This window comes from Dysidea avara, chromosome 4 (assembly GCF_963678975.1).
Source record: "Dysidea avara chromosome 4, odDysAvar1.4, whole genome shotgun sequence".
NCBI classification, from domain to species: domain Eukaryota; kingdom Metazoa; phylum Porifera; class Demospongiae; order Dictyoceratida; family Dysideidae; genus Dysidea; species Dysidea avara.
The window spans coordinates 19,916,948-19,989,036 of NC_089275.1; the positions used below are offsets into that span (position 1 = coordinate 19,916,948).

The 72,089-nt window shown below is 35.7% G+C and overlaps 1 protein-coding gene across 2 annotated transcripts; it reads left to right on the plus strand.

The window, feature by feature from the left end:
• The first annotated feature begins 2,413 nt into the window (after nucleotides 1–2,413).
• Nucleotides 2,414–38,376, plus strand: LOC136254137 (uncharacterized). 2 transcript variants are annotated; one of them, XM_066046814.1, is made up of 11 exons: nucleotides 2,414–2,566; nucleotides 5,776–5,867; nucleotides 14,529–14,756; nucleotides 23,751–23,791; nucleotides 25,245–25,286; nucleotides 30,386–30,517; nucleotides 31,249–31,350; nucleotides 31,719–31,775; nucleotides 34,392–34,430; nucleotides 35,641–35,733; nucleotides 36,803–38,376. In XM_066046814.1, the coding sequence occupies exons 1-11, from the start codon at nucleotides 2,487–2,489 to the stop codon at nucleotides 38,324–38,326; spliced, it is 2,430 nt and encodes an 809-aa protein (XP_065902886.1). In that variant the 5' UTR covers nucleotides 2,414–2,486; the 3' UTR covers nucleotides 38,327–38,376. The 2 variants fall into 2 exon arrangements, with proteins under 2 accessions (XP_065902886.1, XP_065902887.1); XM_066046815.1 differs by lacking the exons at nucleotides 2,414–2,566; nucleotides 5,776–5,867; nucleotides 14,529–14,756 and adding an exon at nucleotides 16,140–16,575.
• Nucleotides 38,377–72,089: the final 33,713 nt, after the last annotated feature.

Genomic DNA, 72,089 nt, shown 5'->3' on the forward strand with positions numbered 1-72,089 from the left:
GTATTGAGTTTGTTGCTTTGTTTTTGTAATTGTTGTTTTGTAACTGTGGATTGTATGTAGCTAAGGGTAACACCTTGTACAGGCATCTGCCTTTTGTTTTCCCTTTAAACAACTTGATAGCTAATCATAATAATAATAACTGATTTACTCTTGCATGGCTGTAAAAGAGCAGGGAATCAGGATGAGAAAGAGAGGGAAAGGAGTGTTTACATGCACATATGGTTTATATATAAATGCTGAATCAGTTTTTAAAAGTTTGTGTTCTACATTTTCTGCTCAGACTGTAAGGTGTTTGTAAAAACTATACCTCTGCTGGAGCTACAGATCATCGACTTTTCTCCTATTTTGGTCTACCCAAAATCAGTTTCAGCTGTGCATCCCTTGTGCATCCCTTTGAACACAACTCATTTACCTGGCCTACATGCATGGGGGTGAGTTGTCTTTAAAGGGAAAATCAAGGGATCACGGATGCAGGTCTTCATAATCAAGTGTTAGCTAGCTACTTGGTAGCTCATATTGCAGTGCTTGGCCTACCCTGTTAGCTAGCCTGCACATATACTGTTTACTGAAATACATCCAGGAAAAGCATTGAGCTAAGTATCACTCTTTACAGTTCAGTCTGCATGCATGGTTACTTGAAAAGTAATTAAAGCTGGCATCATTGCTGTATCTATAGCTAGCTAAAGTATCAACTGCGCATATTAATTGGATCAAAGTGACTCAGCACGTTGTCTGGAAATATTTATGACCTCTTTGATCTAACACATGCATTTTGGATTTGAGTGGAAGCACATGATGCAGCTTACGCAGTATGACGTCATATAAACACCGAACGTGCAAGCAATATTCCTCAGTAGTGAGTAGCTGATAAAGACCAATATGTCTACCATATGCCAATGCTGCACACTCGACTTGCACCACCAACAAGCTTCAGAGTCCCGAGCATGCATTACACGAAACTTATTCTCGGGCTCGCAAAAATATGACAATTGCATCACGATAAAAATATTAATTATAAAATTTCACACACTAAATAAACAATAATTTAAACACACAATTTGTTATGCACAGCACTTGTCTTACACAAATAGCCATTATATGATCACTGAAAATAATAATATATTATAAAAAGAACAATCTGAGTGTCTGCCAGGCAGGACAAAAGCTGACATACAATAAATTAAAATCATACATTGTTATTATACAGTTTAAAAAAATCATGTATTAAAAAAAATAGCTACAGTTTTACAATATGAAAACGATTGCGAGTAGGGTTACACAGAATTTAAAAAATTTTGACCTTGATTGTTTGAGTTTAACCAGATCCCATGCTTTCCTGCATGAGTAACTTGTTGGTACAAGTGCACGCCAACTTTAGCATCTCTTGTCCCCATACCCAGTCGTCACAGTCACTTCTTTTTTCCAGCACAGCAACATGGATTCCATGTGCTTGGCAGAAGTTACTGTGGCTATGCTCCCCATTGCAGTTGCCTTTGCACCTGTCGGTCGTGCATCTAGCATGAAACAAGTAGTGCGGAAATCGGTCAGCTTTATAATCGCAAGTGTACTCCCATTCACACAGAGCAGTTTTGGAGAACAATCTTGATTCACTATCCATCTCTGCCAACAGCTTGCTGCAGATAACCTTGCTCTTTGTAGGCATATCAGTTGGAGTGTACCTGCTGTGGTCAATTGCTGGATCTGGCTGGTCTGAGATAGAACTGTTGTTTGTATCATTGTGTTCATCCATGGCCTTGAGGGCATAGTATAGAATATTGCCATTGAAGTTCGTTGTTACACTGCGTGCATTGTACAATCCACTATAGTACTTTAGCTGGTGGTGGCTTGGCTGGCAGCTAGGAGGCTCTGGTGGGACGGTATTATCGGTCTGCGTGCTTCGAGTCGTCGCAGTGTCTGGAGTGTTCGTCACGGGAGGAAACCCATTGTTGTCTAGAGGGAGGACGACTGCAGTTTGTTTAGCCACTCTCAACAATCTCGCTTCAAACGAGCCAACTTGCAAGCACAGAAAAAGGACGAACAAGCATAAACGAGTTGTTCCACGGTTATACGACATAACTGTTCTTTGAATCATTGAATCGTAGATCTGATGATTGATTGGACTGTAGTGATTATCACTTTCTTTGTCAAGCAACTGTTACTTATTCTTATGATCAGCTGCACATCTTTTTATACTGTCACTCATCCGGAAACTCACCGTTCCATGTTCCAAATTACGTAGGCTTCGTCTTTCAGTTTGGATACTACTCGTGATGTCGCTTAAACCACAAACATAAATAGGACGTTAAGCTTGTGCTTTTGCATAACTCACTGAACTGTACGGCCAGTTTGTGCTCCTCACACGTCACACACCCAATGACAAATCATCAGTACACGCAATAATAATATCCATGAATTCACTTAACGCATGACCCGGACACTTTTACTTGTGGTATTTAGAACTTGCCGCTTACCGTTGCCGGTTGGGAATGGGAGACGCTAACAAAGATGAGACCGAGGATAAGACCTCCTTAGAACTTCAGCATGACTTTACAGACTTTAGTGAAAGGTAAAAAAATATCACGAGTATTGGGTTCGCTAATTTTGCACAGTTCAAGAAAACCTGTCAATTTTTTTTCGTACCGGCTAAATTTTAAGCTGTGGGGAGATGTAACTCTGTTTAGTGCAATAGCTTAATTAAACAATGAATACTGGTACTAGTGTGTGTGGTGCATTGGGTATGTTTTCCTAACTCCAATATTTTCAGTCTGTCAAAAATGGGCGTGTTGTGTGAGAAAATGTGTGTTGATGGTTTTGCTGGGTTAGATGTAAAGCCCTTGCCTACCACCCCCAGTACAGAATGGCATAAGAAATAGAAAATGCACAGTTAAACATTAGATTGATCGTGTGTGTATATTATGTATGTATACTGTATGTACTTTCATGGTTGCAAGTGTATGTATTTGTGTTTTGTCATGTGCTTGTGGTGTATGTATGTTCCCTCAACCAGGGAAGAGCGGCTATGCCGACTGGTTTGAGTTTAAATTACAAATCAAATCTGCTAGATGCAGCTTAGCAGAATTAGGGGCTGATGCTTTTCTAATGTGTACACACTATTTTGTTTCCTTTGTGTCCATGAGCATGTTGGTTTGATGGTATTTTTGTCTGCATATTTGCCATTTACAGGCCTGGAGGGTTAAGCATGCGGATGTTAGTGTGCAGTTTTTGTAAACAATGGTTTTCTTGTATGTGTGTAGTGACAAATCAAATTAGGAATTAATTAATGTAATTAAACAGCTGATTTTGTTGCTGATGTAATGGTACTGCGATAATTACATAATTACATCAGTGCTCCTTGAGCTCGTGACTCGGGGAGAGCACCTATGTTGTTTATCAACAAACACTAATTGTCTGCTGGGCTGTGTGAAGTGGTGTTTCATCCATTCCAGGACACACACATTTAGTAGGCATCAGCTGCCCACATATTCTAGCATGGGGGAAGTTTGTGGTTTGTTTATATGCAATTCATGTCCAGCTGTGGTCAGAGTTGAAAGCACCACTTGTGATATCTGATTACCTTATTTCATCACAGAGATTCCTTAACTTTAGTGGGCTAAGCATTGGCACGTTTTAACCTGTCCAAGCTTTATTTTTGTACTATATGGCCTCTATTATACCAGGTGGAAAGATGAAGCACTAAATATGATGTTAGTGTTTTACATTCAGCAAAAGAAGTAGCTAAAGTGTTGTGTAAAATTATTGCACATGTTGCAAGTGTGATTATGTATAAAATTTACTAGCTGAGGTAAGCTACTATAATTAGTAGTGGCTTGGAATGCTTTGAACCTATTGAACAGTTACGTTTTACAGATTCTGTAGGGACTTTTTTGCTTCCTGTTTGCTTTACCCTCCCATGCTACTATTCGTCTCGTTCATAAAGATGTATTTAGGTATTAGGTTATGCTATGAAGGGGTCTTCAAGTTAGTGTCATTTTGCATTTTTTACCCATTTTTCCTGTTGATAAATATGCAAGCATAGTGTATATTAATAATGGAGGGTTATCTGTAGCGTTAGTAGGAGGTTGATATTTTAAGTCAGAATGTTGTTTGCTTAATCTAAGTCCTACTGTTTGATTTAACAACTGCTTTATGACAAAGATTAGTGAGGGTTATTTTTTGGTGTTACGATTTTGTTTATTTTCCCTAATCTTATGCAATTTCCTTTATACACTTTATATACATTTCAAACTCTATGTTGTAAGGTTCTTTTACTGTGTAGCAGATGTATTTGTTGGTTAATCAACAGCTGTTTGTGAAAAGTTTCTCCTTGAAATGTTTACTCGCCACACAAATTTATCAAAATTGGTGTCGTTTCTGTGTGCTGGTGGACTAAAGCAGTACCATCATCTCAAAATGTTACTGTTAATAGTAAACTATAGTAAAACTAAAAGTTCATCAGCAAGTACCTTGATGCAAAAATCTGTTTGCCAGAACTGCACATGTCATAGCACTCGAGCACATTATCAAGATAGTTGTGATCATGTGACCAACTGCCACACCATCATAAAACTGTCAGGTTCCTGGTATAGGTAGAAATTACAAAAGAAATTGTTTGCTGTGGGCTAAGAAACTCTGCTGGCATGTTGTTTACATAGTGATACCACAATGTTATTAAACATGTAAAAGTGTAATTGCAAGTGTAATAGTAGCATAAAACAACTAAGTCTCTATTACTACTCTGCAATTGTTCCTTACAGTGAAATCTTCCGGGGGCTCTTCTCTATGAGTGTTAGCAAAACTTGCATGTGCTTAACAGCATGTGGCCACTTGTATTGTTTTTAGATGAGATCATTCAAGTACTATCACTTTGTGTAATATAAGCAACTATAAAAGCACTACATCTAGTGAGTTAACTATTCTGCGATTATACAATGCTCACGGAATAGTTTGAATGGGATAGGTAAATCCAGCAAGTGGGGCTTGTGTGGGTGTGACTGCCTCAGTTTAGGCTCAGTACCCTTAGAAATATTGCGGCGAGTCCATATAGCCTACAATGTTTCATGACTCGTCATGTGCATCGAAGCTTTCTTGTTTATAAGTGAAATGTTTTTGTAAACGTGCAAAGTCTCCACTTCATACAACTCCATAAAAATAATACCTTTAAATTTTTTTCCCGCTGAGAATAGAATAAATCATAAAGCTCCTTCCCCTCATGATTTGTAAAAAGTTTTATCCTTGAAAAAAATGATAAAATGTACCTTTATATAATTGTGGATTATAATCAAATATTTAAAAGTCACTTTTGAAAATATTGTATATCTCAGCATGCATATGTATGTATTAAAAATCTTGCAGCATACGGTGAAGTCCAGAAGCATTTAACTATCATGTTTTTTTAGCAAAAGTTGCAACAAGTTTGTTGATGACGGTTTGCAAGAGTAGATGGCTAAAGGAACTTATTATACTATGAATCACATTGTTTGTGATGAAAGTTTGATCATGCCACATTCATGCTAGTGTTTCTGGATTTTTGGTATTTGCAATTACAGTGAATCATTCTAAAAGATCACTTGTGTACTAAGAGAGGTATCTTTCCCAGCCAGTTCTCTTCTGTTAGTTTGTTACATCATGTACCACCTGTTTCCTTATAAGGTTGTAAGCTATTATAGCCGTACAGTTTTAGAGGTATTCACTTGTTGCATAAGATTTTATTTTTTCGTATGAAATCACTTCAGCTATTATTCAGCTGTTTTATTGAATTAGTTTCATTTTTGGTAGGGAATCTGAAGACAACACAGAGGTGGCTACTGAAGATGAGGCAGCACTATATGCTCAAATCTATTTTAAGCCAACAGGCACAACAACAATCGGTAGGGTAAAGTTGCATGCTTGTTTATAACATATTCTTAAGAGGGAAAGGCAATTATCACTTACCATTGAATTCTGTATGTGTAAAGTGTCAATTTCTATATATGGTTAGTATAAGCAAGAGTACATAATAATAGAAGAGGGAGGAGAGTGTCTAACTCTCAATATAATCCATACAAACACACTGTGCTCCAACCCTCCTACTTCAATCCATAAAACTTCTAGTAATAAATCAGTACCTTTAAGTGAACAGAAGACTGTTGATATTTCTGCAGTAGAAGTGCTACAACCTCCTTCATAGAGCAAGCCATTTGTCACCTTTGGTGGTTATAGTTGATTGTGCAAGGTCTGAGCGCAGTGAGTTTGGTGAATCCACTGAAGTTAGACACTCTCCTCCCTACTCTATTATTATGTACTCTTGGTATTGTTATTTGTGACAAACAATTGAAAGATATGTAGAGGAACATGTTGTATATAGTAGAACTTCTCTTTAAATGACTGTCAAAATTCAGACTACTGGACAAGCTATCTCAGAAATCCAATTAGAAATCCATTAAATGGTTAGAAATCCTGAAATCTGGACTCATAGGGATAAAATTTTAGGGTTGACTCTAACACAATTAACGTTACTTCTGAAATTGGATAGTGTCTATATGACAAAATTTATATGTGCTTACTGGATGATCCAATGTAATAGAGAGGTTCTGCTGTATAGTAGGTATGTAAATTAGTACATGCTGTGCAGTGTCATTCAGTGTAGTATTGGAGCCAGCTGAGTCTGCAGACTAATGCAATACAATTTGCATGTGATGATGTCACTCATTCTAGTGCTTTTGAGTGGCTTTTTGCACCATTTTACACCTTGCATTGTCTTGTCATGTGCTTTGTTTACAGGTTCACTGTGGTGTTAATAAGGCTGTTCATATTTGTTTGTATGTGCTATTTAAGAAAAAAGGTCGCAAAAAGCTCTACGCTACCAAGCACCACTCTGTCTCATAACCACTTAAGGAAATGGTGATGATGTCAACCTGACATCAACGTCGTGCCTGACATGACGGCTTCCATGGACCAATGATAATTATGTATAGTGCCACTTGGCAATGATTACACCATTGCTTTGTTATTCATACGTGACAAGTGCATACCATGATGTGTACGTGCTGCGCTATTTCCCAAAAATGTGTAAATCATTTCGCTTATTCTCTTTATGAGACTTCCACTTTGTGCCACATATTTGCGTCGCAATAACAGCAGCCGTACATTTAGTCGGTGTTAAACACATGTTGCTGTTGTTCGAGTGTCATTGGAATCAGTACAGCAGACTTGTGTATGTATATGTGCGTCTTTGAGCATATGTATGTATTGCATTATTTGTCAAGCTTGTATCTGCAATACATGTTGTGTTACCACTATTCCTTAAGGTAAGATTTTCTCACTGTATTTTTGTATTTCTTGAAATCTTTATTAATCAATTCTTTGTTGCATTTCTCCGTGTACTATGTAAGACACTCCCTAACACGAATACATTAATTAGGACATTAAGTCATGAATGAATTTTGCCAATGTACCAATCAGTCCCTTACCACCTTATTGACTAATTGTGTTATTGAGTGTAGACTTGCAATTACATTTAGTTCTGTGAGGTTTGCACACATGAACACGTGTGTAAGGAATGCTCCGCATTATTTTGTAAGTAGATTATGGCACTAGTGCATGTGGCAAGACTTGTTACTAACGTAAACACGAACTTTTATGTCTGTGTGAAATGTTAGTGTGTAGGTATATATCCTTGTGTGTGCATGTGCTATCAGTACTTTGTTTGTATACACCATGCAGTGTATGGATTGTAGACAATTATGTACCAGTCGAAATAGTGAAGCAGGGAAAGTGTTCATTGACAAAGCAAGTCGGGCTATCAATTAGCATTGTGTCTGAGCGAGGGATGTAGCAACGCACTTAGCTTCCTGTGTAGTTTGATGTATTTACTCCCATTGGTTAATTAGATTTTGTAGTCGGACAGCTTGTAAGGTGGATCCATGTTTAAAGTGTTAACTTTGTTAGAAGAAGCATCCTAAATATAAGAAGTACGATGTTTTGCTGTTCAAAAATGCATTTTGTTAGGTTTGCAAGCCCTTTTTTGTAGCTGTAGTTTCGTAACATGTACAATAACTTTGTTAAGAGTAATGTGCTGAGCTCCACACATACATCCCGTCGATACAGAAACCACAACTGAAACCTTCAAACTGATACAATACATGGGTACCGATGGTTGTTTAACATCTAAACATGCGTCCACCCTGTTGATTTAATATTTTGCATCTATTTGTGTGGTACTGGTCATGGAGTCATGTACTATTTGCAGTTGTAATAGTTGTATGCAGTTGACATTTAATATTATTATCAACTTTAAAAGATTATTGTCATAAAATACACAAGTACAGACTTAGTAGATTAATAGGCTGTCAAGTGGCTTGTCTTTCATAAAGGATGCAAACAGCTCTTATGCTTGAAAGCATAGGCTTCAGTTGGAAAAAACTATTCCTCATTGAATAAACTGAAACTTTCAGTTTACGTTAATTTTATGTTAACCAAGTTGTATGTACAAGTCAGTTTACACTGGTCCCAGTTGATTTCTCATTGCTGTAGTACTTGAAGCTCTATTAGAATATTCGCTTGTCTTATAAAGAGGTCGGTGCGTGACCTACATGAAACCAATGTGTCTCCATCAGGATTTGTGTGGTACCCCATGGCATTTCTTACCAATGACTTAAGCTGTGATGTACAGTAATGTGATATTTGTTTCACTTTCTATATAAGTGAAACACTTAATTTGTTGGAAGCATAGATTATGCCTTTGAACTTATTATCGTACGTCTGGCCATTTTCAATTTGCCAAGTAACAGACCTGGTTATCTTCTATAAGATTACTGGTACACTTTTATTAAAAAACATAAACAACAGTTGCACATTCATTTCTAAGATACACTCATGTTGTAGACACTCTGCCTGCCTTGTAGACAGGGCAGAATGATATCACTCGTTTATTACTAAATTAAAGTTTCAGTATGCAAGGGGAATAAACCAGTCTGACTATGAATATATGCTAACGCAATTCTGAGTATTAGGTTAGTTACTGTTCCTGGGTTGGCTAGCTATATCAGAGACCATTCAGCTGATAAAGTGTGACAAATATAACGTAAGTACACTTATGCGCTTGCTTACTATCTCACTATTATCACATCACTATAATTAATGTTGTTTAACTACAGTTAAATACGTTGTTACATTACATAAACAATGGCTTGTACAGTATAGTCCTTTGTTTTGTCTCTAGTTGTAAAGCTTGTGCAATATAATACAATAAGGTTTACAGTTCATACTAATATGGTGCTGTTAACGTTTTTGTTTACAATCTACGTGATGCAAGGTGCAACTAAATTTTGGTGACTATTGCATGGTCAACATTTAGGCTATGGGATGCGACTCTAGTTAACTGTTATGTCACATGGCAAAGAAGAATCCATGGATATAAACCTTTTAGTTTATATTGATTTGAATGGTAATTCAACATGTAAGCTGAATGCATATCCTTTATATACTTGGGGGTTCTATTAAGTGTGTGAGTGAACAAAGGGATATATGTAAAAGCATGTGATGTAACAAGTGGGTGCCTTTAATTGTATTGGTTGAGCCATCTCTTAATTTCGTTTACTGTCCTAAAGTTAATTTACAAGATCATTTGTAGGAAGCAATTGATTCTATGTGGGTACTGGTGATGGTAATACTTTTAGTTTTGATAATGCTTAACAAAAGGAGTATGCAAACTCCTTGTTTTTGTGTATGCGTGTGCGTCCATTCAGTAAGTCTGAGACAAATGTCTTTGTTGTGTGGAACAATTAATGCTGCAGGCTATATTGTTTTGCTGCCGTCTGCTATGCATAGGCACGTAAATGCACACCCAAACAATAGCATGCTAGTATGCAGATTCATTGCATTTGTCACGCATGTAATAGACGTTAATGGAGGAAGTTGTGTTACCCGATCTGCAGAAGTTTATAAGACCTTTTTACCACCTCCACTGAGGGGAAACATGCTTGCAGTGCAAGGTTATATGTGGCATGCTAGGTATGTTGTTGTTTATATAGTACCTATTCATGACATCCTGTGAGTTTGAGTAAACCACACTAAAGTAATTATTATTTTAGTGGTATATCAAAACAGATGAAATTGATTGATGGACTTGGAGCAGTGACTTAGTCATGTGCTATTGGCAAGGGAAATTACTTAAAGAGTTTTACTTACGTTTATAGCAAGTTCAAACTAATCACAAATACTATATGCGATCTTGCAAACCTATGGCTTATACTTTTGTATACATGTGAAAACTTTCTACTTGTGTGCACCAATAAAAATGGAATTTGTTGACCATGCCCAGTCTTCCAACCAGGTGTATACCTCACAAACAGAAGAATGAAATTGAAGAACAACTAGCTGCCTAGAAAATGCAAAATTTGTGCTTATAAGGCAGTAGTTCTGTTTATCAATTATCCAGAATTGTTCATTTTCATTACGAACTGTAATCACTCGTTATGATGCTAATTTCTACATTGTTAATACCTGAACTGAAATATGGTACTAGAGTTTTCTCAGCTGTAAGCAATATGCTATTCCATGATTTATAATCCTGTACTTGTATGAGTTAAATTATATTAACACAAGTGGAAAGCCAACTGATGGCATGTCATATGCCAGCTAATTCTAACCATCGCTTTTACAAATTTAAAGTGCCTACCTACTTACCATACTTCCAAATCCCCAACTACATGACATACTGTTTTTTTTTTATCAGTTTGATGGATATATGTACACAATTCCTGGGACGTGCCCACAGCATTTGGTGGTTGGAACCAGCCACCACTGAAATAAAATAGCTACCACTACTAACTCAATAACAACTACAAATTTACTTCTAACTTATGCAAATTAAGTCCCCTCACTTTCTAACCTAAATCGTCTGGACTTTTCCCTGTTTCTTGTAGCCACCACTAGTCTAAACCTGGGCACATCTCTCAGCTTCTACTTGAGGTTTTAGTTTAAGTACAATGCCTGTAAAAGCTGAACTCATTGATAAGACAGTTACTAAAACACAGCTACTCAGGTCATTACTGATTAACCTGCGCTGCTATACTTATTATAAATTTGTGCCAACACGTTATCATATATGTTTCACTTACCTTATTGATGCCATGAATTTCAGAAACATCACAGTGAATGCTACAGTTCTACATAGCTACACACTTTTTGTAAAACTGATTATAATAAATTGGTTTGGCATTCTGTGTGGCCTTGTGTTCAGTCTAAACTTTCACAATAATTTGTGATGGCTTTGCATTCAAGGAGATGGTTAGCAATATGCATACCAGATGCGTATTGTGTTAAACAAACACAAACTAAGTGGTAATTAGTGGTCATTAACACGTGTGTGCATAAAAGGTGTACATTAAAGGATTCACCAGTTGAAGCCAATTTTCCTGTTTTTAATGAATGTCAATTAAATGGGTGTTGACTGCATGCATGCCGTAGTCAAGTGACTAGCTTCCTGACTAGCATCAAAACAATTCTATTTTTGTACTATCATGTATCATGTGCCTTGTGTAGCCTTTGGGGTAGAGGATAACTGCTCATGCATTGCAGCTCTAAAGCCTGAAGTGTATTAGTGTTAAGAGTTGTTGAAAACTTTCATGATCTGCATACTTTCCCATCAGTCCTAATAATTTGTTAGCAGTTTCAGTGCCGAAAACCTGCCAAATTTATAAGTATTTGTTATGCTAAACATCGTAGAACGTGTTTCATTTCAGTCATCGGACATAAATTTTCAGTTCTCAAACAAAAGTGTGCTATTATGTGAATAATTCCACTCTTGGCACACAATGTCAACTCCTCCCCTGGTGGTGCACGTAATGCAAGCAAAAGTAAACAGCCAAGTTGTGAAAAAAGGGTGCCGCAACCTTTGATAACCTGGGTGAAAAAGTTGTGTAATTAAAGGTGACGTTATTAGCATTAACATTATTACAGCCACCACCTTTGCAACGTTTCACTAAGGCCTTTGATAGTTGCACACTTTTTTCACAGCTTGGCTGTTGTTGTTTTTTTTTGCGTCAATTATCAATAACCAGAACAAAACCAATGTAATAATTGTGGTTTTATATGTAACGCTCACATTTTAAAGTACCCATAAAGAATTTTTAGATATATGATACGAAAACTTAAAGTGACATTTTAACAGTATTAAGGTTAATAGTTCCAGATTTGACTTTTACAGGAACACAAGACTTGAACGGTTCCATGCATTCCTGCTGCTTGGTAGCTAAGTAATGGAAAACTTGTGTGATGTCAGAATAGAAGCCTTTTATTCATGTACACCTTCATTAATTGATTGTTTCCAAACATTGTGCTTCAAGACAATTCAAATGATGAATGGCTTTAACATCAATTAACTTGTGGGTAGGACTTTATATTACTGTAGTTTCAATACTTGTTGAACATTGTTTGCACTCAAATGAAACCAAACTACAGAAATCTCATCGAATTAGTGACCACCTACTAAATTTTTTCTTTTTCAAATATCACACATGGGAAGTGTTTGTAAAATGAAGAACACTCAAAACAAAACTAGCTAAGCGTTGTATGCACAGAATAGAAAACTGTGTATCCATTCACTGGATTGGACTACTGGACTCAATTTTTTTTCTTGCTTTTTATAGCCAGACTTAACCACAATAGTGTTTTAGAAATCATCACCATTCACCACAAGACATAAAATTTTCACACTACTCACAGAAACTGGACTAAATCCACAGTGTAGTTTGTTATCGACAATAATTTGCCTGCTAACAATGATGCAAGCACTGTGTGCACTGGTAACACTGGTAATGCATCTGTCTGTTTTCCCCTAGCCTCTTATGTAGAATAGCACACACTGATAAGTTTTACACCTTGTATGCATTTACATTATCTAATGCCTATAGCCTTTCAGTAGTTTGCTTGCTTACCCTAGCTTTGCCAACTCTTTAGCTCTTTGGTTTATAATGCTTGTAAATAGCAACGAGTGCAGAGTTGCAGTTACCCAAGAGAAACGCTTTCCAATGCGCACGCTTTCAAACAAGAAGGTATTAAGGCTGCACATATTTGGAAAAACTACATAGTATAACAAGAGTTCAACTGATTAATTATGCAGTCATGCCATTAAAAGAACTAAAGCTAAGTTAGTTGTATGTGCCTCTAATATGCGAGGTAAGACACATAGAGCCCTCCATGTGTGGTATACTAATTGTTTTAGTGGTTGAAAAAGGTATTTGAACAAACTTTATGCGAGTCCAGTAGAATAGACAGTGTTGGGGGTAATAAGTAATGCGTTATGTAATAATTATTACATTTGTGGTAACGAAGTAATATAATGAAATATGCTGTAAAAACAGGTAATATAACTCAAGTTACTTACTTGCAAATGTAACACGTTACCTAAGTAATAAAGTTACTGTAACGAGTCTAATATTACGTAATATTACGAAGTTACTTATCTCGTTAGTAATCCACTGAGTGACACCTAGCCACTACGAAGTAACGAAGCCTACTGAATGTAGCTTATTCACCAGCTTCTTGCTTATAACCAAGATTTGCACATTGTCCAACAACGCAATCATGTCATGTGATAAGGTGGTAGTTTCACACGTGACAGCTTAAGGCTGTGGACACAGTAATATAATATGTAATATTATTATAGTTACTTTATTACATAGGTAATATGTAACTGTAACTAAATAGTTCAGTTGTAAATAATATGTAACGAGTTACATTTAAAAGGCAACTGTCTATGTCATGTGGATGTCATTTGAAAGAACCAGCGTACGTAAGCTTGTGTCGTACGTTGAAAATCTTATAGAGAGCAGGAATATCCAAATATTTTCTATTCGTACAGTCAGCAATGGTCAGTCGTGTGTGGAGAGGAAGTGGCTAGATATGTGGGCAGGCATCTATTAATAGCAGTTAACATTACGTATATCATAGATGAACCAATATTACTGACTAGTTTTAAGCATAAAATTAAGTGTCTGAATAACCACTTCTTGTTTGCTTAACTAAAGATCTTGTGACTGCAACTAAGCAAAAATTATATATAGTCCCTGTGCTACAGTTCTGTACAGTATGTCTATAGGGCAACCAAGTTCCTGTTTATTGCATGCCAGGTGTATGATGTAACCAAAGAGGGCACTGGACCACCCTCAATACTGACAACTTGTGGTTAACTACCAGACTCATTTTATCTTCAACCTCTTGCTTAGGCAGGAAAGTTTGGTTTTATGGTTGCAAAGTCTGTGATGCCATGTTCTAAAAATATTCTGTACTGGTATCATTCCCATGGTGCCTTTTGGCAATGAAAAACCACAAGTTAATGCCAAAGTTTGTTGTTATCTCATATTACATAATATATAAAGTAAAGTTGCATGTGTGTGGTCGCAGCTGCTAGTGGGTATAGACTGGAGGTGAAACAGTATAAATCTTGTTTTAGTGGAGATGCCTACTTAATGAAACCCTACTATGATGTAGTTGAATATCTTCCCATTGTTTGATGGACTATTATCCTAATATTGCAATTAATTTAGGAACTTTTCAAGCATCTGTTGATGATGATAAAGTGGTGAAAGGAGTCCGCTATTTCAACAAAGACCACAACCTGTTACCAAACAGCAGAAGAAATAGTGAATTTTATGCAGAAGACAAGCAGTTTGTGGATTATGTGGCATTTAATGACGGCGCTGATAATATCAATGAAGTAAACCCTACCAACCCAGTATTTAACATTGGTGAACGTCCAGTGGATTATCAACATGGTAAGATGAGTTAGATGTACTTTAATGGTTTGAGGTGTCAATAATGAGAAAATAATAAAGAACTGGAAAACGCTTCTATATATAGAATGGCATGGTAAGTGAAAAAGAAAGGTGTTACCCAGTTGTGAAAACTAACATGCATCGTTGGCATATTAAAGGAATTCTTGAATGTTTGTGTGTTAATCTTGTGTACCACATGCATGCTCATTGTTTGTCCTTACATGATTATCATTAAACAGCTAGTCACTTTCTGTGTGGTAGATAGTCTGAGTATGGTTATTACAGATCCTGCCTTGTAATGATTTCCGGAATTCAATTGCATGTATTACCTGCATACATACATAAACAGGCCTGCGTTGTGGTTTGTTGGTTATGATAGTGTAGTCTGTATAAGTGTGTGGTGTGTGTATGTTTGCATGTGGTGGTGTGCTTGGTGTTGTGTGTTAATGGTGAGTTACCAGTGCCTGCTATAAGTTCCCACTAATTGTAAAACATGTGTATTCCAATAATTGGTAGTGCTGTATAGCTTCTCTCCCTGCATGACAAACAAAATCTTGATAGTCCAGCTAAACTAATACGATTTGATGCATGAGATTTTTTATCATAATAGCTGGTTTGTAGCATATATGATGATGATACACACGTAACTATTTACATGTATGTTTATAGCATTTTTTGTTTGCTATAAATGGACATCTGTCTCCTTCACATTGGCATTGGGGATGTCGTTTAAGCTGTCAATTCCATGTGCATGTAACTCCTTGTTCTGTTTTTCTTTTCTTTTTCATGTTTATATTACACAAACATTTACTATGTGATGTTGTGTGTGTGTACATGTAGTACATGTATGTGATGATTGGGAAGCATGTTAATGATGAACAACAGATAAGTTGAAATTGATTATCCAAACATGGAATAGAAAATATATACTGCATATCTGTGCATTGCATGTTATGTTGAGGTGGGAAATGAATTCATACTTAAGACTGAAAAGAGTAGAAGGCCTTCTTTTATATTGATTCCAATATATATGAAGGTTGATTTCACTGTACATAAAAGGAAACCTTTCATGCATTACATCATTGAACTGTTATGTACATGTGATGTTGTGTTACATTGTTATAAAGTGTTCCTATTCCATAGTGTGTTTATATAGGATAGTATTAAATAGTGCATGACAAACTTTCACGTTGACAAGGGATTTTGAAATCTCGAAATCTCGGCACAAGCAATCTGTTCCTATAATGGCATGTTGTTTTCATGGTATATGTTTTAGGTGGTTCATTGTACAGGGCTATCATTTTATTGTCGGTATTGAAGACTTCTTCATGACTGAATTCAGGAAAACATGCCTGTATTTTAAGAGGATAGTCTGCTTTTACAATCCAGGCATGTTTTCCTGCATATTTACTGGCACATAGTTATCTATTTGTAATAGTATACGTAAATATGTACTTGGTGAACTTTTCAATGTGGAATACATGCAGATATATCATGACATTTTGGCTGGGTGTCAATATAAGCTGTGTTAGTAAGAAAGGTGGTTAGGCTTGGTAGTACGTATGTTTAGTAACACAACTGACAAGGTATGGGGAACATTTAAAAAATTATAGGCTGAAATTAAGGACTTGATACTCGTGTATAATACAGCTAGCAAGTCACAGGTTCAGTATCAATCTACAGCATTACGCTACATAGAGTGACAATGGATATATCAAATCTCCAGAGGACAAAAGCAGACCTAGCAGTATAATGGTAGGAGTATTTGGACAGCATGGATGCAGAATTAAATGGCTGAAATACGCAAGCCTAGTTTACTGTAAGCTACTGTGTTGTATACTTGGTTTCTATATGACTATAGCAAGCAAGCAAGCTCTCGTATCCCCTTGAGGAATTCAAAACTGTTTGCTGTAATATTCAGTTGTGTATTTAGAAAATTTCAAATCTCAGTTATATACAATTTATACGTAGTTTTGTAATATATTTTATGTCAATGACACATTTGCTACATACGTTCTAACAAAATTAACCCATCACTAATTGTATGCACTGGCCATTTGCTATAACAGAACAGGATTGCATGTATTTAAATCTCCTGATATTTTTTTTTTTCACAGACATAATTACAATTTTCTTTTGATATGCCCACTCAGTGATAGATACAGGAGGGTTGCAATAGTTTCAGCTGAACCCCCTTTGAAAATAGTGCATGCCCCTAATTTATTTACGATTCATGTGGGTGACGATTCGCGATCTTGTGGGTGATAACATCACCAAGAGTTATACATACGTAGTGTATTATATAGAACTTTTTCTACTGGCCAAACTTCATACATTTGTCTTTGAAATCAGCATTATGTCATTCAACAGCAGGTAGTTACCTTTTTTTGGTCTTCGGCTTGAAGCTTGTAATTCCAGAGTGGAACTCCCCTTTCAAAAAGTCTGGATCCACCCCTGACGGTTATTGAAAACTTCCTCAACCTGAAACTACCTCTGAAAATTTCTAGATCTGACACTGCCACTATTGAAGTAACCGGTGTCACATTATTTTAATTAACATGTTGAATTTTCTACAAGAAGACATTGGCTTGATTCATAGCTCAACAACTTTCTATAGTTAGGAGAATTATATTGATAAAACTTTGTTCATTGACAAGCAATTCTATCTGCTGTTGTGGTAGTCTTTGATGGGCAAGAGAGGAGCAGCATCCTGCAGTGTAGTATAGAGATCTGGTTGGTGGTTGAGATTTGAGACCGTGATGTTTTGCATAAGTTTTAAAAGGTAACCTATGATACAAGTGACATTGCATCATAGATACTCTGTCACAAATGGTTTAGTACTTTATTACTCCATATATCTCTATGGACTAAGTGTGTATGTGCAGATCAGATAGTTAAGGTGATACAAGCTATAAAGATATTTACTGCATGAATAAATGTCCATTCTACCTGATTGAAGGCTGGGGACTTTTCGGGCTAGAACATGATCTCGATTAGCTTTTTGTTACCTTATTCGATTAAATGTATAATGTATGTTCTATTCTACACGAATTTTGACATGCATGGATGACCTGTTGTTTGACTACTTTGTACCAAACTTAGAGCTGTTTGTTAATTCAAGTCACTGAATTTGCAGTACCCTGAATTTGACTTCATCACTATATGACTACAAATAGAGTATATCAAGTGTCTGGGTGATTACCACAATTGATTCAATTGTCAATCACAAGTTAACAACAGGTGTTGGTTGCTATGGTAATGGTGCATTGTATTGTTAGTATGTATTCCCTAGTAAATGTTAACAGCTATCTGTTGGTCAGCTTAGATCTCATTTTTCTACTCATGTTATACGTATACAGAAACTGAAGCTAATGCAAGTCATGTTGTAGTTTTTGCTGATTTGCAAGCACTAAGCATATGAGACGGCAAAAGCCTCTTTCTGGTTGGTACCTTGGTACCTTAGAGTTTTTGTGTAGTCTGTAAATTCATGTGATAGTGTGGAAGTATTTGCATGTGCAATAGCTTGTTTCTAGAATGTCCACTGCTCTTTTCTTCGTGGTTTTAGAATTTATATTCAGTTTGTACAAACATTGACGTCACAGCATGGAAGTGGTGCAGCTTGCGTGCATTGAATAGACTGTGTCATTTTGTGTAAGTATGAAGTTATGCAAGCTCATTTCAATTTGTTTCTAGAACCTTCACTACTTGACAAAAGCTCTGTGTGCCGAATTTAACTGGTACTGCATGGATGTGATAGAATGGAAGTGATGTATTTTGAGCATGCATAGAGTATACACACACTTATGGATAGGAAATGAATAGATTGGATGCAATAGCTTAATGTGTAGATGTGTGTGTTAGCAAGCACTGAAAGGAAATTAGATATGCAAGAGCTGGTATTTTGAGTGGGTGTATGTTGCTGCATTTATATGTATGCTTTTAGTTCCACAGAGGCCATAGTGTATTCATTGCTAATTGAGATATAATAGCCATCAAAGACAGTGATGTGCATGATTTTTTTTAATAACTCTCCTTTTAATTGTACTGGAACACATTGTCTATGCTAAAAATGTACTGCGGGTTTTAAGGTATGCTATTGGACCTTGCAACAAAACATGCAATACATCAGGGTTGTTCTCAAAGTAGGATAAATCAGACACGTTAGTTTTAGTTGTATGTTTTAGTACATCATTTTGAGATGTACATACCTATATATTGGTCATTATAGGTATATAAAACATGCTTCACAACTATTCACGTTTTTCAATAACATCCTGTCACATATATGGATACCCTAAGTAGTGAATTGTGAGCACAAAGTATCATGAAGTCAGTTACCTACATAGCTTATGTGTTATCTCATGAGAATGATGTGCCAGTTTCATTGTGGAAATATACACTTAAAGCAGCCCTACAACACCTAATTGGAAACCCTCATATGATGTATTAAATATGGTTTCATGCATACATTCTTGTGTTATTTCTGAAATCTTCATTTTTAAGTCTTAAAGTAGAGCTTTGCTGCTTTGCAGTTCTTACATTAAGTATTGAGTTCTAGTGAAGCAGATCCTTCTAGCTTTATTGTAGCAGTAACTAGAAGTACATTGAAAGTGAAATATCTCATTAAGTAAGGCTGCAACATGTCTGGTAGGGAATTTTCCAAGAAAAGAGTATAGGTTATAACACACATGATGCTTTCTGCATACTCTTAATATGTTGTCCAAATGTTCTAGAAAGTAAAGACATATTTGAAACCTTTTAAATGTTTAACAGGTTTTGCATATGACTACCAACTCTGAATCTGTTAAACTAAAACTAGTTCGTGGAAGAGCTTTACTTGTTGTATCTATAAATGGTAACCAGTTAGTTGTGTTGATCGTATTCCTGTGTACTAGGATTTTGTCAATAGAAACCTAATGCTACATATATGGTATAGAGGGTTGTATTATCCTGTACAAACCAGGCATTATTTTGCTTTTTTCTTAATCATATTTCCCATAACTTCTGGGCTATTGATTTGAAGCAGCACATACACACACAGAGTTGTAGCTACCACCCTTCACTTTGGTTGCCCTCAAAAGCAGTGAAACATGTTAAATGTAATTACCCTCATATGTGCATCATGACTCTGTTTGCTGCAAATGTGTCGTGTGATTATAACTTTTGCCATACGAGTATTGAGTGGGTGTGTTTGTTTCATAATTTTGTCCATGCCAGATCTACATACAAGCTACCATGTATATCAGTAATCTAGTTGGGTGTGTATTGTGTGTTTTTAGGTGACCCTAAGTTTGGTGTGATCTGTTTCACAGTTCACATATGCTATAATGTGCAATTATTAGTAATCACTGATTGCTAAATTGAAAGCATTTGCAGATTTGTATATCATTATTGTGTATAGTTGGTTATGGTTCATCACTGACACAGTATCAAAGATTTGTTGGCCCAAATTTAGCTCTTCCCAGTGGCAGATCTAGAAATTCTCAGAGGGGGTTTCAGGTGTTAAATCTTACCATTATATTAAAACCTTTAAAAATACAAGTGAGGTGTTTAGAATTAGCAGCAATCAGCTTTAAATCGTTAAAACAATAATTATTTTAGAGGCACTTGTTGCATATGCAGAACCTGCCTTCCAGCCTATTACTAGGATGGCATCAAATGGTTAACTATACATTAGGTCTATAGCTTTTATTACAGCAAATGTGAATTACGCACTTGGCTGTTAGTGTACAAACTAGGTCGTTTTACCCACTCCGTAAATTGATTTGGGGCACACGCCTATTTTCAGAGGGGGCTTCAGCTGAAACTATTGCAACCCCCCTGTATCCGCCACTAGTGCCTGCATACTTTTCAATGAATTTTAGTGTGTGATAAGGCCCGGAGTGGTTATCCCATTTGTCGGTGTGTAGTAAATTACAAGTAGCAAAATATGAGATTGGTGACACTAGTAGTTGGTCATCTAACATAACAGTGTGGAGTGAAAGTTACAAACCTGTTGGAGACTAATTCAAGCGTTTCAGTGCCTACAGCTTGCCATTTGGAAGTTTCTATGGACCATCTCCAGATACACAGCTATATGTAATGTTTAAATCATTTGTACAAATTCTTTCATTTACAGTTTTAAAATATCTGAAGATGTTTATGAAAATACCAAATTTAGTCATCTGTTTTTTTAACAATATAATACACTGGTGGTTTCACAATGTGGTGTTGTTAACAAGGCTGCTTAAGTTCTGTTCTAGACATGTTTTTGTAAATGATATTAAAGCAATCAATAATATGGCTAGACACCGTTATGTTCCTCAATGTCACGTTCCTCAATGTCACGTTCCTCAATGTCACGTTCCTCAATGTCACGTTCCTCAATGTCACGCACTGCTAGATGTGTACAGTAATTTGTACATTAAGATTATATGTTTTATAATATTATTTCTTTGGTCTGTTAAATAATTTTCACAATGGATGCTGTTATTAGAAAAGCAAACAATGAATATTATTGCCAGTGTGCTTATGATACAGGTAGTTATTATCAAGGCTGCTTAATTTCTGTTCTAGACATGTTTTTGTAAATGATATTAAAGCGATCAATAATATGGCTAGACACCGTTATGTTCCTCAATGTCACGCACTGCTAGATGTGTACAGTATTTTGTACATTAAGATTGTATGTTGTATAATATTATTTCTTTGGTCTGTTAAATAACTTTCACAATGAATGCTGTTATTAGAAAAGCAAACAATGAATATTATTGCCAGTGTGCTTATGATACAGGTAGTTATTATAAAGCTTGCTGAGAAAACTGATCTACAAAAGCTTTCTCAGACACATATAGTGGTGAAGATCATGATTGAATGCCTCTTCAGCCCATGCCCTATAACTATGAGTGAAATTGTTTATGATGCATTGTTCAGCTCTTTAATAGCTTTAGAAATTTTTTAGTAGTGAGTGTTTGTGTGTTTTGCTGACAATTTTTTAATAGCTTATACACTGGTCACTAGTGTATCATGTGATTGGTATCAGGAGTACATGAATTATTATTGTAGAACTTCCAGTTTTTTTCTAGCACAAACAGTCACTGTGGATCACATGGTATAATATTGTCATGATGTAATGGAACTTAACTTGCTAAGTTTACAAAAAGGCGCCAGCAGAAACCTGCTAGTAGTCATGACTCACTAAGTTTATTGTAAATTGAGAAGTGTGAAATTTGTATTACTACTTTGTCCACTTAGTATGCATGGTGGTAAAATGGTGCAATGCCGCTTGCAGAAATCAGATGAACCACCCACTGTGCTTTTTGTAATGCTAGCTTTTCTCCTTTATTTGGGACTAGTATCATGTCTCCTGCATGAGTCATAGGAGTACTGGTACTGACCAGAGTGGTATGGAATAAACAAGTGGTATGGCATATTGATTCCACTCTGTATACGTCTGATAATCAGAATGATGTATATCTTCATACGAGAAAGTCACCCACTAAGACAATTCAGTTTGTGACTCGGGCATTATTTAAACTTGTGCAGTTTAACTCTGTATCAGTAATATATACAGTCTAGTAAAATGATTTTAGTGTGTTCTATATATAAATTTAATATACGTAATTTATGTGGTCTGAATGGCTTCATATTAGTATGGCTTTGGTAAACAAAACCACTTGACAGTAATAACTATAAGCTCTTAATGAAATTATTAATGTACACTTACTTTTTGTGATTTTCTTGACATGTTCAAGTAACATAAGAAGCAAGATATTGTTACAAACCCACTATGTATTTAAGAGTGTATGGTTTCACTTGTAATGTACATTTCATTCTTTTATGCTTATTAGATTTTCTATATGTGAATTAAGTGCACTTTGAGTGATTATTTGGCAGCACGTATGGTAGATATATTTGGAGAGATGCTCTACTGCTTTAAATTTCTGTTCAAAGTGAATTAGTTGGCTTTTGTAATGTTTTACCTAATGAAGAAATATGTACTAAAACAAATTAACAGTATAATTTGTATTAGCAGTTACAAGTAAATCATTAGCCACATTTTTAGCATTTTGATGGAATCTGTTAATGGGCTTGTGAACAGCTGACTTGTCAAAATGAAATTTGATAGACAATACTGCCTTGCCTGTGATCTTCCATATTGAAACAAGGTCTTGAAAAAAGAGCTTACTATATTCGTAGCCTCAGGCACACTCAAGATTCAATGATTCAACAGTGTCTGTGTGGTTGCATACGTACAATTGTTTGGAATCCACTGCGGCTTTGCCCCCACAAATTGTTATCCTGTTTGTACATAACTTGCGGTTATATTCTGAATGTGCCAATAACAGGATTTAGAAGTGACCTTCAGGCACAAAAAATATTCCCTTATCTAGCTCTCTCTAATAGTTTGTGAGACACTCATCTTATATAAACATGTGTGGAACAGAGGTGGTTTATTATTTCATTCTTGCCTCACTCTTTACCATATTTGTTTTCAACTAGAGCCTTACTCCACTGAAGTACAAAAAAAAGAAGACAAATTATCATCTCATGTGACCTACTTAAAATACAAAACAGCACACGTAACATTGTTTGTTTCTGTTGTAGGGTGGCAAACCCTAGTTGTAGCATCATGTTTCAAGCATGATGCCATTACTGTTTCACAACTTCGGGCTAGAATATATTTATCTAATGGTAGCAAACATTGTTCACTGTTAAGCCAGGTATTGTTTGTTAAAGTCATTATGCAACACTGAATTAAGGGAATGTGGTCACTTTACTCTATCAATAGCTACCTCATGAAACTGAGATACTTTTGACACCTGGGGTACCTTAATATGGCATCCGTTGCCATTGGAGACCGTACTATTATAGCTTTGATAAAGTTCTTATAGAATTTCTTTCTGATGGGTTTCAAGGTGTGAATTACTTTGCATACTGTACTTTAACTGTATATCTTTGTATGGGCATTGTTGCAAGTTAGCAATAATTATATATTGTCTTTGTACAACTTAGGTGATGTTAGCAAGGGTGGAATGGCTGATAAGGACTTGTTTGTAAGTGTGACTGTATGTATTCATGTTTTCTGGAAGAAGCTCTACTTAAACTATTACTTCTTTTATAGTAATGTGTTTTTGTTAAACAGTTGCCTGTATGCCACACATGGCACATTTGTATGTATTACTGACCTCTAGGTAGTGTGTCAGCATTTTCCCATCTGGAGCCTGGTGTATGTGTAGTGTGTGTCTGTGTACATGTGTGTGTGTCTGTGGTGTGTGTGTCTGTATATGTGACTGTCTCTGGGAAAACCGTTCTTATCGCCCATTTAAAAGTATTGAGAAATGTCAGCTTTAGATATTCAGAGTGTTGTAGCTGGCCAGTGGTGGTAGCTACGCTTACCAAATTTTCACACGTTTTACAGCAATTTCTTACCTTCCAGATCATCCACTGAAGAAGTAGTCAACAGGTAAGTTTCCCGCCATTTTAGATAGCTTTTAAACCGAGGTTGTCTGTATCAGGCAAGCTCCAGAAAGGTGGGAGGCAGGGGCCCTGGAAGGTGGGCAAGATGGTGTTCAAAAATTGAAAAGGAACGTGTTGTTGGGATGAATTAGGCCAAGTTATGGGCCATTCAGGGCTTAGAACTGGCTAAAATGAAAGGAAATGTATAGCACAGGTCATTGTCCAACATCACGGAGCTGTACAGCCACACACAGCCACACACAGCCATCTCCTGGTTGGCCAGGGCCCCATCAAGACTCCAGACCACTCGTACGGCTCGCCACTGTGTTTTAAAAAAGCAGCCAGCAAAAGCAGACCACTTTACTCTGTGACAGTGAAATTTGATAGTGCATTCATTAAGCTTTGTGTTTGTGTGAAAAAATCAAACTTCCTGTCTTGAGCGATAAGAACGGTTTTCGCAGATCCAGTCACATATATGTTGTGTGTATAGCTGTATATGATGAGTGTGCAATTTATGTTAGTGTGTATGTGTGGCTCAATGATGCACAGTGTGGTCCGCCTGTCGCTGCGGCCTAGCCAGTTATGATAACTATCTCACACATGAATGCTCAAACACCTATGATGTCACTTTACCTTTAGTGCTTGGGGCTACAAGCAGGAACCAGTCAGTTTACTGCTGCTGCTGTCAAACCAGTTGTTATCTCATAGAAGCTCTAGCAAGTAGCCTAATACATTCCCACTGTCACCTTAACTGGTTGCTGCAGATGGGCTACTTGTTTTTGCTGGTTATCATAATTGGCCTGATCTCATTTTCCCCTCGTGCAATAACTTGTTACCTTATATTACATGCTCACTGATATCGTTTCTTTAAATCCACCAAAGAACTCTTGTTAACAGTGTTTTGTACTGTGCATCTAAATTGCTTTTAGTGTGTACTGAAGCTATAAAAGATTTGATCTAATTACTTGGTAGGGGACTCTTTCCTACTATTGCAAGTGACTTTTTGTCTAATTCAGCTAATAATTGTGTTTTGTGAATGTTGTGTCTTAGGCTCAAGGCCATCAATCAGAGAATGAAGATCCTGTATCCAAGGTGAAATTTGCACACATGCTTGCATGTACACCATAGTAGATCCAGTATCGGGTTTAAAGGGTTCCATGGTTCCACACAATGAATTTTGTCTGGCTGAATAATTTTGTTGAATGGGAAAAATGGTAAAACTAATTAGTGAGAAGCATTCAGTATTAGAGATTTTCCCCTGAATTAATGTTTACACATTACATAACTACGTACTAACAGCTCTGTAGTATTGCATCATTTATTCTGTGTGTAACTACATACATTAGAAGTTGACCACATTAACCTCATGACAAATGTAATGTTACATGACTCTAAAATTTTGGTGCATTGTGCAGATGTTGTGCAATACTCCACCAAGGTGGGGCACTTACTGAAATGCAATTAACATATGTAGCTTCATTGGTGACCTGAAAACATCAGGTGACTAAAGTGAAGGATGTACTGGATTGCATCACTCAACCAAATCCTTAGGCACAATCTACACTGAACATTAGGCAGCCAAGTACAGCCCATATGATTAGTTCAGTGTACGAGGAGCATCCGTCTCTATGTTTGGTATTGTATGAGTTTGTTTATTATTAATAAAGTCACTACATCCTGTTTATAGTAGCTAATACACATATATGCAGGAATTTGTTCTGTTTCAAAGTCACATATTTTAGACATGGTTCAAGTAAGGTCAATTCATTGCATGTAACTTGTCAGTCTGCAGAATTAGGTTCCCTTTTGAATTCATGTTTAATGGACACTGCAAACTAGTTGACCGGCCTTACGAAAGCAGGGCTTGTGAGCAGATAAAGTGTATCTACTATCAACATGCTACTATGGTGATGCAGTTTTTTTATCCTTACTAACACCATTCAATTAATTTTGGAATACAAGCTATTCTGATACTGAGATATGACTTGTTATGTGATGGGGTGTAGTTTGTGCCCATATGCCAGCCGAGGACTGGTCACAAATTTTAACACAAATAACTGAACTACACTACAGTAAGGCAATACTTAATGGTAACCCCATTAGTATTACTACATGTATCATTCCTAATTGTATATCTCTGCTCCTGATTTATGGAATCTATTGGCCTCTAACATATTATATTCCGAGTAGAGATCTGTGTGTGTGTTTAACATACTGGCTATGTTTGACACTTGTTTCTTTTATCTTTTCAGCGATCTCTGTTTTCCATATTTTTTTTACACTAGTATAATAGTGACGTACAGCTGATTTGGTGATAACAGATCTGTATTGGTAAGACTACAGCACTAACTAATAATTCATACAAAATCATTTCAAGATAAACATGGATGTGCAGTAGCAATTAAATTGCTTTAGAAAATAGGCTAACTATAAGCCACAAGTCCTTGAAGAAGCCATATTAATAAGGATAAGATGTTACCACTCCTATCTTTCAGTTGATGTAAAACAAAATTTCAGTTGTAAAACCACTGAAAATCACATTTACATAGAAAGTCCTCTCATATTTTGAATTGAGGAAACAACCTTACACATTGGAATGAAGCCAGTTGTTGCATGTATGGCAGTTCAGAATAGGTTTTTCATACATTAATATCGATGCTTCATGCAGCAAGGGATAAACTCTGTTTGAATAGTCTGCCTTATCTGTGACACAGCAGTGTATCAGAAGCCCTGCATGCCCTAATACAATACAGTAGTACTGTATAGTAGTGATCAGGAATGTTTGTACTTTCCCATAAAAATATTAACCAGAAAACCTGGCCCACAATAAAATTATTTTACACTAATTCTGTTTACTTTTCATAAATCCATTTATGGATAGCTAACATGATGATGAGAAGTGCTGGTGGTGCTTGATATTATTACACAGTACTAAACATGTGTGTCAAGTCAGTCATCATGTACAGTAGCTCAGCTAATATTATCAGAGTTAACGATTAACAAATACCAGTGTATTAATTGTTTCCTGAATGTCCCTATATACAGCTAGCATTAAACAGTGTATAGCATGCTGTGGTCAGCAAGTTCATGGACATGAAGAAAGACATAGGAGGGAAAAGCAATGTAGTTTTTGTTGATGTAGTTTTTACTGCTATTCAAGTTTTTAAGTCCATACACTAATTTTCTTACAAGATATTTTCAATACTCTTAAAGACGTGACTGGTTGTGTTGGCTGTAATACCAATCGTCTTTTTGTTCCCAGGGTGTATACCAATTTTGGGAAAGACCTTTTATTATCGTGGATGTGTTCTGTAGAACAATCTACACTGTCGTGGAGGCTACTACTATTTCATCTTTTATTGGTATTAATTCTTTGTACTGGCTTTGTGTGTGCGCAAGTTTATTTTTGGTATTGTATCTAAAGTTGTATTTGTGTTTTGTACTCTTCTTCTTTTGCTCCCAGGCCTCCACTGAAAATCAACATTTGGTTACTGAGTGGTTAAAAAATTACAATTACAAAATTACAGTACATATGCAACAGCTGCTAGCATTACAATGTGTATAAGGGTGTTTCCAGCCTTCATTCAAAGTATGAGAACTATCCTTAAATGTGGCTTTGCAAGAACTTGTGGCTTATAATTAGTCTCTTCTCTAAAACAATTTTTATTGCTACTACACACCCATGTTATCTTGAAATGATTTTGTACGAATTATTAGTTAGTGCTATAGTCTTACCAATACAGATCAGTTATCATCAAAACAGCTGTACTAACAGCTACTGATATTGGTACCAGTATCAGTGCATCACATGTATACATGTATAAGCTGTAACAAAAACAAACAAACCAAAAACCTTTCCTTATAGCAGAGCGGCTTAGCGAGATATTTGTACACTTTGTGCAGAAAGTATGAAACTTTGCACATAGTATTTACCTACCATGAAGTGCATTTTGAGATATGGAGCCATCGCAGATTTGACCTTTGGTATCCTCTATCTAACCAATGGCACTGCAGGTTACATATGCAACCAAAACATGGAGAGATATCCAGGAGTGAGGCATAGGGGTTATGTACAATACTCCTGTGAGATAAATCAACAAACGTCATAATTTATGTAGTTTTGTCATCAGATTAAACTGAAATTTGAGATTGCTTATGGCTATAATTTTGCTTCTGTATAATAATGCATAAAACTCTACTGAAGGGTATACATGCTACTATCAGTCACGTTTGCTGAAAAGCCTTAAACGTATCTAACGTACCGTATTGATAGCTAATTTTGTGAACTGACTATAGGGAGATTATGATCATGAACTATACCTACATCTTGTAGTATCCCCTTAAATATATATCATCGAAGATGTGGTAGAGTCTGAGGGCATAACCAACTAGACAATTTGTGTTTCACAATTTGGTTCTATATAGCAAAATGTGTTCCATGTTTGCAAGTATAGCTAAAAAGCTAACGGCTTCAAAAAAAGTATTTCCCAAAGCTTTACAGCAATAAGAATTTAGCATGCAGGCTTTAAAAGTAGTACAATCAGTCAGACCTTCATCTAGGAAATGACTAAAGGGGAGTCACAATGAGAGTAATGGGGGACAATGGTATAAAGATCTTTGTGTTCATAGCTAGTTTACACACATGGCATCTAAAGGGGCATGCCATGCACCCATAGACTCCCACAAGTGCGTTCTCAGGTATAATCTCTAAAGTACCTGACAATGACCTACAGTACCTGAGAATGACTAGAAGTAATCTCATGCTTGTATTCTCAGGTACAGTTCTGGGCTGTTGTACCAGGAGAAACACACATGTCATGTATTTCATTCAATATTACAGTTGTTGTTAACGTATTCACTTAGATTTTGATTTATAGATTAAGAAGTTCATCTGTCAAAGGGGTTAAAAGGGGATAAAAAGCACCCCCACCCCCAAACGAACTATTACAGAACCCCCATTGTAGTTAAAACTGTTGATAGAGCAACTTACGTATAATTATGAACTACTTTTATTTAACTACTACAAGAGAGGAGGGTACATGCCCCACCCCTGGATATCTCTCTCCACTTTTTGGTTGTATATGCAACCTGCAGTGCTCATGGTGAACTAAAAAATATACAAAATTTGGGTGGCAAACAAGAATGTAGATGAAGAGTGTAATTGCGTGGGCAATTGGATTTATATGAATTTGCTGCTGGTAAAAATTACCATAAGTTTGAAATGGAATATGCTATAAGTTTGCAACAAGTATCAACTTGTTTCTTGGATAAAGATCTTCAATTTGGCACCTAGTTTGAACAAATTGAGTGTTGTATGGGTGATATATAGACAAAGGTCACTATTTTTAAACATAAAATGAACTGTAGAGGATACCAAAGGTCAAATCTGTGATGGCTCCACATCTCAAAATACACTTCATGGTAGGTAGGAACTATGTGCAAAGTTTTGTACTTTCTGCACAAAGTACACAATTTACTCATTTTTGGTAGCTAAGCCGCTCTACTATTACCCGTACAACCCAGTTTCAATGGTTGTAGGGTCAAGGTGATTTTATAGTGGAAACGACTATAAATTGCTACATAGCACCAATTAATTTTATTATTTATTAAGGCTTTACAGCACAAGTGCTGAAGATCTGTAGGACACCTGGTCCAACAGTTTGTTTAAAGTTGTTACATTAAGTGTGTAGAGAAAGGAGATAAAAAAATCCGTATTGTAATGCCTCCTCCAGAATTTTGGGTCCTGTATTAGCATTTTAGAAGTCTAGTGCAGTGCTAATAACTCACAGGAAACTATATATATCACATCTCACGATGTAAGTTAAGGATTGGATCCTGAAGTATTATGAAAACCACATCATCCACTTCTTAAGACAAGCATTTGCTTGCCTACGTTCATAGTTATACCAGGTACGCGAAGGTAATCAGTGCTCCAAAGCGCTTTAGTGTAGCTGGGTAGACACATGTACATGTGGACATCCAGATAGTGCTAGGTTGATGGAAGTGGACTTGTTCAATAAGGATGCTAAGATATGGAAGTTACAGATGTTACCTCATATGAGTGATATACAGTAAAATCCTGTTTACTAATGTAGTCACACATTGCACAACTCAGGTTTCTTAGTACAGTTTATTGTATTAAATCATCATAAATGGGTTACGTTTAACAGCCAAATTCTCCACCACATTAGACTGAGTTCTACTGTGATTGTGGACAAAATTTCCAGCATAAAGGTGACCTCTCCCAGCACCAGCGATACTGTAGTCCCAACCAAGATAGTGCCCAACCCATTTCTTTGGATGCTGGACCTGGCAGTGAAGAGGTATGTGTGTGTGTGCATGCATTTGTGTAGGTCTGTGTGTGTGTGCGTACATGTGTGTAGGTCTGTGTGTGTGCGTGCGTGCGTGCGTGCGTGCATGTGTGTACGTCTCTGTGTGTGTGCGTGCATGTGTGTACGTCTCTGTGTGTGTGCGTGCATGTGTGTACGTCTCTGTGTGTCCTGAGATGCGTGCATATGTACAGACAGACAGACACTGTGACACATGCACACACATTTTCCAAAAAAAAAAACAAGTGTGGGTTAAAATAAGTTCATGAGCTGTTCTTATAATTACTGTGTACTAGCCTACTGATAAACATTTGATTCTGTTATAAGTAGCTACAATTACTTTATCATAGCATACAGTGGCCATGACATTACATCACATCCATACTGTATTATCAAGTGCTGGGCTAATAAATGGTAACCATTGAGTGTCAGACATTTTGTGGGTTGTTAAGGGTTCAAGTTAGCCTGTGCTTACATGTTGGCTTTATAGATCATGGAATTGAATTTTGGTATGTGCAACATGTACATATACACACAAGCATTTTCCCAGAGCTATCATTCGTACATTATAAACCATCAAAACAATAATGTAAACAAGCTTTCACTAAGCATAATGGCTAAGTTAATTAATTAGATAGAAGCAATTTAACTTTGTGGTGTATTGTATAGATACACTATAGTGTATATCTTGCAATTGGTATTAAATTTAATTTTGATAATTTCAGAATCAATTTATGTGCCTACTGTGTGGGCTTGCAAACCACACCACCGATAAGTGCATGGCTGAGAGGTGTTCTTGTTGCTATCAACCAGCCCATCACGATGAGGTATGTTACCCTATACTGACCAGTAAAGTGCATTCCCTATTCAGAAACCTGTACATGAACAAGTCACTGTGTAATAAGATCACATAGCAAAACTAATTCAGAGCTCCTAAAATGGCCTATGTTTGTGTGCGAACTACACGTGACCTGACAGTTAAGTTGTAAAATAACAATTAAACCAGGAATAGTCATAAATAGGTTTTTAATTTTTTGTTATCTTTTAACATAAAAGTACCTACGTAAAATGTTAGACAACTTCTATAGGGATATGGCAATGCTAACTTTAAGTTACAAAACTGTTGCTATATAAAGTTATACATACTTCATGATGTCATTTCTGTATTATTTGTTACATATGGGTTGGTTTGCAGTGTCCAATGATTAATAAGAAGTGTGCGAGGTGCAAGATGGTGGGACATAAGGCAAAGGTACGTTTTGAGCGTCATGTGTGTAAACACACTTCATTACCATGGTAAAGATAAAAGGAGGTTGTTTACCATAAGCACAACTTTTTAATATAATATTATGTGCATTGTGATGACAAATCAACACATCTTGTGCAATTCCTTTTAGGGTATTTGCACTGGAAAAGCACAGTAGAACTTTCATTTTATTATTGCTAAAATTGTATAGTATGTTTTAATGTCCTTGTATAGTAGTGAAATAAGGACCAGGAAAGGACTGCAATATGTGATCTGTATTGTGATGCATATTGTTAATTGTCTGGAATACAAGGCTGTATCAGAAGCAAGATATATTTTAATAGTTGTATTCCACGTCTTATTACATCACTCTATTATCTCAAGATAGCTAGCATTTTGAAGTTATATAGTACATTCGTGTTGAGCTGAGTCCTCAAAAAAATTAGTAACAACTCATTGATATACAAGTTCTTGAAATTTGGCTCATATGTAGTAGTGCTTGAAACACTAAAAATGTTTCAAAATCTTTTCATTTAAATATCTGACATTTTATTTACTCTATGACCGATAAAATTTCTACCATTTATTTGTTATCCATATATGGTAAATGGTCTTTTATAGCCTTTTTCCAAACTCGTAATGGAGCACACATGTTCACACATTACCTGTCACCAGTAATCATCTAGTTGGTTTAAATGTTACCTATTAAAATAGCCACTTACATTTTAAAGCTGTTTTCTTAGGAATCGGCTCAACCTAAATATATTATAGTTTAAAAGATATTCAACCCACACTAATGAAACATACCGAGTGGGACAGTAATTCAACTGTACACCTCCAAGTAGGGAAATAGACATATTAAACACATGGTAGGAACAGCCATTGAATTTTAAAAAAACAGCCTACCTGAAAATAGATGGGACAATAAGTTTTGTGTGTGTGTGTGTGTGTGTGCATACTGCAACATTCACCCACACAATACAGAGGAAACTATGTGTAGTTTCAGTGTGGAGTGATATAGTCTACAGTGAAAGTAACAAAAATGTTTTAACATTCATGAGGAATATGATTTCCTTCCTTTGATATAATATCCTTGTAATAGCTAGGATACTAATTAAGGTTTTGATTTATGACATAATTCTGTGAATCTGTAGGAATCATTCAGATTACTGTTGCATTGCCATTAATTATCGTTCTTGTATTGTGTGTGTGTGTATGCTCAAGTGTGTGTAGTGTATGTGTGTTTGTGTGTAGTGTGTGCGTGTTCCTAAAGTAAAGGAGGCCTTGTAATCTGCATACCGTAGAGTCTGGTTGTTAGGCGCATTCGCCTAATAAAAGTTCTCGAAAAATATGTGATTAACATATAGTTAAACACATGCACCTAATAAATAAACCTTGTCGTGATTATTGTGGATTCACTCTCTTGGGGTGATGTGAATTGCAGTCATGACATGTACCAGTTTTTGTGCACTGAATTCTTTGTGTGGAGCATAGCTACTACAGAAGACTGCTTCACTTGGTATTATAGTAAAGTCACGTATTTTGCCTTCGTACTTCGTGAAATACTATACACTATTAGCAAACCTCTAGTGTTTCTTCTCTTATATAGCTTCATCTCATGTAAGAGCTTCGTGTTCGTCCACATGCGCTTATCAATCATGATTAAGTACGAGAAACACAGGTATGTGCTTAACAGGTAATATGTACTCATATACGTGCACTTAACACGACGGTATGCAGTATCCCTTCATATGAATCAAGAAACCAGCTTCACAATAACTTACGGTGCCTTGCCAGTATTGGTGAGATATAATCATGCCCAAAGGTTCTTTCAAAATGCTTCCAATAAGCATAATTCCTCAGTAACGGCTAATTTTACATTATTGTGTGCTGTCATACGTCACTGTGTCTACCTTTTATTGATGTTTCACTATCACATATTGTCAGTGATTGAGCTGTTTCATTGCATGTACATATAAAAGTACACTATACATCACAAGTCATATGACTCACCAACAATTATCATTAAGTCTTTAGGTTGACATTGTTACAGCTAATGAATGTCACTTGTGGTAATTGAATTGAAAGATTTTTCATTCCCTGTGTGGGTCAACAGTGTAATTATTTCACTATAGAAATGTTTATCATTAACATATAGGAAATTAATCACCTCATTATTGCATAGCAACCATTACATTATGATGCATGTATGTCTTCTAGTTCCTGTACTATAACTTATTAGCTTATACTATGTCATGATGTAAATACACATGTATGTAATACTGCATATGTATGTTGTGAATCTATGAGATGATAAATAAATTAACAATTGAGGGCTAAATTTTAATATCTATAGGTGCATATATAACTACAAAACTACACAATTATAAAAATGAGATGTTCATTTTGAAGTGTGCATAAAATATATACACAATTTGCTTTATTGTTAAGTGTGATTTTTTTTTGTCACGTCTAATTCCAGGGTAAACAGTTTGCATGTACGTAGTTTTATTACCTCTCTAAAGCATTGCAGTGCCAACATGAGTTTGTTGTAAAATCTCTGCCTTGCGTTTTTGTACATGAAGGGCAGACTGTATAACAATTGCTGCATGTTCTGTGTAGGTGTGTGGTGATTCTTGGAGGCAGTTTCATAATACCATCGTAAGTGTGAGGTAGTGCTCAAATAGTTTAATACAGTGTAACCTGTCTAAGTTGGTCACCCATGGTCCAAAATGTTGTGCCCTTAGTGAGTGGGTGGCTGCATTAGATACGTAGGTGGTGTACTATAAATTTATCGCTTGGTCTTAAAAAGGAGATATTTCTATATGGGTGGCTACTAAGACAGTTTATACTGTGTCATGAAATGTGCAGTTTTAACAATTGTGACTAAAATTACAAGCTACTTGCAATTGTATTCCCCTGTTCAATCCTGAATTCGTGACTTCTTGAAAATAGTGTAGTCATGAGCAAGTGTATTAACTAACTAAATTATAAGGTGTTAAAACACTGGTACTTGATGCATCAACTGCTAGCGTATTAACATGTTATGTAATTTGTTGGCCACTTCACTTACTCATGGCTGCATGTTGTAGGTTATTAACATAGCTTCAAAATTCCATCACCAGAAATAAATGGTGGACAAAACATTGGCATGGAAATTACACGGATGATTTTCTGTGCACAAATTTCTTGGAACAGTAATTGTTGCATGAATATGTATGTGTGCTCATTCTGTTTATACAGAAAGCTTGTTGACAAAACAAGTTGCATTTACATTGCTTATAGAATGCTTACTGTAGACACTTTGTTCACTCAAATCTATACAGAATTAACAGTCCTTCATAACGAAGACAAAGTTCTTAGCTGGCTATGAAAATCTATATCGGAAAGTTTACAAATGATAAAGATTCAGGGTTCTGAATATGTTCATTACACAAAGGATCTATCATACATGTAGAAAGACTTGTACAATGTTTAGGCAGCTATGTTATTACCAAACTTGGCAATAACATAGTAAAACAGCCAATGTGTATTGTTTATGATTCCTGAGGATGAGTCTCCAGGATAACGCATAATATAGCATCCTCATGGACTGATCCTCATTGCAAATGGAAGTGAATTGGATCATTCCAAAGACCTACTCGGTATTTCCATGTGCCATCACTTCCTGATATTTTGAACTCTTTGTAATACAGAATTAAGATTCATGTGTGATTTAATTATCTTATAAAATGTGCATCAAACTTTATGAACAAAGCCTGTTATATATTTTTTGTCCATTTACATTGTTAGTGTGTGTGTGTATATTTATTTAAATCTCTCTGTGTTGTGGACCAATTAAAGAGCTGATTATTTGTTACTCTTTTTGTAGACTACGGACTGTACTACAATTGTGAAGAGTTGTAAAGTAGCTCAGTGCATTCCATATTGCTACAACTGTGCAGCAGAGGGGCATTTAGGCTATGTGAGTAAATCTGTCAAGTCAAAGCAAATACTATATGCAACCTTGTTTTTATAACTTACATGCATGATTGATGGTAGTGAAGAAATGAGTCTATGCATGTTGCATAATTAATAGAAACCTTAATGAAATGTATGGCAATGTATTTAATTGCTGTGGTAGTCAGCAAGTCACTTTAAGGCATAAAACAATGAGTATTGTACAATGGCATTTTTTTTATTTGGTTGACTATAATGAAAACAATGGTGTTATGTAATATGATAGGATAACTAGTAAATCTTCCGCAATGATTATAGTATTAGTTTTAGTGTAATAACTAAAACTAATAATAATACTTTTGTCCAAAAAGTAATAATATAATTTCAATGGTGAAACACAAATAAACATTTATCGTATTTGCTTACTTTTAGTCCAACATTTATTATCAAGTTTGCGGCCTTTGTAATTAATTATGTGGGTAGCCTCACCCATGTTTCCCTTATTGCTTAGAAACTGTCGGTACTTCTCTAACTTTCTTAAAATTTCTGAGATTAATAGTTAAAGGAGCACAAGAGAAAGAAACAAACTGGAGCCACTAGCATTAAACTTGAGCTCAACTATAACATTCCATCCATCGTATCAATACAATTGACATCCTTGTTGTACTAGCTACAGCAACTGTGGCTGCTAGTATCAACATTTAACCCTCAAATTTGTAGTATCAGGGCCACATCGTGACGTTAGTGTATCAATGCCAATTAATTGTATTGACCTGTGGCCTTTGTGATAGCCCTCACCCACATTGTTCTCAGATCTCTAAACGCCATAGAAACCATGTCAGCATGTTGTAACTATAACCTTAAGCCACCAGACATCAAAGGAAATTTTTCTATTGTGTAAATTTAGTCCCATAATTAATACTAACTGACATATTACTGACTAGCATACTAGTAACTATAATGGCTAAAAAACATTAATCTTCACTGTTAGATACTGTACACAGTTGGTTAGTGGGTTAGTATTAAATCATGGGCTTTGCATACTGTGTGGCTGAATTTGTCATATTATGAGGTATCTTCTCTATTGTCTACAGCAATGTAGGGAAGCTGAAATCTGGGGTGGAAGGAGGCCATGCTATCCATTTGTCAAACAATACAGGAAAAAACAAATCAAATATCTGGGCAAACTTCCAAATTTGGCCTTGGCAGATAAGGATCCAGCCTCCTCTCATGATAGGATGGATGAAACCACACATACTCAGACGGAGCATCCTGAAACTACTCCAGAAGGTGAGGTAGAGAGAGAGCAGCCATATAATCAGGAAGAAAACCCTCCAAAAACTAAAAAGAAAAGGCAGGCCAGGAGAAAGCGAAGGCACCCTCAGCCCACAGAATCGGAACCATATAATGCTAAAAAGACCAAATTTGAGAATGCTTCTATAGACACTGAACCATTAGCAGATGTAAACAATGCTGTAACAAGTGAGGCTAATGCATTCCAACCTCAACATGAGTCAAATACAAATCTTAACAAAAATGAAATAGACTTCCCACAATCTGATGTTACTTCCCAGCCCTTTGTTACTGGTGTTAGTGTTGCTATGTTCTCTGATACCGCCAATGAATTGAATAATGATTCTGCAGTAATTGCTGTACCAAATGAGAATCCTAAGAAAAAAAGACCAAGAAGAAAAAAACGTGTGAACTCACAGCCCACTGAATTAAAATCAAAAAAGATAAAGTTAGAGAAGTCATCAGAAGTATTAGCTGATAATAGCATTGTGGGCAGTACTTCTGAGTTGCCACTGCCTCCTCAGGAAAGTTTGGAGAGATATCAGTATGACAATGAAACTCAGCCTGTTGCGCATGCTTTGATAGGGCCCAATGTTACTATGTTTTTCAGTGATGAAGATGATGCAACAATTGCACCACAGAAGAATCCTCCACAGGCTAAGAATAGAAGGCAAAGAAGGAGAAATAAGCAAACAAACTCACAGTCCACAGAACTAGCATCATTTTACAAAATACCGTCTGAGACAGAACCTTTACCTGTTGGTGTTGTTGCCTGGAATGATTCAAAGCTACCACCACCTCAAGTGACCTTAGTTGAGAATCTGAATGAGACTGACCTCTGTACATCTGTTGTTCCTTCTGAGCCTAGTGTTACCATGTTCTCCGAGACGATATCTAATGAAGTGAGCAATGGTATTACACAAGTTCCACTTGGCAATAACCCTCCACAAAAAAAGAAAAAAAGGCAGAATAATACAAGACGAAAACACCCTCCACCTCCTGAATTAGAGCCATGTGCAATGAAGGAGACCACATTACAGAATGCAGCTTTTGAGTCAACAACATTTATCCGTGCTAAGAAAAGAAGACCAAGACGTAAAAGCAAAACACACAAAGGAATGTATGAAGAAAGAATGGTTGAAAATCACATGTACCCTAGTAGTCATGCTAGTTTACCCTCCATAGCTAGCAATGCCTGGCAGGATCTATTTCCATCCTACGTGTCTTTTTCAGACAACCAATCATACCAGCTAAGATCTAAAAGTGGATTTGTGCCTGACCAATTAGTTTCAAATAGTGTTGATGTTGTAGATGCAGTGTTGTAATAACTTTGCAATGCCATGTTTTAGTACAGTAATAGTAATATCATTACTGATACGTTAGCAATAATTTTTAGTTGTGCATGACTGGAGTGGCATGTGACTAACATGTAAAATAGTGTTACCAAAGTGGTGTCGTGAAAAGTCCATCTGGACTCTCTAACAATACGTAGTGCTAGGAATCACAGTGTTACTTATTAATTTGCTGTTGAGAGTAGGTTAGGGTAAACATATGTCAATATGCCTTCTCCAACTGGACACTAACATACATGATACAGTGTAAACTGTTATATATACACTATATGTAGTGGGAATAACCGCGTTGCCTCACTACTACCACCACAAGAGTAGACATAGGTGCTATTGAATTTGTGCAATGCTTTTTTCATTTAGTGCTCTAGTCATATTGCATTATTAGTGTTAATTCAAATATTATTTTGTGCAATATATACTCAACATGCAACTTATAGATTTGTGCTCATCCATTGGTAAGACTTAGAGGCACAGAGAACAGCAATTCAATTTATGCTATTTTGTCTGTTGAATACTTTGATTGGGGTCTATAAGATTTGTGAAGGTGGCTAGTGTGGCAACCAGTGGGTAAACATAAATATCACAATCCCACTCAGGACACCGCACCTTTGAGATATAATATTAATCACTTCATCAGGTAACGATAGAATCTTTCTTGTGTATACATCTTTGTGCTAGCTTATACTTGATATCTAAGTTGTAAACAAACATGTTTGCAATTTACAGCAGTATTTTTCTATAAGATCTATTATGATTATGCAGACAATGGTATGGATAAATTATGCACTGCTATCTTCCAACAACACCTATTGCATTAATTTACTATTGCAGCTACTTTTGTTGCATGTATATGCCATATCATCCTCTCCTCTATTGTTAACTCTAATTGGTAGTGTATGCAAGAATTTTGTGTGTTCACTACACTGGGATATAATCCTGTTACAGCATACTATACGTGATAAAGCTGTTTAGAAGTTCATTAGTTATTTATATGGTTTCTATTTTTAGATGTTTCCTTTTTGCAATGTTAGGGCTTCTGAATACACAATGATCACCTAATAGGTGTATATACATTGTATCACTTCAATATGATAGGAATAGTGTGACCAGATTTGAAGGCATCTTAGGTTTTACACACACATTTTGCATACCAGCAAACAACAAACTTGTACTGATAAGCTTTTCACAATGGTACTTTTTCACAAACAAAAATATATTATACATTTTGCAAATGAGTATATCATTCAATGTTTTATATATTAGTGATGCGTTTGTGCATAATGTGTTCTGCTAAGTGATCGATGTTTGGACCATGGAAATTTGTTGAATTTTGAGCCATTTAAGTGTTCAAGATCTCAGAGCTTCATCCCAGCCCATACAACTGTAATTCAGTATTGCAGGTGGAGACCCCCTTTGAAAATTATATCTAAGCTGCATTTAACTACGTATACTTGTCAATAATGTGTAAAATCCACAGAGACCAGTCACTTGCTGGTGGGATGTTCTTGGTCTTATATAATAGGTATGGTATAGAACAGAGAGAGGTGCATACACATACTGGGGGTTATGGCTAAGAGACATGCAGATGTGGCCATGGCTAAAGACAGGTTACATTCTAGTGTATGTACACATACACATGATACAGTTTACAGCCAAATGTTGTCTTTTCACATTTAACTTTTAATTTAGATTAAGTATTCATTGATTCCTTATAGTTAATATAGTTAACGACATGCACAATGACTTATATAATAGAACTATAATGGACAGGAGATGTTTAGATGTCCTAAGTTACTACTGGTACATTGCTATAAATGTTGTAGTGGACATTTCATTGAATAATATATAGCCACCAATGTGGATGCATAATTGTGGGTGTACAACATGATGTTCTTCTTAGTAAGCACATCTTTGATAATACAAATCTTTCAATGTTTATTAATATAACTATGTTATCAATAAATCATCAGTGGTGTGTCTGTCTGTCTGTAATTACCACAAAATGTTATAATTCCTGAACTATACAGCACATTCATAATGTTTGAAGTTTGTGTAATACTTATAATACAATTCCACAATAGAAAATGGAATAGTTATATCATATAGCACATTCTTTGGACATCAAACTCTAGGAAACTTAATTTTAGAGGAGTGCAAGGGTGGGTGAGAAATAGTGCCCCTGGTTTTAGCTATGTACTTGTTGGTGATGCTCCATGAGATGTTTCAAAGTTATTATCACCCCAATAAAGTTAATTAAAAATCTGAAAAAGACTACTTGTCAACCTTCCTACATCTGTTGCTCTGCCAGGTTTTGCTGTATTTCAGAAGCACAACTTAGCAATGAGAATGGCCTTTCACAGAATGTATGAAGAAAGAATGGTTTAAAATTGCATGTTCCCTAGTAGTCATGCTAGTTTACCCTCCATAGCTAGCAATACCAGGCAGGATCTATTTCCATCCTATGTGTCTTTTTCTGACAATCAATCCTACCAGCTATGTAAGATCAAAAGGCGGATTTGTGTTTGACTGATAAATTTCAAATTCTATGCAGTGTTGCATAGCAACTTTGCAATGCCATGTAAATAGATAACTGTACATCAGCTACAATTATACAAACTTGGGATTGAGTTATTTACATGTGACAAAATCTATTATAGAGTGATGTGTAATATTATTAGCAAGAAAAAAGGTATGGGGCATGGGGGTTCAGATGGGAAGTGATCTGCTCTGATACTACATGGAGACTGTGATATTATATCTGTACATCATGTTTGTAATGTTAGGAACCACAATTAATTTAGCTACCTGTTTTTGTATAGAGGGTCAGTGAGTAAAGATTAGCTTGATGATGCGTGTCATGTGTATATGCACATATTTTATTATTTAGTTCTTCTCCAGCTATAGATGCTACAACATATGCATGTACGCAATACAAATGCCAACACACCATGATCCTTGGCAAGGCAGGACTAACCATACCACTGCACATGTAGAAAGTTAAAGTTACTATTCAAAACGTTATGTGCCATACTATCTAGCTTGCCTGTTGTGATAATGTGTGTCCTGTTATCCTATTACAGTATAGGGACGGTAGCCCATTAATTATACTATGGTTTCTATTATCAACCTTCTCCATTTTATAAACCAAATCTAGGGCTTCATCTTGTATAGTGATTGCCATAGTAATAGCTGAATATCTGTATGGAAACACCAAATTATTTGTATGCATTTTTGCTAAAGCATTTTAATAATATCAGGGGCTAATGTTCCCTATAAAAGCTTGTCTTTGGGTGGCTAGTAGTAAATGATGACGGAGCTAGTTGTAAAATCAGACTGCACAAGGTCAAGTATGTGTGCACATTCAGAGTCTCTTTCTTTAACCATTTGATTAAGATCCTGATATAAAGCTATATATAATTTCTCTCTTCAGTAGCCATTTAGGCTTTAAGCCAGTACAAGTACATAGAGTGATCCCAGAACGTGTCTGTTATGTTGTTATAGATGTACGCATACATACAACAACTTCCAGTACTTGTTTTTCCTGGAAACTATCTTCACTATATGATTTGTTTTCCTTCCTTTTGTACACACTACCTTTAGTAGTGTAAAGCAAACTTTCAAAAAGACTACAGGATAGTTGCATCAGATGTCAGCATTAACAGATCAGCTTTTATAACATAATATATAATATAGGAAATTTCTATTGGTAGTACAGCTAACAGCCTTTATTCAATATAATTATTTTCATAATATTTAATGTTTGATAGTACATGAGATATACATGTATACAACATTTAAACTACAGTAGGTCAGTTATGACCAAACTTGCAGCTGAATCAGATGATGAGTAATATCAGTGATAAACCTATTGCTATGAGAGTATGTTGTATGCTACTTATCTGACAGCAATATTTCCTTACAGAAGTAGTTTGACCAAACATTTTATTCCCAGCACACGTAATTTTACAATTTTGACCTTTCTATATATTTAATATTTTAATTATCCAGTCATGTATTGTGTAGTGGACCAACAACTATAGTCACCTCCATTGTGGTTAAATAATTATGATTTAATTGCTGTACTGAGTAACTGATGCAAACAAAGTTTTCAGCTAGCTCAGTTGTTACCATAAGATTACAATAACACTTTGTCCTCCTCAAAGGATACACATTACATATGTGGTCAATATTTGATTATGTAAGTTGGTAAACATCAATTCTCTTCATAAGAAACACTTAATTTCCTGCATAGCTAACTGCTGAACAAATGTTACATCAATAAATGCAATATTTACCATTCTGACTTATTACTCCAATTAAGTAAGTAAGTAAAATTACTCAACATCCCAAAACATACAGACATACTGCACCATAATTTCTTATTACAGCCATAACTTCTAGCCATTCCTGTATGCGTTAACCATGCCATATAGAGTATGGGATTGTTTTATTGTTCTAGTTTCCAGGTTTCAATATTATTGTTAACATGATGACTAATGTATAATTATAACATTGTATTAGCTCATGCTATCAGCCTCCTTGTAGCAGATTTGATACATAACACACCATGGCTACTTGGTGGTGGTGTTATCAATAGCAACACTCCTGTCCCTGATCATGTGGTGCAAACCATGGTCAGGCAGAGTCAGCAAGTCTCAAGTATTCCGGATCTCTCCTCATGTTGAGAAAGCCAACAACAGGTCTTATGTCATTCTGATGTAGGAGGGGACACTTTTGTTCCCAGACCAGGTCAATGACTGGCTCAGGTCCCTACAGTAAAATCATGCACAAGCAGACATTTCACTTTCTGAAGATTGATACATAACTGATTAGTACAAATTGTGAATGTGTAAAGAATAAAAGAAACTAATCACTAAATTTCACATGGTATCACAACATGGATAATAGAATACTGTAGTTGGAACTGCTTGTGAGGAACATATAATAATAATATCTGATAGCCACTACTCACTAGGGTATGGAAGGAGTCAAGAAACTAACAGTGGAATATTTACACAATCTTCTCATTCTATTGTGTATTAACAGGCCTATATAGGTTCCTTATGAGCATGTAAGTACTTTTATTAAACTGTTATCTCACTTGGGACTTGTGACCATTCAGCCAGACTGCCTGTCAATACAATCTTGGCACTAAAACTGCAGAATGCAGAAATATCCCAGACCCAGTGGTGACTTGATCCACTGCAGTAGTAAAGGAACCACAACAACAACTTGTTCTGTATGAATTCAACTTAAACTTTTGTAAACAAATTGACTTCTTGCCAGCTAAAGGCTAGGTTGATGCACATTTGTCAGCTAAAGTACAAAAACTTTAGCTGGTGGGAAGGTGGTAATCTTGCAGAGCCAGATTGCTTTCTTTTCTTTTGTATGGAAAAAATTATTTTGTATAAGACTGCTTCTTTGTGAGGGGGATTTTTTTTCCTTTTTTCCATCCCCACACAAAAGAAAAAAGCAGTCTGGCTATGTAAGACCAGGAAGATGATGTGTTTTCAGTTTAAGGTGGATAAACTGTACCTATAGTGGGTCACAACACTAATCTACATTACAGCTAGCAGTATATTACAGTGATCGGTACAGAGATATACTTCATATGATCAATTTCTATGATCAATTTTCTACTTTAAAAATATGGAGGGCCACATTAGGTAGACAGCGGCAGATATCACATGTCAACCATGTATATTTTATCTATTTTAAATTCATAGTTCCAAATTAAAATACAACATTATGGTATTCAATAATATAACACAATACACAGTGCAACCTGTCTAAACATCCAGTCACCTACAAATTATTAAGTTCTTGACTATATATGTACACATACATGTATGTAGGTAGGCATTTATACAAGGAATGACCATAACTGGAACAGCTTTCATTGTATACATGTGATCATGTAGCAATCATGATAGCTTCTACTGTACCAGTCAGGGGTGGTGGAGCAGGCCAAAGAGTGAGGAGGCCAGACCAGCTGTAAGCAAAAACTAAAAAAAAAGGTAACTACCTGCTGACAATAGCTACCCTACACCAACTATATCTTCTTATTTATAACTACACATACGTAGCTAAGTAGCTTGCTACACTGCTTCTCTGAACACTGTGACTGTTCTATTAGAGTATCTAGAGTTGACTGTTCTAATAGAGTATTTCAATCTTTTCAAACATTGACCCATAAAAATTGGGGCCATGGCCTCCCTTCTCCACCGCCTATGGTACCAGCAAAACCAATCCCTGATTCCTTCACTGCTGTTGATAATGTAAGAGTTTGCAGCATAATGTAGTAATATTATAGATTATTTGTATATAAACTGATACAAGTGTTATCACGGACAGGCTTCTGATTATCAAGGACAAGGTGTCACATTTCAGGGTATCCTTTCCACAGAAGTTACTATTATGTACTCTTTGTTATGTACACTTTACCATTGAAAAGCTTCCTGGGTATTAAGGTGTCACATTTCAAGGTGTCTTTTCTACAAAAGTTTCATCATAATTGTGAGACAATGAGATGATTTGTTGGCTTACTTCTTTTTCCTCTTGAGCTTTAGGGTATTGACACAAGAAACAAGCCTGTTCAACAGACATACTATCTGTAGTTAAATAACAACTGCTCTTATAGGACTTTCATTATCAACTAGGCATCAGCCAAATAATTTGAGCATAATGTCATATTATTGTAAGTCCGCAATGAATATGTGTCATGTAAAACAATTGACATACTCTAATAGAACAGTCAGTAACTACTTTCAAGGCATGCCCAACTTATAAGAACAATATTTTATAAAGCTGCCAATTGAACAATTTTACACAGGAAATGATAATGAAATATTGCAAATTTAATGAAAGCTAACAATAAGGAATGAATATATAATACATAGGCCCCTACATGTGATACAGGGTCATGTGATACAGAGTCATGTGATACAGGGTCATGTGATACAGGGTTAGCATATCAGGTTGGTGATTTTTGTCAGGCCAGGGTATGTGAATGGGGAACTTGGGTGGTCTAATTCAAGGTATGTAGCATTATGCAAAGTGAACTAAAACTAGGAGATCTGGGGTTGTCTTTACAAGAAATTTTGAGATGTCCTGAAATTGTGGAAATTAGATTAAAATTTACACTATAAGGTCATCATTACTTCTTATAGCTAGCTTATAACATGCAGTTTAGATATTGTGTGTATAATGTGAAAGATCTAGAATAATTAATGCATTGAATTAGAGACTGCTGACAGTATATGTAATTTGTACACATCTGTGGCCTTGTTTATGATATTAAACAAGCTAGTTTCCCCATCATAATTATAGTATCATCATAGCTATCATGCACATTTTTAGCAGAGGTTGCAAGGTGGTGTATAACCGTTCTGGTGAAACCAGATGGCAAAATGGAAATTTATGAAAGGTTATGGTATGAATTACTTTAAATCACATTGTTTGTGATGAAAGTTTGATCATACTGCATTCATGTGAGTGTTTCTGGATTTTTTGTATTTGCTATTACAGTGAATCTTTCTAAAAGACCACTTGTGTACTAAGAGAGGTATCGTTCCCAGCCAGTTCTCTTCTATTAGTTTATTACATCATGTACCAGCTGTTTCCCTTATAAGGTTGTATATAATTATAGCCATAGGTATTTACTTGTTGCATAATTTAGTGTTTCATAGTTTATATGAAAACGCTTTAGCCATTATACAGCTGTTTTTATTAAATTAGTTTCGTTTTGTTAAGGAATCTGAAGACAACACAGAGATGGCCACTGAAGATGAAGCAGCACTCTATGTCCAAATCTATAATGTTTTAAACCAATCAGTAAAGTTGCATGCTTGTTTCTATCATATTCCTAAGAAGAAAGGCAATAATCACTCACCATTTGTTTCTGTATGTGTTAAGTAGAGTTGCACCGATATGCATTTTTTCATATTTGCCGATACCGATTATTTGCCTATTCCTGTAACCGATATGCCGATATTTACCGATATTCTTCATTTCTTCAGAACAGAGGAGGAGGAGCAGAAAATCACCTAAAGTTTATGCGTATAAACTGCATTTGTAATGATAATGTAATCAATGTAATTAATTACGTGGGCGGCCGACTTTTACAATGTTTTACACAGTTTTGCTAGTATCTCCTTTCATGGAAAAGGAAGCCAAGTAGTTATAAAACAGCTAATCAAACAGTGTTTTAGTGGGACTACAGACCCTTTGTGAAGAGTGATCAACTAATTGCGTGGGCGGCCGATAAATATACACAGCCTACTATAGCCTTGCAACCACATTTGTGCAAACAAACAAACTCAAATAGTTACAAAACAGTTACAACAAACCACTTACTGCTACATTCACCACCTTCTTTACTTTCACCTGTTCATTGTCGTCAACTTAACGATTGATTGTGGGTTTCGGTTAACCGGCAAGTTATTTCCGCTTCGTAGCCGATACCGATACTTGTAAAATTAGCTAATATCGGTTGTTACCGATAATTCAACCGATTATCGGTGCAACTCTAGTGTTAAGCATCGATTTCTATATATGGCTGATAAATTATTTAAAAATCTGTAGCAGAGGGAAATCTTATAATTCAGACAGTAGACAAGCCTTGTAGTTATTAGAGATAAGCTTCTAGCCCTGCTGAGTTGACGTTAATGCAGTTAGCATCATGACAAAATGTATACATGTACAAGTAGAAGGAAAATAAAAATAATTAAGAGATCATAGCCATAAAAAGTAGTGAAACAAGTGAGATTACCTACACCTGCAGATATACTAGTGGACAGGTAATCTTTACTTATGACTAAAGTAGGGGTTAATTGTCCACTAGTATATCTTCAGGTGTAGGCGACCTCCTTGTTTCCCTACTTTTTATTACAGTATGATAGTAGTGTATATTGGGGTACAATAAGGTTTGGGCTATTCTGACCAAATATATCACCCCAAAACCAGCCTCACAATACCTTCATGGTGCCTTGGCAGTATTGGTGATGTATAGGCAAGCCCAAATGTATCTACAAAGCAGAAATGCTTCCAATAAGTTGCTACGGAATTTAATTTATGTACAGAATTTCTACTACTGCCTGCCTGAATGCCTAATGCCTTCAGACAACAACTGCTATGTCACTTCAGGTGCCTTTTGGCATACAATGCATGTTTCCTGTAGTCCTTCATGTTCCATTTAATGATCCCTAATCAAATTGAAAGTTCTTAATTTTTTTCTTCTACCTGTTTGTTTACTTCATAATTATAACCGCACACACTGTACCGTACCTCATCAAAAGGAAGAATGATGCTAGGCATACCATTAAATTACTTTTGAATCTGAACACATGCCATAACTATCAATTATTACTAAAAAGTGAAAGTATTATTATGCTTCATTTTTACCTATGTTCAGTCCATTATACAGCGTTACAAACAAAGAACACTACGTTTGTGTAGAACCGCTGCAGTCATATCCAAAAACTGACAATTTCTGTTATCTAAGGAAGCCACTACACTGTGCTACCATGAATTGACACCTTGTGCTGCCAGCAATGCTGATGCTGGATAAGAGGTTCTGCTGTATTGCTGTAACATATAGCTGAAAAGTTTGGCAAGTGAGTGCTGTTTCAATCTGCCAAATCATTGTCCAATATTAGTAACTAATAAATTCGCCAAACATTTTCTCCCAAAATCTTGTCATGGCAAACTCACTGAAGTTTCCTCCCTCCAAACTTTCCCAGCTATATGGAACGTATGTAAATTAGTACATGCAGTGCAGTGTCATTCAGTGTAGTATTGGAGCCAGCTGAGACTGCAGACTATAATGAATTTGCATGTGATGATGTCACTCATTCCAGTGCATTTGAATGGCTTTTTACATCACTTTACATTTCATTGTCTTGTCATTGTCTTGTCATGTGCTTTGTTTACAGGTTCATTGTAGTGTTAATAAGGTCTTTAACATTTGTTTGTATGTGCTATTTAAGAAAAAAGGTCGCAAGACTCACAACAAGTTCTGCAATATCAAGCACCACTTTGTCTGACAACCACTTACATGATATAATGATATCAACCTGACATCAATTTCATGCCTGACATGACGGCTTCCACAGGCAATTAGTAATTTACGTAAAGTGCCACTTAGTACTGATTATACCATTACTTTGTTATTCATATGCGACAAGTGCATACCATGATGTGTACGTGCAGAATTTTATCCCCCAAAACTGTGTAAAACATTTTCAGTTAATTATGAGACTTCCACTTTGTGCCACCTGTTAGCGTCGCAATAACAGCAGCTGTAGCTGTACATTTTGTTGGTGTTAAATATGTTGTGCTGCTGTCCGGGTGTCTTTGAAATCAGTACAGCAGACCTGTGTATGAATATGTACGTCTTTGAGCATACAGTATGTGCGTCTTTGAGCATATGTGTGTCTTTGCATATTTGAGTATGTATTATTTGTCAGGTACTATTGTTGATTGTATCTGCAATATAATTATGTTGTGTTATCAACATTATTCTTAAGGTATGATTTTCTCACTGTATTTTATATTTTTTTGAAATCTTTATTTCTTGAAATCTTTATTGATCAATTTCTTAGTTGCAATTCTCTGTGTACTGTGTAAGACACTTCTTAACACGAATACATTAATTAGGTCATGAATGAAGTTTGGTAATGTACCGATCGGTCTCTTACTACCTTACTGACTAATTGTGGTATTGACTAGACTTGCAATTACATTTAGTTCTGTGAGGTTTGCACACATGAACACGTGTGTAAGAATGCTCTGCATTATTTTGTAGGTAGATGGCACTAGTACATGTGGCAAAACAGTCATGTTACCAACGTATAAGTAACATGAACTTGTAAGTCTGTGTAACATGCATGTTTGTGTATGTACATCCTTGTGCGTGTGTATGCTACACAATACTTTGTTTGTATGCACCAGTGTATGGATTGTAGACAGTTATGTACCAGTCAAAATAGTGAAGCAGCTAGGGAAATGCTCATTGACAAAGAAAGTCGGGCTATCAATTTTAGCATTGTGTCTGAGTGAGGGATGTAGCGACGCACTTAGCTTCCTGTGTAGCCTGATACATTTACTCCTATTTGTTAATTAAATTTTGTAGCCGGACAGCTTGTAAGGTGGATCCATGTTTGAAGTGTCAACTTTGTTAGAAGAAGCATCTTACATATAAGTAGTACAATGTTTTGCTATTCAAAATTTCATTTTGTTAGGTTTGCAAGCCTTTTTTGTAGCTATAGTTTCGTAACATGTACGATGATAACTTTGTTAAGAGTAATGTGCTGAACTCCACACATATATCCCGTCGATACAGAAACCACAACTGAAACCTTCAAACTGATACAATACATGCATTGGGTATATTTTAAGTCTAAACATGCATCCACCCTGTTGATTTAATAGTTTTGCATCTATTTTGTGGGAGTCATGTACTATTAACAGTTGTAATGGTTGTATGTACATAACATTTAATAATATAATCAACTTACAAAGATTATTGTCAATGCACAAGCATGGACTTAGTAGATTAATAGGCTGTCAAATGACTTATCTTTCATAAAGGATACAACAACGTACTGTTAAGCTTGAAAGCTTTATAGGCTTCAGTTGGAAAAAGAAAGTTACTCCTCATTGAATGAACTATAACCTTCAATTTATGTTAAGTTTATGTTAACCAAATTACATGTACAAATCAGTTTACGCTGGTCCCAGTTGATTTTTCCTTGCTGTAAACTAAAAGCTCTATTAGAATATTTGCTTGTCTTATTATGTAAAGCGGTCTGTACGTGACCTATGTGAAACCAGTGTCGGTGTCTCCATCAGGATTTCTGTGGTACCCTATGGTATTTCTTACCGATGATTTAAGTTGTGAAATATATAGTAATGTGATACTTGTTTCACTTTCTATACAAATGAAACACATAATTTGCTTGAAGCTTAGATTATTATTCCTTTAAACTATTGTCATACAACTGACCATTTTCAAGTTGCTAAGTAACAGATTTTGCTATCTTCTATAAGACTACTGGTATACACTTTTATTACAAAAAGTACAAAACAGTTGCACATTTCTAAGACACACTCATATTATAGACACTCAGCCTACCTTGTAGACAGGACAGAGTGACATCACTTGTGCATCACTAAATTAAAGCGCTTTGGTATGGAGGGGAATAAACCTGGCTGACCATGAATATATGTACTCAGGGGTATTAGGCTATTTTCTATGCCTGTATTGTCTAGCAATATCAGGGATGATCAAGTTTGACATATAGAACATAACTTCTTATATAATTACTATTTATATAGTTATTATCACATCATTGTGGTTAATATCATTGTGTATGGTGGTCCCGTGTTTAGTTTTTAATTACAAACTTGTACAATAATGTAATTCAATATCATTAACGTTCCATACTAATACAGCATTGTTAATGTTTTTTTTGTTTACAATCTATGTGGTTCAAGGTGCAATTACATTTTGGTGACGATTGTTTGGTCAACATTTAGGCTGATGCATTATGGGATAGGACTCTCTACATTGTTATGTCACATGGCAAGGAAGAATCCATGGGTATCAACTTTTAGTTTATATTGATTTGAATGCTAATTCAACATGTAGGCTTATGAAATATGAACTCATATCCTCTATATATATATACTTGAGTGTGTGAGCGAACAAAAGAACATTTGTAAAAACATGTGATACAAGAGTGGGTGCTTTTAATTGTAATGGTTAAAGTCATCACTTAATTTCATTTTATTGAAAGTCCTAAAGTTAATTTACAGGATCGTTTGTGGGAAGTAGTTGATTCTATGTGGGCACTAGTTTTAGTAGAAACACTTTTAGTTTTGATAATGCTTAACAAAAGGAGTATGCAAACTCCTTGTTTTTGTGTATGCGTGTACATCTGTTCAGTCTGAGACAATCATCTTTGTTGTGTAGGATAATTAATGCTGCAGGCTATACTGTCTTGCACACACCCCAAACATAAGCATGCTATCGTGCAGACTTATTGCATTTGTCACGCATGTAACAGATGTTAATGGAGGAAGTTGTGTTACTTGATCTGCAGAAGTTAATAAGACTTTTAAACACCTCCACTAAGGGGAACATGTTTGCAGTGCAAGGTTATAATGTGACATGTCATGTAAACATGTTTTTGTTTACTGAGTGCACACCTATTCATGACATCCTGAGAGTTAGAGTTAACCACAATAATTATTTTAGTGGTAGCTATATCAAAACAGCTGAAATTGATTGATGGCTTATATGCAACTGAACAACGGAAAAATACTAGAGTTTTACTTTTGTATACAGTAAGTGCAAAATATCACAATGTGCTATATGGGATCTTGCAGACCTGTGGTTATACTTACAGGCAAAAAGTTTCTATGTGTGTCGGTGTGGATCTATAAATTTTCAGAGGGGGATTCAGGTTTAAACAACAGGGGCCAATCTACTTACACGGGCATTAGTGGAAGTCATTCAACAAGTAGGGGTCTGGGACATGTCCCCATAGAAAATTTTTTTAAATTAGCCATCTGAGATTGAATTTGGTATAGCTATTTTGATTGAATTAAACACTACTAGATATGAATTACTGCATGGTGTTATTTATTATCCATCTCTAGCAGTGGCAATTCCAAAAGTTGATAAGCAGAGGGCAAATCAAACCAATTGAATGTGTTTCACAGGGAATATTTTGCATCTTAGCTAGCCAATTTTGGCTGAAATTGTTGAATAAACATTGTAAGTGATCACATGTTTGAAAGAAAGCTCATTATTCAATACCAGTCTCTAGAAGTGGCAATTTATGAATCTACATGATATAAAATAGATGGGGCTCAACAAAATTACTATAGTAGCTGGTATGATTTCACGTATACAGCCAAAACTCCTGATTTCCTTCATGCACTCTGGAATGACTGAGTTAGGCATAGGTTCTCCTAGACCTACCTATAAAAATAAAATAAGTTTTGGAGAAGTTTTCAGAATGGTTACTACTCCAGACTTTTTGCTCCACTCTGGAACATGACAATTGTACCTTCAGTCTAGCTAGCTATACCTACAGATATAGCTAATATTTCATAACAAAATAATCACTCTCTAGCAATGTTTCACTGTTAAAAATCTTATCACTAAGTTTATGGCACTGCCTCTGCCAGGCGGTATCTTCATACACAGTAATTAAAGCCTTTTAGAAGTAGTATTGATCAGTCATAACATCTGAAAAAACAATAATTAATTTCAGAGGTGCTTACTGTGTATTACTGTGTATGAAGATGCTGCCTGACAGAGGCAGTACCAGAATGGCATCAAAGTTCACTAGCTACCAGTATACGTATAGCAAATGTAATTTACCACACTTGGCAGCTAGTCTAAAAACTATATAGTGCACACCCTCCATAAACTGATTTGGGGCGTGTGCCTTATAGTCAGAGGGGTTGTATCATAGATTATTAAGATGGTCTATGGTTTTATGCAACCCTCCCCCCCTTTATCTGCCACTGTGTGTGCACTACTAAAAATGGAATTCGTTTCTTGTGCTCACTCTTTGAAATTGTATGCAGGTGTGTACCTCACAAACAGAAGAATGAAATTGAATAACAACTAGCTGTCTAGAAAATGTAAAATTTGTGTTTATAGCTATAGGGCAGTAGTTCTGTTTATCAATTGTTCATTTTCATTACAAACTGTAAGCACTCGTTATGATGCTAATTACATTGTTACTTTCTGAACTGAAATATGGTACTAGAGTTTTCTCAGCTGTAAGCAATATATACCATTCCATGATTTATAATCCTGTACTTGTATGGATCTATTGGCACATATGTGAAAACTAACTGATGGCATGTTTTATACTACACAAGCCAGCTAATTCCTTATATTATCATTGCTTTCACAACTCTGAAGTGCCTAACTACATAATTGTCTTACAGGATACCCAGTCTATAGTATCTAACCATTGACAACTGTCTAATGTATGTACACAAAGCCCTATAGCATCCACATAAACTTGAGCTTGTTGATAAAACAATTGTAAAAGTTTAAAGTGTAGACATTTATTAAAAGACACAGACCATAATATTTAGTTAGTCAAGCACTTTGTCTGTATTTCCAGCACTGACGTTAGCATAATGTTTCTCATACCTTGGTGATGCCATGACCTTCAGAAACATCACAGTGAATGCTTCAGCCCTGCATAGCTATGCATTTAATTGCTGTGAAACTGCATGATGATAGAAACTTTGGTTGGCATTTTGAAGCTTGTCAACATGGCCTTTTTTGTGTGTCCCTGCTACAAATAGTGAGGTAGCTTAGTAAAATTATTGTTACAGAGTTACAGGGTGGATAAAGCACCATTTTTGGTACACAATTGCAAGTTCTTTATGGTGTACTTATCAATATTAGAAGGGGTGCCCACCAAACCTACGTAATTATGTGTGGGCTGAAAACAAAATGGCCATCAAGTAGCCCCAGTATAGTACATTCACGGTATATCATACACTTGAATATGGAGTGAAATAAGATGTATGTTCTCAACTGTACATGTGCTTTGGTTAATGCATCAACAGGCATTTGGACTAGATAACAATACACAAATTTTGGCTCAAGCTATAGCTCATGCACACCATGCAGTTTGGTAATGACTGTTAACATTAGACCCATAAAGAAGACTACTCAGTCAAATTACTGGCATAGCTACATGTAAAAGTTAACTTACAGTAACATTTACTGATTCAGTTGACGAGTTTGTACACATTAAATACAGGTATAATTCAATTAAAATAGGAAACATTTCATTCTATATTCAAGTGTATGATATACTGTAAATGTACTATACTGGGACTACATATATGGCCTTTTTGTTTTCACCCCACACATAATTACATCTTTCCCAGCACCTTTTAAAGTTTCCACCAATGTGAAAGATTTATAGTGCTGTCTTTATGACAAGTTAGTTTAAAGATGCTTTTTTTTCGTTGTTGTTGTTGTTGTTCAGCAATTTGCTGAAAAACCTAGCTCGTCATAAAGACAATACTAAATCTTTCACATTGCTGGAAACTTTAATAGGAGCTGAGAAAGATGTATAATAATTGTCCAGAATCTAGACAGCTTTCTTGGATGGCTACCATAACTACACTTGCCACCAAACACAAATTCTTGCTTTTTCCCTTGAAAGCAAAGGGCTAAGTTCTAATACTGTAACATAGGCCTTCTTTACAAAATTGCCTCAATATTTTAGAAAACACATTTACCACCAGCACCTAAGCAAACTAATAGTCTATATCAATGTTAGAGCCACAAGTGGCTATAGCTCATAAGACACACACTATACTACAATAAGATGACTATGGCATTTCAAGCATTTGCTTTGCATTGGTCTACAAAAATTTCCTGGGTACATATATCTGCATGTTGTATTATTACTATGTGGCATGTTTAGCCACAGAGCCACCACTATTTTAGGCATGATACAATGTTCAGTAGTAAACTATAGTTTGCATGGAGGATCATAAGCTCTGAAGTAACCATGTGGACAATTCAGTCTGTTTTCTTTTTTGCATTTTAAGTACCTCCATTTATAACCAGGTACGTTCTGAGATATACTGTATATGTTTAAAAGTGTTCACCTTTTTGAATCTTGAGTTTCCTTTTATACCGTCTATTCATGGGACACGCTTATCATTTTGTCTAATTGCGTGGTGGTAAAATTGCATTTTGTGTAGTCATAACAGGGGGACCAACTCCAGGAGGTTGTAATCAATTACAGCACTATCCATGACATGCAGTAGTTGTATGTACTTATAAAAACTCAAAAAATGCTTACAAACAAGACATCCTCAGCATGATAGGTTTCTAGATAATCAACATAATTATGTTGCATATAAACGTTAGTTGGAAGTACACCTAAAACTGTTACATTATTTTCACTATGCTGTGCTACCATGAGTCTTTCATGGTCCTTGCAAGTTTAAGGGCAAAAGTTAAACTTACTGTACACTGCTTAACATGTTACAATCCAGAGGGTGGGGTATAGGGTAACCTTGGAACTAAAACTACACAGCAAAGTTTGCATAGTACAGCAGATTTGGATGCCATTCTGGTGTATGGGGTCATACTACCCAGGAATATTTTAGATTATAGTAGGTCTGTTATAGCATGTTAGGCTGTTCTTATTGTGTTTTTACCAACAAAGTATTAGCTATAGCTTTTAAAGGATATAATAACAATATTTCTGTTAGTGGTTGACTGCTCTATTAGAGTATTTAGATATTTTCCTATAAGTAGTGACCAATAATAATGGGGGCGTGGCACCCCTTCTAAAAATGGTCCAAATGCTTCAACAAACCTTCAGAAAAAAATGATGCTTTTATCTGTTTTGTAACTATTTCCTCAAAATTCGATGCTAAGCTATATACCCCACTAAAATGTAAACTTTCACAAATATATTTGTAATGGTTTTCATTTGCACTCAAGGAAACGGTTAGCTATATTATATGCACAGTAGATGTATATTATGTTAAATAAACACAAACTAAGTGCTATGTCATTAACACATACGTACATAAGGTGTACATCAAAGGATTCACTAGCTGATGCCAATTTCCTGTTTTTAATGAATGTCAATTAAATGGGTGTTAACTGCATGCATGGCCTAGTCAAGTAACTAGTTTCCTGATGACATCAAAACATTCCTGTATTTGTACTAGCATGTATCATGTGCCTTGTGTAGCCTTGAAGGGTACATGGCTTTAGAGAATAACTGTTCATGTGTTACAGCTCTAAAGCCTGCATGAAGTGTTTCGTCTATAAGTTGTTGAAAATTTTCATGATCTGCATAGCTACCACTTTCCCATCAACCCTAATAATTTGTTAGTACTGAATACCTACCAAATATATAAGTATTTCTTGTACTAAACTTCAACATTTTGTCAGAACGTGTTTCATTTTGGTCATTGCAATCTATTAAATTAAATAAATTTTCAGTTCTCATTTTCCCCACTCCAACAAATGTAGCCATATGTATATGTGAATAATTCCACTCCGACATCTAGTAACTCTCCTATGATGAATGCTATCTCATGCCTAAAGTAAGCAAAACTCTTTGCTTACAAATTTGTAAACACATTGTTTTGTTTTTCATTTAAATGAATCATTAATTATTAATCCAAGCAAAAGTTATTCTGTTATTCCTTGTCTTGTTCAGTGCTGGTCAAAGTAAAAAGAAATAAAGTGTTTACAACTAGAACAATGGCAATTTAAAAATTGTGGTTTATGTGTGACGCACAAATTTCAAAGCACCCATAAAGAATTTTTAGATCTATGATACGAAAACTTAAAGTGACTTTAATAGTATTAAGGTTTATATACGTATATACAGGGACAGAATAGTTTACTGGAAACCTTAAGACCCGAATCATTCTGAACAGTTGCATGCATTCCTGCTGCTACATGGTGACTTGATTCTATCTGATCTCTCTACAGGGTGGTTTGTTTCTAACTGATCTTTCTACGGGGTGATTTGTTTCAAGCTGATCTTTCTACAGGGTAGTAGCTAAGCAACTTGTGATGTTAAATAGAAGCATTTTATTTACACTTTAATTGTCTGTTTCAAAACATTGTGCTTCAAGACATGTAAACAGCAAATGGCTTTAATATCAATTAATTTGTGGGAAGAGCTTTACATTAATGTATTATCAATACTTGTTGGCACTCAAATGAAACCAAACTGTAGAAATCTCATCAAATTAGTGGCCATCTGCTAAATTTTTTCTCTTTCAATTATCACACGTACATAGGCAATGTTTATAAAATGAAGAACACTTGAAACAGAACTAGCTAAGGATTGTATGCACAGAATAGAAAATGTGTTTATACTTGTTGTGTAGACATGTTATTCTATCACATGAAATAGCCAAGTTTGGGTTGCACATTAAAATTTTATATAGAGCCAGAATATGCAAACTTTTCTAGGTTTACAGCCAGCAATGGTTAGTCGTGTGTGCTTACTGGTTTAGGAGGAAGTGGTTAGATGTGTGGGCAGGCATCCTTAATAGAAGTGAACATTGGACGTGTAACACAGATGAATGAATATTGCTTGACTAGTTTTTGAGTATTAAAATTAAGTGTCTGCATAACCACTTCTTGTTTGCTTAACTAAAATCTTGTGACTGCAACGAAACAAAAATTATATAGTCCCTGCGCTACAGTTCTGCGGTACATTACATAATTAACATGTATTTCCTAGTGAATATTAACAGCTATTTGTTGGTCAGTCTAGATCTTGTTTTTCTATGCATGTTATACATATACACAAACTAAAATGATTCTATTTATACTAAATGCAAATCATATTGATGGAGTTTTACTGATTTGGCTTATTAATGTTGTTCACTAACCTTATTACATCATGGCCACAGTTTAATGCCCCAAGCTCCTTTTCTCTTTGGTTATTGCCTCACGCAGTTGACTGCTTTGGTTACTGCTGTTGCTGACCTCACACTATCAGTTGATTGTGGAGGATCTGGTAAATGTACAAAGCCTCGACAGCTATGGACAAACTTTTTGTAGTTAGATTGTTGGCCAAAAATGTTAAGCCACTGTTTCCATACTTATGGTAGCAGATACTTGGGTAAGCGAGACATCTGGGACAGGACTATTATCAGGTCTTCCTGGACTCTTGCCATTCTACGCCACAGAAAGGAAATACAAGCATGAGGCTGCAATAGCTTGTTTCTAGAAGATTCACAGCTCTTCTTCATGACCTTAGAATTTATATTCAGTTTGTATAAACATTGAAGTCACAGCATTGAAGTGGTGCAAATTGTATGCATTGAAAAGACTGTGTCATTTTGTGTAAGTATGACATTGTACAAGCTCATTTCAATTTGTTTCTAGAACCTTCACTACTTCACTTTTCTATCTTTACTATGTTGATGTAATGGAATGGAAGTGATGTATTTTGAGTACACACAAAAGAGAAAGTGAATAAAATGAATGCAACAGCTCAATCTGTACCTGCATGTTAGCAATCACAGAAATTAGATACGTATGCAAAAGTGTGGTGCTTTGAGTGTATGTCTTCTGCTGCATTTGTATGAGGACACTTAGTTCCATAGAGTAATCATTGCTAAATGAGATGTAGTACATAGCAATTGCTACATGATAGCCATCAATCACCATGATATGGATTTATTTATTAACTGTCCTTTCAACTTGCCACTGGAACATTTTGTGTGCATGCCAAAATGTACTGTCTGCTGGTTTTAAGGCAGACTATTAGAGTTTGTATAGAAACATTCACAAATGATTTAACACATCAGGGATGTTCTCAAAGCAGGCATACCAGCATGCAAGGTAAAGATTCAAATCAGATACATCAGTTTTAGTTCTATTTATGAGTACACTGTTTTGCGATGCACATAATGCCTATATATGGCCAATACATGCAGTATGACAACTGTACCTCATATGTAGGTATATAAAACATGTTTCACAACTATTCACATTTTTCACTAACATCCTGTCACATATAGGGATACCCTATAATAGTGGATTGTGAGCAGAGTATCACATCAGTGGTAGCACATGTACTACCTCATCAATTTCATTGTGGAAATACACACTTAAGGCAACCCTACAATGAAAATGTCATTTAATTGAAACCCTCATAGTATTAAATAAGGTTTCATATTCTTGAATAGAATGTGGTATTTCTAAAATCTTCATTTTCAAATCTTAAAGTAGAGCTTTGCCACATTGCAGTTCTTACATTGAATGTTTGAGTTCTAGTGAAATAAAATTTGGTAGAAGTGCATTGAAAGTGAAATATCTCATTAAGTGGAAGACTGCAACATGTCTGTTGTGGAGAATTTTCCAAAAAGAGAGTATAGATTAAAACATACATGTTGTTTCTGTGTACTGTTAATATGTTGTCCAAATGTCATATTTGAAACTTTTAAATATTCTACTACAAGTTTTGCATTTGACTAGCTACCAGCTCTGAATCTGCTAAAGTAAAGTAGTTCACAGAAATGCTCTACTTGTTGTAACTATAAGTGGTAACCGGTTAGTGGTGTTAGTCATATTCCTGTGTCCTAGGATTTTATTGTCAATAGAAACCTGATGCTACATACGTATATGGTATAGAGGGTTGTACGTAGTATACTGTACAAACTAGGCATTATTTTGCTTTTTTCTTAATCATATTTCCCATAACTTCTGGGCTATCGATTTGAAGCAGCACACACAGAGCTGTAGTTACCTCCCTTTATTTTGGTTGCCCTCAAAAGCAGTGAAACAGTTGCCCTCATATGTGCATTATGACTCTGTTTGTTGCAAATGTGTTGTGTCACTATAGCTTTTGCCATACGAGTACTGAGTGAGTATGTTCGTTTCATAATTTTGTCCATTCCAGATCAGCTACCATGTATGTCAGTAATCTAGTTAGGTGTGTATTGTACGTTTTTAGTTTTCAGCAATGTTGACCCTAAGTTTGGTGTGATCTGTTTCACAGTTTACTTATGCTACAATGTGCGATTATTATAATTCATTGACTGCTAAATTAAAAAAGTATTACCAAATAGATTAACTAGTTAGGGTGCCATTATTGCACATAATTATACTGAAACAGTAAAGAAGATTGGTGGGCCCAAATTTAGCTCTGCTACCTGATATTTGTCATGTTCAATGAATTTTAGTGTGTGGTGTTTACCATGGCTAAAGACAGGTTACATTCTAGTGCATGTACAAATACACATGATACAGTGTACAGCCAAATGTTGTCTTTTCCACATTCAACTTTTAATATAGATAGGTGTGAACTTGATTTATCGATTCCTTATAGTTAACGACATGCACAATAGTGGACACCTTAAGTAGATGTCCTAAGTTGCTAATGATTTTAAGGGATTTTTTATTTAATGTATGTACACTGCTATAAATGTTATAGTGGATATTTCATTGAATAATACATAAACATAATAGCCACCAATGTGGATGCATACTTTGTGGCTGTACAACATGATGTTCTTCTTAGTAAGCACATCTTTGATAATACAAATCTTTCAATGTTTATTAATTTAACTATGTTATCAATAAATCATCAGTGGCGTGTCTGTCTGTCTGTCTGTCTGTCTGTCTGTAATTACCACATAACTGTTATAATTCCTGAACTATATAGCATATTCATAATGTTTGGATTTTGTGTAATATTTATAATGCAATTCCATAGTACCCCTGGTTTTAGCTATCGGTGATGTTCCAACGTTACTGTCACCCCAAATGAAGATCTGCATGTCAAACTTCCTACACTTGTTGCTCTGTCAGAGTCTACTGTTGCTGGTTTTATTGTGTTTCAGAGGCACAACTTAGCAATGAGTATAGCCTTTCACAGAAAGTGCTAAACCTTGATGGCCAACACATATAAGCAAAACACACAAAGGGATGTATGAAGAAAGAATGGCTGAAAATTGCATTTTCCCTAGTAGTCATGCTAGTTTACCCTCCATAGCTAGCAATACCTGGCAGGATCTATCTCCATCCTATGTGTCTTTTTCTGACAATCAATCCTACCAGCTATGTAAGATCAAAAGGCGGATTTGTCCTTGACTGATAAACTTAAATTTTATGCAGTGTCGCATAACAACTTTGTAATGCCATGTAAATAGTTAACTGCATATATATTAACTACAATTATACAAACTTGGGATTGAGCTATTTACATGTGACAAAATCTATTATAGAGTGATATATAATATTATTAACAAGCAAAAAGGTATGGGGCATGGGGTTCAGATGGGAAGTGATCTGCTCTGATAGTTAGATACATGGAAACTGTGATATTATATCTATACAATGTTAGGAACCACAGTTACATATATACCTATAATAATTTAGTTTTGATATAGAGGGTCAGTGAGTAAAGATTAGTTTGAGGATGCTTGTCATGTATATGCACATCTTTTATTATTTAGTTCTTCTCCAGCTATATAGGATATGCATGTATGTAATACAAATATCAACACACCATGATCCTTGGCAAGGCAGGATGACCATAGTACTAAAAGTTATGTGCCATACTGTCTAGCTTGCCTGTTGTGTTAACGTGTGTCCTGTTATCCTGGTACAGCATAATAACGGTAGCCCTGAAAGACTTACATTAATTATATTATGGTTTCTATTTTCAAACTTCTCCATTTTATAAGCCAAATCTAGGGCTTCATCTTGTATAGTGATTGCCATAGTAACAGCTAAATATCTGTATGGAATTACCAAATTATTTGTATGCATGTGTTTTGCTAAAGCATTTTGATAATAAAAGAAGTTCCCTATAAAGGCTTGTCTTAGGGTGGCTAGTAGTAAATAATGACGGAGCTAGTTGTAAAGTCAGACTGCACAAGGTCAAGTATGTGTGCACAATCAGACTCTGTTTCTTTAACCATTTGATTAAGATCCTGATATAAAGCTATAATTTCTCTCTTCAGTAGCCATCTAAATTTTGTACAGTAGATGCTTTATGCCAGTACAAGTAGAATAATCCCAGAATGTGTCTTTTATGTTGTTATAGACAAATATGGATGTACGTACACATAAACAACTTGCAGTACTTGTTTTGCTAGGAAGTTATCTGTACCATATGATGTGTTTTCCTTCCTTTTGCACCCACTGCCTTTAGTAGTGTAAATCAATTTTCAAAAAGGACTACAAGATAGTTGCATCAGATGTCAGTAATAACAGATCAGCTTTTGGTGATATAACATGTATAGCACTTTTTCTGCTGATAGTACAGTTAACAGTCTTTATCCAATATAATTTCATCATGGACTGATATTTGTACTATAGCTACATAGTTAATGTTTGATAAAGATATACATGTATACAACATATAAACTAAAGCAGATCACTTATGACCAAACTGTGCAGCTGAATCAGATGATGAGTAATAGCAGTGATAAAACTATTGTTATCAGAGTATGTTGTATGCTACTTATCAGAAGTAGTTGCAAACATTTCATTCCCAGCACACATATAGATTTTACAATTTTGACCCTTCTATATATTTAGTGTTGTCTTAGTTATCCAGTCATGTCTTTTGTAGTTGGCCAACAACTATAGTCGCCTCCATTGTAGTGTAATAATTATGATTTAATTGCTGCAGTAACTGATGTTTACATTACAGCTAACCATAAGATTATACAATAACACTTTGTCCATTTCAAGGGATACACACTACACATGTGGATAATGTATGTTGGTAAACATCAATTTTCTTCATAAGAAACACTTAGTTTCCTGTATGGCTAACTGCTGAATAAATGATACATCAATAAAATTTAATGCAATAGTTACCATTCTTATTATTCCAATTAAGAAAGTAAGATTACTCAACATCCCAAAACATACTACATCATAACTTCTTATTCCAGCCATCCTGTGTTTGCTACCCATGCCATATAGAGTTTGGTCAGTGTATTGTTCTAGTTTCCAGGCTTCAATATTATTGTTAACATGATGGCTAATGTACAATTATAACATTGTATTATGTAGCCCATGTTATCAGCCTCCTTGTAGCAGACTTGATGCATAACACACCATGGCTACTTGGTGGTGGTGTTACCAATAGCAACACTCCTGTCTCTGATCATGTGGTGCAGACCATGGTCAGGCAGAGTCAGCAAGTCTCAAGTATTCCGGATCCCTCCTCATGTTGAGAAAGCCAACAACAGGTCTTATGTCATTCTGATGTAGGAGGGGACACTTTTGTTCCCAGACCAGGTCAATGACTGGCTCAGGTCCCTACAGTAAAATCATGCACAAGCAGACATTTCACTTTCTTAAGATTGATACATAACTGATTAGTACAAATTGTGTAAAGAAAAGAAACTAATCACTGAATTTCATATGGTATCACAAAGTGGATAATTGGATAATGTAATTGGATGAGGGACATACAATAAGATAATAATATCTGATAGTCACTAGGGTACACGATCTTGTCATTCCATTGTGTATTAACAGACCTATAGGTCACTTATGGGCATTAAGTACTTTTATTAAACTGTTATCTCACTTGGGACTTGTGACTATGATCAGCCAGACTGCCTGTCAATACAATCTTGGCACTAAAACTGCTGAATGGAGAAACATCCCAGACCCAGTGGTGACTTGATCTACTGCAGTTTAGTAAAGGAGCCACAACAACAACTTGTCCTGTACGAATTCAACTTAAACTTTTGTAAACAAATTGACTTCTTGCCAGCTAAAGGCTAGGTTGATGCACATTTGTCAGCTAAAGTACAAAAACTTTAGCTGGTGGGAAGGTGGTAATCTTGCAAAGCCAGATTGCTTTCTTTTCTTTTGTATAGAAAAACATCATTTTGTGTAAGACCACTTCTTTGTGTGGAGGCTTTTTTTCATTTTTTTCATCCCCACACAAAAGAAAAAAGCAGTCTGGCTATGCAAGACCAGGAAGTTGGTGTGTTTTCAGTTTAGGGTGGATAAACTGTATCTATAGTGGGTCACAACACTAATCTACATTACAGCTAGCAGTATATTACAGTGATTGGTACAGAGATATACTTCATGTGATTTATTTTTATGATCAATTTCTACTTTAATATTATGGAGGGCCACATAAGGTAGACAGCGGCAGATACCACATGTCAACCATGTATATTGCCTTTAAATTAATTATCTATTTTAAATTCATAATTCCAAAATAAAATACAACATGATATTCAATAATATTATAATGATAACACAACATACAGTGCAACCTGTCTAAACATCCAGTCACCTACAAATTGTTAAGGTCTTGACTATATATGTACACATACATGTATGTAGGTAGACATTTATACAAGGGATGACCATAACTGCATGGAACAACTTTCATTGTATACATGTGATCATGTAGCAATCATGATAGCTTCTACTGTACCAGTCAGGGGTGGTGGAGTAAGCCAAAGAGTGAGGGGGCCAGGCCAGCAGTAAGCAAAGACCAAAAAAAATAAAAATAAAAAAGATTAGTAGCTACCTGCTGACAACAGCTGCCCTCCACCAACTATATCTCCTTATTTATAACTACACATATGTAGCTAAGTAGCTTGCTACACTGCTTCTCTGAACACTGTGACTGTTCTATTAGAGTATCTAGAGTTGACTGTTCTAATAGAGTATTTCAATCTTTTCAAACATTGACCCATAAAAATGGGGGCCATGGCCTCCCTTCTCCACTGCCTATGGTACCAGCAAAACCATTCCCTGATTCCTTCACTGCTGTTGGTAATGTAAGAATTTGCAGCATAATATTATAATATATAAATTGATACAAGTGTTATCACCGCGACGGACAGGCTTCCTGATTATCAAGATGTCACATTTCAGGGTATGTGTATTTATTATTGACAAGTTTCCCGGGTATCAAGGTGTCACATTTCAGGCTGTCTTTCTACAAAAGTTTCATCACAATCATAAGGCAATGAATTGATTTGTTGGCTTACATTCTTTTTCTTCTTGAGCTTTAGGGTATTGGCACAAAGAAACAAGCCTGTTCAACAGACATACTATCTGTAGTTAAATAACAACTCTCTTATAGGACTTTCATTATCAACTAGGCATCAGCCAAATAATTTGAGCATAATGTCATATTATTGTACGTCTGCAATGAATATGTGTCATGTAAAACAATTGACATGCTCTAACAGAACAGTCAGTGACTACTTTCAAGACATGTTCAACTTATGAGAGCAATATTTTATAAAGCTGCCAATTGAACAATTTTATACAGGAAATGATAACGAAATATTGCAAATTTAATGAAAGCTAACAATAAGGAATGAATATATAATACATAGGCCCCTACATGTGATACAGGGTCATGTGATACAGGGTCATGTGATACAGGGTTAGCATATCAGGCTGGTGATTTTTGTCAGGCCAGGGTATGTGAATGGGGAACTTGGGTGGTCTAATTCAAGGTATGTATATAGCATTATGCAAAGTGAACTAAAACTAGGAGATCTGGGGTGTCTTTCCAAGAAATTTTGAGATGTCCTGAAATTGGAAATTAGTTCAAAATTTACAGTATAAGGCCATTGTTACTTCTTATTATATTTTGTGTAATTTTGTGTAATGTGAAAGATCTAAAATAATTAATGCATTGAATTAGAGACTGCTAACATAGTATGTGTAATTTGTACAATTCTGTGGTCTTGTTCATGATATTAAACAAGCTAGTTTCCCCATCAATATTATAGTATTGTCATACGTAGCTATCACGCATGTTTTTTTAGCAGAGGTTGCAAGGTATTTCAAGGTAGTTTATAATCGTTCTGGTGAAACTGGATTGCAAAATGAAAATTTGTGAAAGGTTATGGTATGAGTTGCTTTGAATCACATTGTTTGTGATGAGAGTTTGATCATGTCGCATTCATGTGAGTGTTTCTGGATTTTTGGTATTTGTTATTACAGTGAATCTTTCTAAAAGATCACTTGTGTACTAAGAGAGGTATCTTTCCCAGCCAGTTCTCTTCTATTAGTTTATTACATCATGTACCAGCTGTTTCCCTTATAAGGTTGTATGCTATTATAGTCATAGGTATTTACTTGTTGCATAATTTAGTGTTTTGTATTTTGTATGAAATCATTATTTAGCTGTTTTTATTAAATTAGTCTCATTTTGGTAGGGAATCTGAAGACAACACAGAGGTGGCTACTGGAGATGAGGCAGTTCTCTAGAACATGTTGTGTATGGAAGAACTTCTCTTTAAGTAAATCTCATTATTCAGACAGTAGACAAGCCTTGTAGCTATTAGGGATAAACTTCTAGCTCTGCTGAGTTGACATTATGCAGTTAGCGTACCTCTGAAAAATAGGATATACGTATCTAGCATCTACATGACAAAATTTCTACATGTCAAGTAGAAGGAAAAATGAAGAATTTTAAATTCAATTAGGGATCATAGCCATAAAAAGTAGTGAAACAAGGGAGATCACCTACACCTGCAGATATACTAGTAGATAGTTAATCTTTACTTTTGACTAAAGTATGTCCACTAGTACATCTTCAGGTGTGGGCAACCTTCCTTGTTTCTATTACAATATGATAGTAGTGTATATTGGGGAACAATAAGGTTTGGGCTATTCTAGCCAAAAATGTCACCCAAAAATCAGCCTCACACTACCTTCATGGTGCCTTGGCAGTATTGGTGATGTATAGGCAAGCCCAAATCTACAAAGCAGCCAATTGCAAAAATGCTTCCAATAAGTTGCTACGGAATTTAATTTATTTATGTAGCAGAATTTCTACTAACTGCCTGCATGCCTGATGCCTTCAAACAACAACTACTTAGGCTATACAGGCCTAATTTTTTCACTGTTAGATGTCACTTCAGCCTGACTGGTGCCTTTGGCATACTGCAGTAAGTACAGTGCATGTTTCCTGTAGTCCTGTGTGTTCTATTTAATGATCCCTAATCAAACTGAAAATTTCTTAGACTACTTGTTTGTTTACTTCATAATTATGACTAATGAACCCGCATATTCTGTACCTCATCAAAGAAAGAACGATACTAGACATACTATTAAATTAATTTTGCATCTGAACACATGCCTTAGCTATCAATTATTTTACTAAAAAACAAAATGTATTATTATGCTTCATTTTCAACTGTGTTCAGTCCTTTACACAGTGTTATGATTATGATTATGATTAAAATACTTGGTAAAGGCAGAGCCTTTATACCAGAAGACCCCATAAAGGCCTAAGATGCTTAAATTGACTTCACTAAACATGTTTGAAAAGTAGGAGAAAGAAGAAAAAATCCATGACTGGACCTGGGCAGCCTTGAACCTGCAGCCATCCGATTAACGCTCAAACGCTTACAGAAGTCTGCCAGGCGGCAAGGACATTTTCTCCTGACTATTTTCATGTATTTGTATCCATAGGAACCCTAGAGAGTGACTTATTATCTCTAAGTACCCCAAGTGGAACCAAATGGACATTGTTTTATTATGATTAAATACTTGGCAAAGGCAGAGCCTGTATACCAGAAGACCCCATAAAGGCCTAAGATGTGTTACAAACAAAGAACGCTATGTATGTGTAGAACCTCTGCAATCAATCCAGTCACAATAGAAAACTGACAATTTCTGTTATGTAAGGGAGCCATTACATTGTGCTACCATGAATTGACACCTTGTGTTGCCAGCAAAGATGATGCTGGATGAGAGGTTCTGCTGTACTGCTGTAACATATAGCTGGAAAGTTTGGAAAGTGAGCATTAATTGTTTCAATCTCCCAAATCATTGTCCAATTCTGCCAAAATTTTATCATGGCAAATTCACTGAAGTTTTCTCCCTCAAAACTTTCCCAGCTATATGGAACGTATGTAAATTAGTACATGCAGTGCAGTGTCATTCAGTATAGTATTGGAGCCAGCTGAGTCTGCAGACTATAATGAATTTGCATGTGATGATGTCACTCATTCCAGTGCATTTGAATGGCTTTTTACATCACTTTACATTTCATTGTCTTGTCATTGTCTTGTCATGTGCTTTGTTTACAGGTTCATTGTAGTGTTAATAAGGTCTATAACATTTGTTTGTATGTGCTATTTAAGAAAAAGGGTCTCAACAAGTTCTGCAATATCAAGCACCACTTTGTCTGACAACCACTTAAGGAAATGGTGATGATGTCAACCTGACATCAACGTCGTACCTGACATGACGGCTTCCACAGGCAATTAGTAATTTATGTATAGTGCCATTTGGTAATGATTATACCATTACTTTGTTATTCATGCGTGACAAACGCATACCGTGATGTGTACGTGTTGCATTTTTCCCAAAAATGTATAAAGCATTTTCAGTTATTTATGAGACTTCAACTTTATCTTTGTGCCACCTGTTTGCGTTGCAATAACAGCAGCCATAGCTGTACAGTTTGTTGGTGTTAAACATGTTGTGCTGTTGTCCAGGTGTCTTTGGAATCAGTATAACAGACCTGTGTATGCATATGTGTCTGTGTCTTTGAGTATACCTACCACCTTGTTGACTAATTGTGTTATTGAGTAGACTCGCTATTACTTTTACATAGTTCTGGGAGGTTTGCATACATGCACACGTGTGTAAGGAATGCTCCGCATTATTTTGTAAGTAGATTATTTCACTAGTGCATGTGGCAAAACATGTTATTAATGTATAAGCACAAACTTCTATGTCTGTGTAACATGTTTGTTTGTGTGTGTGTAGGTATATCCCTCTGTGTGTGCATATGCTATCAATACTTGTTTGTATGCACCAGTGTATGGATTGTAGACAATTATGTACCAGTCGAAATAGTGAAGCAGGGAAAGTGCTCACTGACAAAGCAAGTCGGACTATCAATTAGCATTGTGTCAGAGTGAGGGATGTAGCGACGCACTTAGCTTCCTGTGTAACTTGATACATTTACTCCCATTGGTTAATTAGATTTTGTAGTCGGACAGCTTGTAAGGTGGATTCATGTTTAAAGTGTTAACTTTGTTAGAAGAAGATTAAATAATAAGTACGATGTTTTGCTATTCAAAAATGCATTTTGTTAGGTTTGCAAGCCCTTTTTTGTAGCTGTAGTTTCGTAACATGTACAATAACTTTGTTAACAGTAATATGTGCTGAGCTCCACACATATATCCTGTCAAAACAGAAACCACAACTGAAACCTTCAAACTGATACAATACATGGGTACCGATGGTTGTTTAACATCTAAACATACATCCACCCTGTTGATTTAATATCTTGCATCTATTTTGTGGTACTGGTCATTGAGTCATGTACTATTTGCAGTTGTAATAGTTGTATGCACATGATATTTAATAATATAATCAACTTACAAAGATTATTATTGCACAAGATTAGTAGATTAATAGGCCATCAAGTGACTTGTCTTTCATAAAGGATACAACAGCTCTTATGCTTGAAAGCTTTAAAATGTCATAGGCTTCAGTTGGAAAAAGAAAGTTACTCCTCATTGAATGAACTATAACTTTCAGTTTATGTTAAGTTTATGTTAACCAAATTACATGTACAAATCAGTTTACACTGGTCCCACTCCTTACTAGAGCTCTATTAGAATATTTGCTTGTCTTATGTAAAGAGGTCTGTACGTGACCTATGTAAAACCAGTGTGTCTCCATCAGGATTTCTGTGGTACCCCATGGTATTTCTTACCGATGACTTAAGCTGTGATATATAGTAATGTGATACTTGTTTCACTTTCTATATAAATGAAACACATAATTTGCTTGAAGCTTAGATTATTATGCCTTTAAACTATTGTCAACAACTGGCCATTTTCAAGTTGCTAAGTAACAGATCTTGCTATCTTCTATAGGACTGCTGGTACACTTTTATTACAAAAAGTACAAAACAGTTGCACATTTCTAAGACACACTCATGTTATAGACACTCAGCCTACCTTGTAGACAGGACAGAGTGACATCACTTGTGCATCACTAGATTAAAAGCGCTTTAGTATGTGAGGAGAACAAACCATGAATATATACACCAGGGGTATTAGGTTATTTTTTGTGCCTGCATTGCCTAGCAATATCAGGGATGATCAAGTTTGACATATGGAACACAACTTCTTATATAATTACTATTTATATAGTTATTATCACATCATTGTGGTTAATATCATTGTGTATGGTGGTCCCTTGTTTAGTCTTTAATTACAATATAATTCAATATCATTAACATTCCATACTAATGTGACATTGTTAATGTTTTTTTTTTGTTTACAATCCAAGGTGGTGCAATTACATTTTGGTGACTATTGTTTGGTCAACATATAGGCTGATGCATTATGAGATGTGACTCTAGTTAACTGTTGTCACATGGCAAAGAAGAATCCATGGGTGTCAACTTTTAGTTTATATTGATTTGAATGCTAATTCAACATGTAGGCTTATGAAGTATGAACTCATATCCTCTATATACTTGAGTGTGTGAGCGAACAAAAGAACATTTGTAAAAACATGTGATGCAAGAGTGGGTGCCTTTAATTGTAATGGTTAAAGTCATCACTTAATTTTATTGCAAGTCCTAAAGTTAATTTACAAGATCGTTTGTGGGAAGTAGTTGATTCTATGTGGGTACAAGTTTTAGTAGAAACATTTTTAGTTTTGATAATGCTTAACAAAAGGAGTATGCAAACTCCTTGTTTTTTGTGTATGCATGTGCATCCGTCCAGTCTGAGACAATCATCTTTGTTGTGTAGGATAATTAATGCTGCAGGCTATTGTTTGTTTCTGTCTTGCACACACCCCAAACATTAGCACGCTACTGTGTAGACTTATTGCATTTGTCATGCATGTAATAGATACTAATGGAGGAAGTTGTGTTACCTGATCTGCAGAAGTTTATAAAACCCTTCAACATTTCCACTAAGGGAAACATGCTTGCAGTGCAAGGTTATATGTAACATGACAGGTACGTTTTGTTTACTGAGTGCCTATATGCCTATTCATGACATCCTGTGAGTTAAGAGTAAATCACATTAAAGCAATAATTATTTTAGTGGTAGCTATATCAAAACAGCTGAAATTGATTGATGGCTTATTTGCAACTGAACAAGAGAAAATACTAGAGTTTTACTTTTGTATACAGTAAGTGCAAAATATCACAATGTGCTATATGCGATCTTGCAAACCTGTGGTTATACTTACATGTAAAAAGCTTCTATGTGTGTCAGTGTGGATCTATAAATTTTCAGAGGGAGATTCAGGTTTAAATAACAGGGGCAGATCTAGTTACACGGGCATTAGTAGAAGTCACTCAACAAGTAGGGGTGTGGGCATACCCCTATAGAAAAATTTTACAAATTAGCCATCTGAGAATGAATTTGGTATAACACTTTTGATTGAATTAAACACTACTAGATATGAATTACTGCATGGTGGTATTTATTTCCATCTCTAGCAGTGGCAATTTCAAAAGCTGACAAACAGTGGGCAAATCAAACCAACTGAATGAGTTTCACAGGAAATGTTTACATCTTAGCTAGCCAATTTTGGCTGAAAGTTGTTGAATAAACATTGTAAGTGATCACATGTTTGAAGAAAGCTCATTATTTAATACCAGTCTCTAGAAGTGGCAATTTATGAATCTGCATGATATAAAATGGATGGGGCTCAACAAAATTACTGTAGTAGCTGGAATGATTTCACGTATACAGCCAAACTCCTGATTTCCTTCACGCACTCTGGAATGACTGAGTTAGGCATAGGCTTACCTATAAAATAAAATAAGTTTTGGAGAAGTTTTCAGAATGGTTACCATTCCAGACTTTCAAAAAGGGTTGCTCCACTCTGGAACATGACAATTGTACCTTCAGTCTAGCTAGCTATACCTACAGATATAGCTAGTAGTAGAGCAGCATAGCACCAAAAATGGGCATTTTGTGCACTTTGTGATACAATTATGGAACTTTCTACACAGATTGTGCTCCTCGTGAGATATGTTTTTTGATATAGAGCCATCACAGATTTGACCTTTGGTGACCTTTAGAGCCATTTTTCACTGAAAATTAATCATTTTTGTCTTTATCTCCCTGAGGCATTATTTTACACTGTTAAAACATGGTATCAAATTAAAGAAGAACTATATTGACTTTTGCTTGAAGTTAGTATCTCATTCCACTACAAAGTTATGATCAT

Coding starts and splice junctions, on each gene's coding strand:
- LOC136254137 (XM_066046814.1), top strand. CDS start 2,487: ATGGGAGACGCTAACAAAGATGAGACCGAGGATAAGACCTCCTTAGAA. Junction 25,287..30,385: donor ATGAAGATCCTGTATCCAAG/GTGAAATTTGCA, acceptor CCACCACATTAG/ACTGAGTTCTACTGTGATTG. Junction 34,431..35,640: donor GGCAGTTTCATAATACCATC/GTAAGTGTGAGG, acceptor CTCTTTTTGTAG/ACTACGGACTGTACTACAAT.